Source organism: Drosophila persimilis, unplaced genomic scaffold (genome assembly GCF_003286085.1).
Source record: "Drosophila persimilis strain 14011-0111.01,24,50 unplaced genomic scaffold, DperRS2 tig00000841-arrow-arrow-pilon, whole genome shotgun sequence".
Classification (NCBI taxonomy): Eukaryota; Metazoa; Arthropoda; class Insecta; order Diptera; family Drosophilidae; genus Drosophila; species Drosophila persimilis.
In genome coordinates this window covers 827,614-899,409 of record NW_020825361.1, presented here as the reverse complement: position 1 = coordinate 899,409, position 71,796 = coordinate 827,614, and the positions used below count along the sequence as shown (strand labels likewise).

At 46.7% G+C, this 71,796-nt stretch overlaps 5 protein-coding genes across 5 annotated transcripts; 4 read left to right on the top strand and 1 right to left on the bottom strand.

The window, feature by feature from the left end:
* Nucleotides 1–16,821: 16,821 nt before the first annotated feature.
* LOC6597525 lies at nt 16,822–19,198 on the bottom strand. Its single transcript, XM_002022671.2, has 2 exons — nt 19,025–19,198; nt 16,822–17,394 (listed from the first exon to the last, which is right to left on the bottom strand). Exons 1-2 carry the CDS (start codon nt 19,038–19,040, stop codon nt 16,919–16,921), a joined length of 492 nt encoding a protein of 163 aa, XP_002022707.1. The 5' UTR covers nt 19,041–19,198; the 3' UTR covers nt 16,822–16,918.
* Nucleotides 19,199–20,295: 1,097 nt separating this feature from the next.
* On the top strand, nt 20,296–62,445 carry LOC6597518 (dentin sialophosphoprotein). The gene is made up of 10 exons (XM_026993483.1): nt 20,296–20,311; nt 58,465–58,961; nt 59,019–59,303; nt 59,390–59,674; nt 59,810–59,905; nt 60,485–60,586; nt 60,700–60,798; nt 60,860–61,090; nt 61,155–61,223; nt 62,363–62,445. The coding sequence occupies exons 2-10, from the start codon at nt 58,694–58,696 to the stop codon at nt 62,371–62,373; spliced, it is 1,446 nt and encodes a 481-aa protein (XP_026849284.1). The 5' UTR covers nt 20,296–20,311; nt 58,465–58,693; the 3' UTR covers nt 62,374–62,445.
* LOC6597523 lies at nt 31,052–31,809 on the top strand. The gene is made up of 2 exons (XM_026993503.1): nt 31,052–31,253; nt 31,314–31,809. Exon 2 carries the CDS (start codon nt 31,363–31,365, stop codon nt 31,678–31,680), a length of 318 nt encoding a protein of 105 aa, XP_026849304.1. The 5' UTR covers nt 31,052–31,253; nt 31,314–31,362; the 3' UTR covers nt 31,681–31,809.
* Nucleotides 39,445–39,939, top strand: LOC6597521. Its single transcript, XM_002022667.2, has one exon. It carries the CDS (start codon nt 39,474–39,476, stop codon nt 39,777–39,779), a length of 306 nt encoding a protein of 101 aa, XP_002022703.1. The 5' UTR covers nt 39,445–39,473; the 3' UTR covers nt 39,780–39,939.
* LOC6597520 (homeotic protein female sterile) lies at nt 53,829–54,811 on the top strand. Its single transcript, XM_002022666.2, has 2 exons — nt 53,829–54,732; nt 54,799–54,811. The coding sequence occupies exon 1, from the start codon at nt 53,836–53,838 to the stop codon at nt 54,637–54,639; it is 804 nt and encodes a 267-aa protein (XP_002022702.2). The 5' UTR covers nt 53,829–53,835; the 3' UTR covers nt 54,640–54,732; nt 54,799–54,811.
* Nucleotides 62,446–71,796: the final 9,351 nt, after the last annotated feature.

Below are 71,796 nucleotides of genomic sequence, written 5' to 3'. Positions count from 1 at the left end.
AACGAAGTGTTTTACTCAGTTCGACTCCACTCAGACCCATGGAAGATTTTATCTATAAATCTATCAGATATGTTTTATAGATAAAATCAGAGTAGCACTACGAGTATAAATCTCTTGCAGGAAAATTTGTTTGAATTGAGTTAGTTCTTAGTTCGATTCTGATCAATGTTTTTTGAGACATATTTATGGTCAAATTCCAGATCCGAAAGGAAGTGTCTTAAGAAACTAGTGCGGGCCGAAAATATCCTTTCTTCGACCAACAAAACCCCTACTACTTAATGTTCATAAAGCTTTCCCAACACAAACTAATCGTCCAAATAGCAGTACTCTCTGTAAGTATAGTGTGTACTTGTGGAAACAACAACAGTGTCTGATGATATGTATGCGATTTTTATGTGTGAACGTAGACAAGTTCGGTAGTTAAGTAGATGCACAGGCATATATTCGTATATTTCTATACGCCAGGTACACTCTGCCCCGTCAGCCAGTTGGTTAGATAGACCGACGAACTGACGGACAGACAACAATAAAAACAAGCCAAAGAAAAACCCCAAAGTTAACCAACATTAACATTTAATCGAACCTCATGTTCAGTAGAGCATGTCTCCTGTTACATACGAGTTATCATCCGAGGGAGGGAGCTGCTACTGCTGCTGTTGCTGCTGCTGATGATGGTTAGGCCGAGGCGAGGGAGACCCACACACAAAGACAGACCAACCGACCGACTGACAGACAGCCAGACCGACAGATACTGGGAAATGGGAACTACTGAAGCTCTGCAAAAAGACTTTGCCACACTTGAGCTCCAGTTCCAGTGCCAGTTCCACATAGGGCTATATAAACATCGTATATATCAGACACACACACTCTCCTATATATGTAGGTACACCTGTGCACAGGTTGGTTAAAATTCCCGCCGTTGATGATCGCTCAACGTCGTCGTCGTCGTCGTCGTCATCGTCGTTAGCGTTTGCTGTCGCTGTCGCGCTGTCGTCTTTTGTTTTCGCATGAGGTTGCTGCTTTCCTTCCACTCCACTCCATTTCCATTTTCATTTCCATTTCCACCATTTTGCAGCAGCATTTTAATTTAATTTAAATTCGTATTTTATTTGCTTTTGGGGTTGAACGGCAAACGGGCGACCCACGTGATCGCCGCCGTCTGACGTTTGTGTGTAAAAAATCACATTAAACCTGCCCTCGATGGCGCCTTTTGGGGCTCCCCGATAACGTCCGCAGATCGTTTACCGATAGGCAAAGCAGCCTGGGAGATTTTCTAGCCCTTTCTTCAGGGTTGAGAGATCACCGAGATCGGTCGAAGGAAATAGCAAAGGTCAGTGATCATATGAGGCATTGCCTATAAGACCTAAAATTAGAAAGCGAACGTAAGGGGGGGAATCTTGTATATAAGATTGTAATATTTGAATGATGGTTGATGAATGATCTTTAAAGAGTTCTGAACAGGGTTTCTTTTTATTATTTCTCCCAGCACTGGCGCAGTTAATTCTACCAAAAGGCCTCAGGTCAAGCCATACACATAGCGTTGATCCGTTCAACCCTGGGCTAGGGCTTTCCACCTCTCAAGCAGGGAATTGGGAACAGAAGAAAAAAACAAATTAGTAAGTCCAGCTAGCGTCAAAAGTGAGACGATCTTTGTAACCCAATCCCCTGACTACGCCCAAGACCGGTAGCACTCATTATAAGGTCATGCTAAACGGTCCCAACACTTGACCAAAGCGACGCACACATCCGCAGAGGATCCCAGAGAGACTTTCGGATTCTGGATATGAAAAGCAGACGGAAAAATACGGATAAGTACAGGTATATACTCGTAACCGTATAATGTGCCAGTGAAGGAATGCCGGGCAATCACGATGGGATCTGCGGTTTGTGAGTGGCTTCCGAAATGAGCCAAGCATGCCCCCATACCGGGGCTCCACCTTAGCCCATTAAAGGCGAACGTGCCACAATTATGTGCGTTCACAAATTGCTCAATTGTTTCCCTGACCACCGCCAGAGCCACCGCCAGCATCGGCATTGGCATCAGCATCGGCATCAGCATCAGCATCACCTTCGTGTGCAGCCCATGGTGGACCACCGCAGATAAACGGAAATATTTGCATTTCGCCCTGGCACCGCTTATACAATTTATTTGCAATTTTCAATCAAGTCGTGGCCCGAACAAACAGAACTGAAAACTCAAAAAAAATGGGGGAAAAAATGAAGCCAAAATTGATTACTTTGCATCATTGCGGTTACAGAAACTCAGTGATGGCTTACAGTGCGTATCGGTAGCATAATTCAGCTGAAAAATGTGGTACCTGATACTAATATAATAAGAACCTGAATGAAAGTTTACTTTGGGTATGTAGTTTGTTTGTTCTTTTTAACAGTATCATTATCTACAATAAAAGTTAAGGTACGTCTCACACATGCTTACGAGTCAATTAATGGAAGCATAGATTAAATTAAATTAATTATCGAAATAATATGTCTACATGTTTTGCATGTTGAGGATCAAGAAAACCTTACCAACTGACGTTCATTTTATTTTGAGACTTTTCCTACTAAAACAGTTCCCAAATCGAATAACTAAAGTGTATTTTATTGAAGATGTCCAAGGGTATCCTCTCTCTTTCTCTGATTACATCACTCTTTTGTACATTTGTTTATGAAACGGACTGTTGATCGCATAGGGTGGGCCGGCTACGATTCGAACACGTTCCAATATTTTGAGGTTTTCTTTTCGCATTTGTCGGCCCATAATTTATAGCGAAAATTTGATCAATTTGAGTGGCGCTCAACCCGACTCACGGGTGGCATTCGAAGAGTACTTGCATTAGCCCCAATCTACCAACCGTCGCGACTGTTCCTCTGTCATATCTTTCTCCTTCCTTTGGGCTGCTCTCCGGCTCTCGATACGTTTTCACGCATCAACTAAAATTGAACCCATGAAATGCAGGAAGCGCAACGTATTTCGAAGATCTTTGTGTCGGCTTTTAACAAATCTTTACGATATGTCATTAAAAAAAACAACACACAAAAAAGAAATATATATATATATCCCATATATACATATAGAGATGGATAGATGCACGCATTCGAGTACGGGGCACACGGCGGGCAGGCGGCGTTTATCGCTGTCGGCAAATCGGAAGTTTAATGGGTTAATGATGGGCACACAGTGTAGAGGGAGGAGAGAGGTGCATGGAGGGCGATGGATGCCCCTTCCTCCTTGAGTTGGACTAAAACTAAGCACAAAAGCAACAACAACAAGACCAACAAATAAACATATAAAAATGAAAATGAAAAAAAGAGAGAAACAATCATAAAAAATTGCAGCCGACACGACCGCGTTGCACCACCCGGTGGCAGCAGCTTGGACCACCTTGGTGGCCATCCGATTCGAGACTATTTTTGGGGGACGGAGGAGGATCAGCAGCAGAAGCAGCATCAGCATCAGCAGCATCAGCAGCATCAGGAGAGGGGACCCATAATCATCTATAGCGCCATCTCCGGGCGATCTTTATTAGTGATCTGATGAACCTATCATAATCAAATGATAATCTACTGAGCCGATCGCAGATGATGGTCTTTTATTGTGGTAAACATGATATGATCTTTATCCTAATCTGTTCATCCAAGTGATCGTCAGTCAGCGATCTTCAAGGTGAATAGATAATATAGAAATCTGCTTCTGGTATTTTCTGCGATTTTCCAGGGCATTGCATTGATCATCAGATGATCCAAAGATTGGATGATCGTTGACTTGTAGAACAAGATGGCAATGAAATGATCTGATGCTCCATAGATGATCGATACTATGGATTACACTCACGATTAATAACCTAATCACTGACCTCGTATGTTATAATGAACTTATCAACTCTTTTATGAGACCCATTGTCGGGATGTTATCCAGACTGATATCAATTGATCATCACGTTATGATTATCTTATATGATCTTATGATCCCTCGATCGGTGATATTTTATTTGGTAGAATCTTCCAACATATTTAATCTAATTATTCCATGAATATTACTACATTTTGTACGACACACTAATTGATTCAACTCATAATGTAATCAAATGATCGGCATCCGCATCAAAAATGATCGTTTAACAAGTTGAACGAGCATCTCCTTCTGTCGCCTAGCGGAAACTCTCAAAATGTATAAAAAAAAAAATAATAAAACAGGAACAGGCAACATTTTCAATTAAGTTAAATTTCCCTCCGCCTCCAGAGCTATCTCTCTTCAATTGAATTGAAGCATTCACACGCCCTTTTGCCACCCGATCGGACAGCGATCGCTTTGACAACAGCAAAAGCAAGCTGAAAAAACGAGGAGAACAAGAAACAAAAGCTGAATACGAATGAATATGAAAATTTAAATTTAAATTGAAAGCGGAGTTGAGATGCTGATGAGCTGCCGTTGATCATATTAACACCAGCTAGTGGACTGGAACGATGATCATTGGCATTAATGATCGGTCGAGGCGCGAGATGAGAATGAGATCCGATGCGATACGATGGGATGGGATGCGACGAGATTGGGGGAGACGGACTCCAGCGGAGGCTTACCAATTTATTGAAATGTCACTTTCAATTAAAACCAACTGTTGAGCAAACATAATTCATGTGTCGATCATTCCACCCTCCTCCTTCTGGGCCCTGCAGAATATCCGAGAAGATCTTTGCATTAATTGATGATATTAAAATGAAATGTCGGCATTGGCATATTATCGTTCCAGCTGCAGCAGCTCCGACTTGACCCTCGGCTCATGCAACGTCGGAGCGCTGAAGACAATGCCCATCTTGAGCACTCATTAAGCAAAGTATCGCGACCGACCCGTGCCAGTCCCCAGTCCGCAGTCCCTTTCCCTATCTGATATTGACTTATGGCATTTTTATTACGCCTACAGAACAAAACCAAGAACAGGAACCAAGAAGCCCGAACCAAGACCAAACCCCGTACAGAAAAGAGAAGCTTTAGCTGCATTCCGAGAATTTTTCATTCTTACGAATGGTGTGGTGTGGCCCTCTGGTGTGGGCCACAAGGAGCCACAAGGACATCATTATCATCATCAATAAAGCATAATTCTTGGCAAACAATTCTATTGAACAACAAAAAAAAAACAACCCAGGCAACGTTGTTGCCCACCAAAAGTGCCATTATAAACGCAGACCGGGCCTCAGACCTAGTGCTGGCTCGTGTTACACGGCTCTACCACATCCACATCAACGTCCAGGTTCCAGATCCCAGTTGCAGTTGCAGCTACCAAAGTCTATGATCAGCGATCGCCGGCTCAGTGGCCGACCGGCAGCCAACACAATAGGGGTCACAATGAATGGCAATTTTTTCAAACTGTCAAAAATTTATAGTTCGAGTTGCCTGTCTGCTCGGCTGAGCAGAGTCCCCTGAAACAGGAGCGGTTCAGCTGAAAAACGGTTTGGAGCCCATGGCAGGGTACGGAAGAGAATAGGGAAAGGCAAGTTAAGGAAGTTTCTTTCTGGAAGATGTATATTTCTCCTTGGTTTGTCCCACCGAGTGCTGGCTTCCGCCAAGTGAGGTTTTACTGGTATTGGAATTTGGACTCTTCATCAATTGATTTCCATTTATCACTTCCGTGCTACATTTGGCGCTCTAAACAGACCCCCCCGACGGACCTGGTACCTGGAAGCAATTGTGTTTGTCCGTCTCGATCAGAGTGTGGCCATCAGTAGTCGCCCACCTACTGAGGGCGTTTCTCGCATAACACAAGCGAATCCGAGCCCGAACTCAAACCTATGGATCCTCACCCACCGCAGCAGCAGTACCACCGCGGCACCACTCCACGCCCTCGCGTTGGCCAGGTCCGGAGCAATAGACAAATTGTGCCCAGAAATAAGAAGAAGGAGAACGAGCAGCAGCATCTTGTGGCCAGATTCGCCCGCTCTGCCCGCCTGCCCGCTGGTCGATTTATAAAGGTGGCTTATTATTGCAATTTAGCCACTGGTTTTGATTTTGCCAGGCATAAAAACACAGCGAGAGGTCTCTCCCCTGAGAGAGTGTGTGTCTGTGGCGAGACAAATGTCATTTGGCAGCATTCGAGCGACTATATAGGCTGTCATGATCATTATCGCAATATATATTCCCTACCAAGAAACGGCACGCACAGATCCACAGAGCCACAGATCAGGTAAGTAATCCACTGCTGGGTCTGTGTCTGGGTCTGGGTCTGGGTCGCTGTCGCCGTGGTTGGTCCCTTCGAGGTCGCGGCTGAGGCCGCCTTCTCCTAGACGACTCTGAGATCCACGTGAATTGTTATGGAAAGTGAGTTATGCGTTCAGCGCGTGCACTGGGCCAATGTCCTGCTGTGTGTGACACCCAACCCTGATCAGAACCGATCCCGATCCCAGCCGATCCCCATTCGATTCGATTCGATTCAATACACTTCACCTGTATATCTGCGACTGACTCGACTTCCAGCACTCATTTGTAATTTATACTTTCAAGCAAAGCAGTCAATAAATGTCATGTTTGTGTTGTTGATTGTCCACACCACACCATGCCACACCACACCATGCCATGGCGTGCCACAACGAGCCGGAGTTGTTCGGAGTGGTTCTGTCGGTCCTCTGCTGCTCCAGTATTCGAAATCGCAGGCATTCCTCTTGCGGCCGTCGGAGGATTTGCATACTCGCACAAGATCAATTGCAGGTGATTTGTTTAGCTGTCGAAATCGTCGTCTTATCGTAACTCATTACGAGATTTATTTTGTTCAACAAATGCAGAAGGTGTGATTTGTCTTTGTACCGATCCTCGTCTCTGCTGTGTCCCCTGCCCCTCTCAATCCCCGCATTTCCCTTGGCCATCGTGCCCACCTTGATCTTGGCATTTATTTTTTATTGAGTGAATCATGCATCTTGCGTTGTCTCTGACTCGGACTTGGTCTGGCCTGGTGTCGGCTGAATGGACTTTTAGGCAAAGGTTCAATAAATTCTCCTCGCTCCCAACGCACTTGGCAGCATCATTAACCGTCCACGGGCACTGGGTACTGGGTACTGGGCACTGGGCACTGGGCACAGGCCATCTCCAAGCCATGGCCGCCCACAAAGGCCGCCCGGACCGGCCGCATGATGAGCAGCTTCTAAATGCGACCGCATCCGTGGAGTTCCGAGAGTATTGGTGTTGGCTTGGTGTCGGAGTCTGGTCCACAAGCTGGTCCACAAGCGAAGCGATAATGTGATTTATGCTGTCCATTAATCTGGTAATTCATTTAAGCGCAGGAAACTGAGCCGCTATCCTACTGCCAGTCCCCATTCCTCCCTCCACTCATGGCATGCAAAAGAGGAGCCCCAGTCGCAGTGCGAGTCTGGTCCGTAGCCAGGGCACATATTTTATGGCATTGTGCATATGAATCTTGGCTGGTCTGGCGGGCAGGGCTGCCGCTGCCGGGCCTGCTGCCTCGCATCGATTGCAATTCGACTGCTGTTCATCTTACCTGAGAGGAGCACGAGCAGGAGCAGGAGCAGGAGCAGGAGCAGGAGCAGGAGTAGGAGTAGTAGTGGCCCCTCGCTGTCTCCCAGTGGAGAGCCAGGCAGCGATCGCTTGTCGCTTGTATTAATAAAACATTAATTACACACTTGATACTTGCTCAAGTTGAATGCCGATGCCCATGCCCATGCCCATGCCGATGCCCATGCCTATACCGATGCCCATTCCTCGATGTTGGGTCTATGAGGTGTCGTTGTAGGTGTTGCTTGGGCTTGGCTGGTGGTCCACACGTTAGAAGTGCCTGATGATGCCGATGATGATGCGCAAAATTGATGTGCCAGCAGCCACCGAATGTTGGCAATTGCTGGAAGAGAGGAGTCGGGGTCACCAGTGTACGATGGTTGGAGGGAAATACCTCTATTCATCTTTGAGAGGTGGTTAAGGCAGAGAGAATGGTTGATGGGGGCCAGCTGAGGTTGACTTGTCCGCAAGGAAAAGGATAAAGATACAAGAAGAGAGTTATGGTGAAGTGTTCGCAGGAGTCGGGGTCAACATATATCTATGAAAGGTACTTAAAGATGAGATTTTCTGACATCAACTAACCAGGGGTTTAATTTCAATTCCATTTTCCTGTCCTTCGATTGGTTAGATGCAAAGGGATCTGTTCAACTGTTTGAGTATAAATCAATCCTCTAGCTAGCTGAAAGCCTTTGGAATGTACTCTCCGAGCTTTGAACCTTGGTATTAACTTTGACATCCTCACTTAGCCCCAATCAGAATTCCAGTCCAATCACTGGCCCTGGCATCCAACAGGCATACCTGCACCGACTCCAGGTCCACGTCCGTGTCCGGGACCCGTCTATGAGCCAAACAAATTGATGAGCATGTCGTCATGCTAATTGTACGTGTGATTATTTTGACAGCAGCCCGGGCTGCCTTCCAGCTTCCAGCTTCCGATGCTCGATGTCGGGAGATAGACCTAATCTGTTGGGGCAGAGTGTCTTGTCGGAGTTGTCGTTGTCGCTGTCGTTGTCAAATTGAAAATGCAATCATGCGTTCAAACGTCAAATTAAACAGTTCGGAACTGATTTTACATCCAGCATGCCATCCAACAGCCAGCATCCAGGGAACATCGAGGAGCATCTCACCAAAATCGTATGAACGAACACCCACTTAACTAATCGCATGATTAATGATGTCAAACTGACACTTGAGGCGGCTGCCCAGCCAGTTGCCAGTCGCAGACTTGGTCCCAGTCCCAGTCCCAGCCAGCAGCATCCACGTCTCCTTATCCACTGCCTTACCCCATCTCCAATCACATAGCCATCCTCAGTCATGGGCCCAGTAGGTGCATGTATGGCTGCCAATCGCAACTGCGACGCTTGAATGACAGGTGCTGACAGGTGATAGATTATTGCTGGCGTGCTGCTCCTGCTGATGTTGCTCTCGGGCTGATTCGGGTCCGCCCTTGCGTGATTTATCCAAAAATAATAAAAAAAAAGCAGAGAACACAGAGCAAATTATATGCCCTGCCGGACGTTGCGCCGTTCCTGATTATGCGCCCCAACGACAGCATCGAAGCATCTCAGCAAGGCAGCATCGAAGCACCGAAGCATCCATGCAGGCAATCAGAATCTGCCCCGGGGGTAATTGATCTGTTCGATGCGATGCGATGCGACGGCGATGGCGATCGGCATCACTGGGACTCCCCGGCAGTCGAGTGGTAGAGGGTGGCACTTTGAGCATTATTAATGATGGCAACGTGTCCGTTTACCGCTGCTGCTCTATTAGCCGATAACTCAATTCATTTGGACTAATTGAGCGCCTCGGGGGCAAAGGATTAGAGTGCAGCACTTCCCCTTCGCTTCTACTTCCGTTCTGGTATGACACCAAATGAAGGATTGCCTGTGGTTTGGTGCAGGTGGGGGAAAGGATACGTAATCAGGGTTCGTATGAGTAAACAATGACTTAATTGTATAATTCTCTGTTTCCGATTTTGTATGCAGTCTCTTCCACATCGTCGGTGCCCCTTCTGCCAGACTCTCTTGAAGATTTACCTTCATTTGCTCTGCCCCACGATCACGCTCAGGTTGTAGAGCATGCTCTATCAGCATTGATTGCTGATTCGAATGAAGCCTGGCCCCAGTCTAGGGATACCCACCGACCAACTCGATCACACGTACCGACCCTCGGGCGCTGACAATTGATTTGTCACAATTGGATGTGGCCCAGCGATCCACGCTGCCAGCCAGAGAGAGATTTGCCATAGTCAAATCAATCAAAGGCCAAAACTATTATGCTGCAATGATGATTCCCTCGGCGGGGCTCGGGTTCGGCTTTCCTTTGCTCCAAGTGAACTTCAGGGAACACTATACCTGGGGTTAGGGCAGATCAAATCGCTGGCCAGAGCAAACAGCACTGGTCCAAGTGTTGGCCCGATCGTGTCACGTACGTGGAATTGGGTTGGCATCGGTGACGGCGTTCGGCGTTCGGCTTTGGCTTTGGGTTGGACTTGCACTTGGATGGGGCTTAGGCTTTGGCAAGGTGCCGGTGGATGCCGCATCGGACGATGACGACGACGAACGTTTACTAGAACGAATTTCGTTAATTTTTATTGTGATTTCCTAGAACCGAAGTCGACAGTCGAAAGTCTTTGGCCTGGTAAATCACGAAAAAGTGTCGGCGGACACGCGCCTCTAAAAGCCAACGAACGTTCCAATCGAATCGAAATGCAAATTATGCAACGCCGCAACGTCGAATGACTAAACGAGGTGGAGACAGGGACTGGGGACTGGAACATGGACTGCGACTGCGACTGCAATTGAGGACTAAGACCAGGGACGAGGGACCAGGGACAGGGACCAGGAGTGGTGGTTGTATGCCTCTGACCGAGTCCGCTCTGCAGTTAATTTTTAACGACGCAAGATTTGTGCATTCAGGCGCTACAAATTGTTTATTGTGGGTCCCCATGCCCCAAAAATCCGGCCAAGTACGAGAGGCTCTCTACAGCTGGGCCACAGCGGCTCGAGGGATCCGACAGCGACAACGAAGACGACGACGACGACGACGACGACAAGTCCATTTCCATCCAAATCGAATTCGCTCTGGTCAGTCGCAGTCGCAGTCGCCGACGTTGTCTTTTATCTTCCTGTCTGTGGGTCTTTGGCATTCAATCACGTGTTTGCACGCCGACGGTGACAGCATTTGGGGATCTGAGATCTCATTTAATCTGCAATTGAAAAACGCAAGCAAGGAGACTTACTCAATGGGAAATGGACTCACAATGAGGAGTGCTAGTAGTTCAGAATCATTTAATGAAAAGCTACACATGGCTTACCTCTCATTAGGTATTTAAATGGTTTAATAAGTGCATTGTTAAAGCATTTTAATCTATAATAATTGGAAATATGTGTTGTATTCAATACAGTTGTTTATCATCCTTTTTCAGCCCTGTCAACTATCAACGAATTCATAAATAATCACTGAAAAGAAGATGATTTGTAAAAGGAAAAGTGGACATACATATGTATTAGAAGGCTAGGTTTTTGGATTTATAATTAGGAAAGGAATAATACCAAGTCAATTTTACTGGAAGTTCAAACAAAATCTGTCCAATCGGAACTGTTAAGAACCTTCCATTCTGCCGATCGGCCACTCCTTTGAGCCTCCTCTCGCCTCTGGGCTGTCCTCCGCCTCCCACCGTAGAAGCGTAACCAGCTCGTTGATGTCGGCTGCTTAAGCATGCAAATCACGCTCCAGGGCAGCAGTCGTCGTCTCGTGTTGAGGAACGCGCGTCAGCATCATAAAAATGTCATTCAAGGGGCCCGCGGACTGAACCAGAGCCTGTACCTGTGCCTCTGTGTGCAGATGGAACATTCAGTTTTGATCCACTGTGCAGAGGCGACTGTGTGGCAGAGCAAGCGGCAACAGCGGCAAGAGCGGCAGAAGAAGAATGAACGATTTGTGTGTTTTAGATTGAAATCAAAATAAAGCTCAAAAGCGGCCGACAGGCGATAATCCCCTCCCATCCCCTTCCCACGCGCCGTTGACTACCTTTCCTGGCACCAGTCACCTCTTACAATGGCGGCCCCATATACATATACATACATAGGTAAATATACATATATGTATGATTTGTCAAAACTGTTACGATCGCCAAATTGCAGATAAGTTGAGGGGCCTCTCAGAACGAACCCCTTAAACAGACTCAGACCCAGACCCAGACCCTGGCGGCAGGCCGTCTTTTATAATTATAATTTTGTTGTTTTTTCAGTTTCTTCGGTGTCATAAACATATTGAATATCTTGGTATCGCTGAAGCTCTGCTCTCTCCTCATCACCGTCAGCGACTTTAGCTTCAACTCCGTTTCGTGTGAATATGTATTAGCTTCATTCCGACTAATTGGCAGTGGCACAGAAGAGTCTCCTTCCTCCGACAATGCGAGCATCCGAAGGCCTCTTATCGGCAGACAAGTCTATTCAGAGGGTCTGCCTCCCCCTGCCACGCCTCCACGCGGGTTGACTCGTGTGTCAATAATGTCAAATGGAATGTCAACAGGCACATGGCCACGCGTCAGGCCCCCATGGCCCATCCCAACTATGTGTACGGGCATATTCCACCGACCTCAGGCGATCCGAGCGATCCAGCGACGCGTCGGCGAGTCTTCAGTTTCAGAGTTCTCTTGAGTTTAGTTTCGGTTCATATCGGATCGGATCGGCTCGGGTCTCTCTCTCTCTCTCTCTCTCTCTCTCTCTCTCTCTCTTTCTCTCATTAACATAACAAGTAAAGTCAACAATGAAAATTGTTGTCTAAACAAGACGCGAGCGGTCGCAACGTTTCAATAAACGTCTGTCCGTACGTTCGTTGCAGCAGCGCTGCAGAATTTATTGAGGCTGTGGTAAATATTCGGGGCTCGTTCAAAAGAAATCAAACAAGTAATTTGTTTATTTGGCCAGGGCAATAAAATGAGTAAGCGGCAAGAGAAAGCAGTGCCGCTCTCTGCACTGCAATGCGAGAGAGAGAGGGAGGGAGAGTACACTGTGGAGACACCGCTCTGTGGATTGGGATCGACAAAAGACCCGAGGGCACAGGCGCCCCATCGACTAAGTTGAAAAGGGGAGGGGGGGAGGGCTATCGACTAAGTTGAAAAAGGGGAAGGGGGGGAGGGCGAGACCCACTATAGCCTTAAGATCAGTGCGGAATGGAAAGACTGCAGCAGAAAACTCAAGATTTCGCAACGATCATCAACGTTTCTTTTTTACAATCGTGATGCATCTCTCGTAGTTTGATATCCCTTCTTTATCGTCTTGTATTTTCCTTTATAAAACTTTTCAAACTTCCTTATTTCCTTCCTCTCTTAATATGATGTCTTTGAACGATTCTCATCATTTGGATCTAAACGATTCATTTTCCCCATTGATTTACAATAGCTCAATCTCAAAATTTCGTAACCTTCGTGATCGCTGATCGCTCATCCACTAAACACAAGATCATTCATCTGCTGACCTTGGCATCGACATCGACAATCAGCTGAATATTGGCTCTGACTATCTCTGATCTCTGATGCATGTAGATTTTGTGCGGATTTCTGATTGATTTATAACGATTACCATACTAATTGCTTGTTCACGATCACTTTATGGCTTCTATACGTACTGGGGGATCACGAACCGAAACCGAAACCGATTCACAGGCGGCGATCCATGAGAATGAGGAGACCAGACCATCTGAATCGTATTACGAATGACAAACGATTCATTTCATATGCACATGTGTACGAACCAATGCTGAAAGATCAGTCCAAGAGATTTATCTCCTATTTGGGGCCAGGTAGTCGTTCATGGATCACGTCTGCCTCGGTGCAACAGAAAACTTATTAGGAGAATCGTGTGTATCTGCGCTTCTGCAGGGCGCGATACTGCGATACTTGTAGTTTCATAGAATTTCTATAGAGACAAAAAAGATGGATAGATAGGCCGAAGAGGTGGCCATGTCCGATGCTGACAAATCGCCTGTAATAAGTCAAAATGTGTTGCCACTTCTGCTCACCGTAGGAATCAGAATCACAATCGTAGTCGTAGTCGGAGTCGGAGTCTTCCCTGAACTGAGAATTGGACCCCTGCTTATTGATGGCCTGACAGTCGGCGTACCTTCCTTTGGTTCGGTTAGGTTCGGTTCGGTTCGGTTCGGTTCTCTCTCATGCGGTACTTTCACTTTCCCCTTGCCCATGTCCAGCATTTCTCCTTTCTAATGAGGATCCTTTACTTTTACCTGCCCTAAACACAACAAATTAGTGGGAAATCTCAGCCAAATCGATTTGATATCGACTTCGCGTTGAATGTTCTTTCTGTTTAGTGCATGGAGTGGACTAACAAATGAGCTACGGGCTCGGAAATTGATCTGGGTCTGAGTCTCGGAGTCTGGTTCATGAGTCAAAGGCGTGCTACCTATGCCCATCCATCCATCGGAATATTGTATCCCCTCCGTTCGAGTACGAGTACGGGTATATCCTCGTTTTGTCTGTGTTGTGGTCGCTTGTTTATCTGACGCTGGTGGTCCCCCGGTTCGCCTTTGCATCAAATTTTGATTTATCTTTCGGATGCACCTTTGTCTTCCTCTCATTCCCATTTGCCTGCTGTTGCTGCTGCTGCTGCTGATGGTGGGTCTAAATATAGGCTGTTGTGGCTGGCGGTGTTCACACCTTCTGGCCACAACAACTAACTAGCAAACAGACAGCGACAAATTCGTTACAAGTCCCACAGTTGGAGGCAGCGCAGGAGTCGGAGTTGGAGGCATCCTTGTGGCTGCTTTGTTTAACAGCAAAATGCAATAATTGTAGAAGTGGGAAAACCACTGTTGTGGTGCGTTGACCGGCTGCTGCTGCACCTTCTCGTATTGACAACAATCCACTTGGTGGATTCTGTCTGCAATGTGTAGACATTCTTATTGTAGAGGGAAAGCTGATCCTATAGCTGGGATCCAGAGAATGTCATCCCCAAAACAGAGATGTTTCCGAGGACATTTCGATACGCCTGAAAGTTGATTCCTTTTTGGTGGTGTTTCCCACTCCATCTCCATCTCAATTTACATGGGCATCTCTTAGCCAATCCTTTGGGGGGTGGCACGGCTCAATCTGAATGCTTTACGCCCCATATGCCACGTGCGTCGTCCTTCTCCGTCGTCGTCGCAGAACACAAAAGTCATTTTAAAATTTAAGAAGACACACACCCGAAACAAACAACAAACAAAAAAAAAAAAACACCAAGGAGAAAAAGAAAAACCAAGTCAAATTCCTGGTATAAAATTCATTGAAAAATTTTATGCAACATAAATTTTGCGTGCAGGATTTGCCTGGCCATCGACCAGGACAAGGACAACCGCAAGGATATCGGGGGACGGAGAGACTCAATCACATGCAAGTGGACCGGCAGCGGGTGTGTGTATCATTTCAATTTTAAAACCAAACGAGCGTCGACCCGGCGACCCTTCCCCCAGCCCCGGCCACGGACTCAGGCTCAAGCATCGAGCGTGCACAAACAAAAAGGAAGCAGGACGTGGACTAGGATTTACCCGGTATTCAGTTCTTCTAGTGATGGTATACACATTCTTTTAATTGTGCGCCACTATAGCAAGTATCTGACACCATATCTTTAAATATATAGTTACTATGCAGATACTAAAATGATTCGTACCGAATTTTGTCTTCAACATCCGAGTCTAAATACTGACAAACAGATATACGAATCTCTACTGTTCATACTGCTCTATACGAAAACCATAGACCCCTCGTGCTCTACCATTAAAAGGTACCAGAAAAACACACACAAAAACCCGCCCCCAGAAACCGCTTAAGAAGGAATGCCGCCTGCTAACGGCACACGGCACACGGCAGGACCTTCGACGACAACGGGACATTGGGTCTCCGTGTCCTTGTGCCTGGCGCCTGGTCCTTGTCCGTTTCTCGGTTTTGGTTTGGTTTTTTTTCTTTGGTCGTTTGTCGGTTTTTATGGCTTTTTGATTTGCCATTTCTGGTAGCAAATGATCAAAAATTGAATGAAATTGTTATTTTCAAGTGGAACATGTCCTTTTTACAACCAAAAGAAAAAACTTTTCAAGATTGAGGGCTTCGACGTCGCCGCCCCGCCCTCTCCACCTCTCGCCGGCCGGGTTTTGTTGCGGGTTGTTAGCCTTAATAAGAGGCATCATCTGTCAGTGGAGAGGGCGGAGGAGGAGAAGCGACTTGAGGATGGGTGTCGGTGTCGGTGTCGGTGTCGGTGTGGGATGCCTCTCTCCACGAGACACGACAGATCGTGAGACATTCGGCATTTAAATCTTCATTTCCATATCCATTGTCGTTTCATTTGAAAATTGAAAAATTTCCAAGCGATAAAATTTTATCATACCCATTGCCAAGACACACACACATCCCAAATGTCCCCGAAAGGAGTCACGAGTCCTCCTTCCTCGTGCGTGTTGCGTTCTGCCAGGTGCTGACTGGCTGCTCACTGGATCCTTGGAAATGGCCATGGCCATGGCAATGACAATGAAATGCTCGAGCTTCAGCTTCAGCTTCAGCCCCGAGACTGGGACCGAAAACAATTAAAATATTTGCTTAAATTACATTTACACATTTACTCTCATATGGCGATGCGATGCGATGGAGGTGGAGTGGGGGTCTAGACATCAGATGGAGATGGGTTTCGTTCCCATTTCTGTACCCATTTCTAGCCCCCTGCATTACCATTACCCACCCCCCACCAAAAGTGAGGCTGCACAATGTTAATTATGAATTTATGATCCAATATTTATTGGCAATAAGCCCCAGCAGGCACCAAAAGAACTAACTTAACCACTGACCAACCCCCGCACCGGATGTGGATGTGGACGCCACTGATGCGTCGCTAATGAACTTTTGTCATCATCCCAGGCACAAAGCCTTGGCCAGAACCACAATCAGATATACGTAAAACGTACATGCCACACATGGCGACACTCGTGCGGCTTTACGTGCGGCTGGTGGGGGATGTGAAGTGGTGCAAGCATTCGGGGATTCAATCCGACTTGAACTTGCTGCAAATCGACCGAAATTTGTTGCCAGTAGGGTTATATACGTATATGATGGTTATACATAACATAAGAAAAAAAGATGATTAATAAATAAATAAATAATTAGCAATTAATAATGGCTCCACTAAAACTCTTCCAAGATCACTAGAAGTCCTGATTTCATAGTTCATTTCATATTTAGTAGCGGATGTATATATATACGTAATTTGCCGGTGCTGTTTGTCTTTCAAACTCTTCTCAAAGGTATTTCTTTTCTAATATCAAAACGATTCCTATTTTGTATCTAAAACTGGGCTGCTAATATGGCAACAATTTTGTTTAAAATTTTGATTACTATTTTGGCTACTCAACTGAATTCTACTCTCCGAATCAGGACTACATATAGCGAGAGATTTGAGCAATGGTAAAGAAAATAAAATCGGGCCCGTCATTCATTCCCATGAAAGGATCGTTGGCACCACCGCCATGGCCATGGTCAAGTGGCTGCTGCTCCATGTCCACTTCCGGGATGACCGGCAGGTCCATGTCCACATCCATTTCTGGGAAATTGATGGGGGTATTGGGGGCTGTTGGTGCCGGCTCGGGGGTATTGAGCGATTCCGAGCGATCATCGTCATCGTGCATCATCATATTCGGCTGAGGAGACAGCAGCTCCTCATCGGTATCCCCAAACAGCATCTGGAAGGTGGCATAGCCGAACTCCTCGTCAGTGAAGGTGCGTGTGGCCACGCTCACGGAGATGGGGCCATGGGGTATCTCACGTACACCTTCGTTGCTGTTATCCAACTCGAAGGCGAAATGGGAGACGAGCTCGGAGCCGGCACCAGCCTGAGCGGCCTCCGACGCAATTTCTGTGAAACAAACAGAATTTGAGTACCCACGAAATCGAGTGTGCTATTATCAAGAATGACAAACGTATACTATTGATTATAGAATGTTCATAAGAGAGCATAAATCAATAAAAATTACAACGAACTTACAGTAAAAGTTTACGTATCGAATTAATTGTTATATTCCGATGAAAATACGCTATGCGAGTAGTTCTAGGCATTCGATTGCCTGGGCTTACTTATCGAGTACCATCTATTGAGGTTGAATGAATGTGTCGGGTGTCGTGTGTCGGGTCAGGGGTTGATCGAACCACTTGAGGGCGATCCAACCTTTAATGGCTCCCGTTTGAGGTTCGCGCTCCCCGAATCTTTTTATGGCATTCCGGTCGCATTGGCTGTCCGTCCGTCTGCTGGTCTGTTGGTCTGTCCGCCATTTGGTGGATTTTTCGAGGATGGTCGGTCTTGTTTGGCCATGTTTTATGTGTTTCGTTTCCATTGAAAACCCCAAAGAGCCGAGAGAAAAAGCAACAGAAATTATTTGTAAACGGCGGCTGTGACAATTTTTGTCTTTGCGGCGCGGTTCCGTGGAAGTTGCTCCGCCAGAGCCACTAAAAACAAACAACAAATACACACCGGCGGAAAAAATTAATTGGAAATTTTTATGTCTCAAACATGTTGTAAGCGCAGAGCGGCAGAGTGTCAGCAGCAACTACAACAGCAAGTTCGAGGTTAATTGTTTGATTTTCTAACAAAAAATATAAATAATTTTTAAGGCCAATCTCATGAGAGAGCGCTACCTGAGAGACAGACCCGAGCTCTGGCCACAGGAAATGTTTGGATTGTTTTCTGGTTTCGGTTTTCGGTTCTCTGTGGTATTTTTTCTGTTTCAATCGCTGTTTAGATTTCGTTTTCGGCTTCGGTTTCTGCCTTTGTGCCCACTTTGTTCCTCATTTTTTTCCAGCTTATTTATATGACAGCTTCTGTTACACATTTCTCGAAAGTGAGCTTTCCGTAGAGTGTAAACATAAATTGGCGATTTATGATTGCCGCCATGCGAAAGCATAATAGGAGGGACCACGCCCAGCCCTGTAGGGGTGACCCCATCCATTGCGGGGGCCCCCGTGCAAAGATGATCCATGAATAGGGGATTAATATTCAGAGACGACTTTTATAAGAAATAACCTTGCCGGTGTTAACTGGTGTAGACCACTCAAAGATTTCCCATGAACCGATGACCCATCTAGACCATTCAGAGAGGACCTATTCTAAGGTAACCCTTTAAAAGCAGGCGACATCCGTCCAATGATGAACCATCCTGAAAAGTGCTAATGAAAAGGGATCCTGTACATAGAGGGAGCTTTTTCTAAGGATCATCTCATCCTAGGCGACCCATGCAAATGTTACCCTTCAGTGGATGGAGCCATTCAAAACACTGATGACACCAATACAGAGCAGAACTAGCAGTGAAGATGTGACACAACAGCGATGAACCATTTATAGATAACTCATTTTTGAGATAATCATTGATGGTTGACCTTTCCATAGGAATGCAAAAAATAGATGACCCATCCACAGCCGACTTATCTAACGATGACCCATGCAAATGCTTTACATTCAGAGGTGACCCATACCACTGCGAGACCACACTCACCATTTATGTTATCCATCAGATGCTAAAATCGATCTTCGTTTATACGTCAAATCTCTTAGCTAGCCACTCCACTTATTTCACTGCACTTAAAGCTGCAATATGTAGCTGCACGATGGATAATGACAGCCGATGCACTAGATATAATATCTCTGCTATAGATTCCAGTTCCTCTGGGAAGATTACCCAGCTTCGGTTGTTCGGCTGTTTGTTTGTTCGATTCCAAACGATGTACTCATAACCGCGCTCATTATCGGCCAATAGATCGATAATTGGAGCTAAAACCGTTAGATTTCGCCCTGGGGAGTCGCTCTTGCAGCCCTGTCCCTGTCCCTGGTTGCTCCAGTTCGATAGCGATAACAGCCGTCATTGATCGGGTTATCGTTCGTCAATCAGAGCCCCACACAGCTGGGCAATTGATCAGTCAACCATTGTCGTGACAGTGCCACAAACTCGCGAGCTTCGAACAGTAGCAGATGGGAAATACTATGGAAAATGCAAGTGCAGCAAACTCCTACTCCAATTCTAGCTCCAAATTGTGTTTACGTCTTTAGTCATTGGGGGCGCCCGTTGCCGAGTTTCGATGCGCCAAGCGAAAATAAATAAAAGAAAACGAGCCCTCCGGTAGCCGGGACTTCAAGTGTTCGATTTTGTAGTGAAATTCAGGAATATCGGGCTCCTTCTGGACTTTGGCCGAGTGTTAGAAATTCCATTTGGACAGGCGATGGCGCCACAAGTGACACACCCGTCCCGTCGTTGTTGTCCGTGGATCTGCGACAAGATCTGTTCCCTGCCTTGTCCGTTGTCTGAAGCAGACGCCACGTGCGCTGCAGAAGGGGTGGTGCAGCGGCAGGAGCAGGTTAGCGACTGGTGGCGTCTACGATTTCCTGTCGCAGGTTAAATGTTTCCCGAGACTCGATTCCCACCTCCGCTCCCTAGAACCCTACACCAGAAGGCGACGAATACTCGATAGTTGAGCAGACTGATCAAACAGTTTTATCTACTTTGCATAACGACAATGCGCTTTTAGAGTTTTTCTGGGGTCCATCGATTGTTCCATCAGTTAGAAATTACACTCTTTGAATGTCAAAGTGAAATTTATACGCATAATGATTACATTTTCTCTTTGTTGCAAGCGCGCTTTGAAGGGACACTAATTAAAAGTGAGTATAAGTCCTGCATTTGGGCTGACAACTGACTGACATCCGCCATACGATTCGTAGATTCTTTGCAGATGCCGAGTGACGAGCCTCTAGAGCTGGAGGCCCTTGCTAGCACCCTTCAAGCCAGGTATGTCCAAAGAGTCCACGGGATTGTAGGGCTCGATCGTTTTGTGCGTAGCGCATCGTCTTTTGTGAATGACTGGGACTCGGACGCCGAGTCGGACTTGGTTTTTGGTCAGCCAAAGACCAAGTCGGTTGTTTCGGATTGTTTATTTAACTTGCGTCTCTTCCGGCTGACTGCTTCTCCTCCTTCTCCTTCTCCTTCTGTTGATGCTGCTGATGCTGGCTGGCTTTATGGTTATGGATACAGTAGCCGGTAGTTGCCTCCGAGTCGGACTCGGCCTCGGAGTTGCCACAGGGAGATCGTTCGCAGCGGAGCGGGAGAGAGCGAGAGCAACAGTAGCAATGAATTTGCATGTACTACATGAAAACCGTGATCTCCAATTTGTTGTTGCTGCCTGTTGGCTCTGTTGCCTCCGATTCTGCTCTCCCCCCGCCTCCCCCCATGATGATGCTGACTCCTGCCACAGACTCGCATCGGATGGCATGGCATGGGGATGGGGATGGGAATGGGAATGGGGATGGAGTTGGGGATGGCTTGGCATGGCGTTGCTTCGAATTGGTTACAGGGCCTGCCGTACTTAGCTACATGCCAAAAAGTTTTGTAACATTATTTTAAGGTGCCTGCCTTCCACCAATTGCTGCTGCCTCCTGGTCGGTGCCTTCATGGAGCCTCCCGTTGCAAAGTTGCAAGTTGTCAAGCTTGCCATGGCAAATTTGCGATCAAGCGACAACAACAGTGACAACAAGAGCCGGTGACGGGACGCCCAACGTCCCACCGTCCCACCGTCCCAACGCCCCGATGTCCCCCATGGCCATTTCTATATGCATCCAAATCCAACACACACTCGCACTGTGTGATCTGTGAGCCAGGCTTCTTGGGTTTCAGCGCTGTACATCACGTCGCCTTGTACGCCACGTACCGTACCTCTACCCAGTGCACACCCCACTCCATCCTCCCCCCAGCAAGTATTCGCCTGGAGCTTGAGCTGGCCCTGGGCCTGGCTTTAGGTCTCGGCCAGAGTCGCGTCTGAACTTTATTGACCATATTGATTGCTGCTGTATTGATCGCTTGTAGCTGATAACCAACAAATGGTCGGGCCATGGCGCACAGTGGGACGCTGTGACACACCATGCGAGAAATTTGCTCACAGCTCACAGACAGCGCTGCTTGCTTTATGATGATGAGCGGATGAGCAGCTCCGCCAGCGATCTGTTCGGTTTATGCGGAAAGATTTTTGATTCAGGAACTTTGTGGATGGGACTTCTTTATATGTACATCGCTAAGCGGGCTTAACTGTTATTATTCTAAGAGGAATCCTTTAAAGAACTGATTCACTTAAACGATCTCTGAGCTAACTTTGGCTTCTGATGAGTCGTATTCTGTCGTATTCGAAATTTAATGAACATCTTTATAGACTCCCTTCCGTCTCCATGTATTTTTAAGCTAGCTACATTGCCGGATACAATCGCTTATTATATGTCGAAAGCTCTTTAACTTTATTACCGCATGAACGTAGACCGCATCTAGTGCTGGCTACCGACCTGGTCCGAAGCCAGCGGGCGGTGCCAGAGCGCGACTCTGCGAATCTCTCAGGCTCTCAGGGACTCCAGGGGTACTCTACCTGTGAGACGCTGAGACTCTGTCTCTGGGCACGCTGCATATTCATAATTTCCAGTTGTGGGATTTATCAATTGCACATCTCAGTCATGAAAACGCATAAACATTTCAAAATGCCTGGCGCGGGTCAATAATTTGACATGAACGAAACAATATGCAGACACGTTCCCAGCGGGCTGGGGCAGGGGCAGATGGAAGACAAGGGAATGTCCAGCGGAGTCTGGCATAGCTTTGCTTATTTTTGCTGCCCCATTGATGATGTGTGAATAATTGAAAGCGGCAGCAGTTGCAGGTTGCCTGTTGCAGGTTGCTTGCAGCCTGTTTGCAGTGGCATATGCTCTGGAGGCGGCAGAGACAGGGAGACTTTCAAGCCTAGTGGCAGAGTTGTCTACCAACAACAGGCAAGCAAACACTGCAGCAAACCCTCGAGAGCCATCCCAGAGGGAGAGAAAAAGATAGAGAGATCAGAGAGGGAGAGGGAGAGAGAGAGAGAGGTAGAAAGGTAGAAAGGCTGCCCCCAAGGAGGGCCCTTGCCTTGCCATGGAATTCAATTTCGCTGTCGGCAGAGGGAGTTAGACATGCGCCCACACACCACACATATATTTGCAGTGTTTCTGATTTTCAGATCTTCAGTGTTTTTTTGAGTGCTCAAATACGCAGATACACAGAGATACAGATACAGATACCGCCCACATTTCGATTCCTAGCCCTGGCCTGCCATAAAATTTAAAATTTCGGAATTTTCTTCTTATTTTCTTTGGGGGTTTTCTTTCAGCTCTGCAGGTCTGCAGTTCTGCAATTTTGTAATTAATTTATTACTTCGCTCTGGCATGGGGCACGAAAAATTGTCGCGACTTTGCGATGTGTCAAAACTATTTTTAATTGGTGGCAGCCCCCGACAGACAGACAGACAGACCAGACCAGCCCAGACCAGACCATACCCTATCCCACTCAATCCCACAGATGACCCAAGTACTCGTACAAGAAGATCGTAAACTGGGAACGAGATCAAAGCGAGTGAAAGACTGCTAAAGGAGTTCACTTTCTATTTTCTGCGGATTTAATTGATATTTCGCGGCGTTGTGTCTGCTGCACTCCACATGACTAATGCCCTACTCAATAGACACTAAAGATGCATTACCCAGTCCTAAAAGAAAAAGCAAAAGCAAAACCAAAACCGATCCGATGCGATCCAAACCGATCTGTCTGCCCGGGGAGGGAGTTGTCCCTGAGCGGGAAGGGTGGTCTCCTCCGGGTCCACAATTGCATTTTAATGCAAATTTGGTGTCAACGCAATATCGACCATGACAGCATCCCAGGCATCAGCATCAGCCTCAGCCTTAGCCTCAGCCTCGGCCTCGAGCATCAGCATCACTCGTTGACGCTCACGCACTTTTCTCTTCATCTCCATCTCCATCTCCATCGGCTGCCTCTCTCTGATGGCCTGTTGCCCTCTCTTTCTGGTGTGTAAGTGGCGGCTGCTTGGTGTTAAAGTGACTGATTAAGTTTGTGCTGTGTTGCTGTTGCTGTTGCTGTTGCTTTTGGTGTTGCTGTGGCTCTTGGGCTGTTGTTGCTGCCTGACGCTAAACGAATTATACGCTTACGTAGGTGGCAGACACTCCGGCACACAGTCTGAGGCACAGCCAGAGAGCAGCAGGAGGAGGCACAAGCCACGAGGCACGAGGCAGCGGCAGGAGGCACAACCAGCGACCGATGCACTCGCACTCACACACCGCCATAGAAAGCGACAAATGAATTGAGACGCGCCACAAAAGTTATAAATATTGTCGCCTCGTCCCTAGGGGCGTCTCCATCGTCTAGTTGTTGCACCAGGGATCCTTGTGTGGGCGGGTGCGGTACCCTAGATGCGTATGCAAAAATATCAGAAGAACAACCAGGGGAGGAGAGCATCAGCGTCAGTCGCAGCCGACAGGCGAACGATGAGGCGACGAGAAGGTGCTGCTATCGAATGGTGCACATTCGCTTAAGAACTTAACCTTGCCTTGAACCCAAAACTAAATTACATTAATTTTAAAATACAAATTGACTTCACTAAAGAATTGGAAATATTTACTGGAAACAGCCACTTCTGTGTCTCACCTCATTTCATTGATCGGCTGGAAGAGTAGACTCGAATTTGGTTATTCTTCAGACCACCTGACAAAAGAATTAGGAACTCCCAATATACAGCCCTATCTTTTATGATCCATGATCACAGGGGTACAGATGCAGATCGAAGTCGTTAATGGCTTGATATCGTAGACAGAAGCCGTATAATTTTGACAGCTCAAGTGGCGTCACCTCTTTCTCTTCCATATCCAATTCCAATCCCATTCTCATTCCCATATTTACCATGACATCTAATAAAGTCGTAAAAAGATCTGCACACACTCGTAAAAGTTTTGGGATTTATGGCCGCCGCCTCACCGGTCGAGGTCAGGCACATTTAATGGCGCCCCGACTGAGAGAGGCGAGGCGAGGCGGCTACTGTCTGGAGGATCATCATGCCGGATTCCGGATGGGTTATGCCCCGTATCGATTGCGATTGGGATTGTGAGTTGCACTTGCATAATTGAAACCTTCTCTTCGGTTTACGACGATCGTAAAGTGATGGGCTACTGGTTCCCATTGCTGTCTATCTTCTGTCGGTAGCTACCTGTTCGATGAATCCCATTGAGGGAAATGGGCAGTGTCGATGCTTATCGGTCTATCGGTGAAAGTTTTATGGCTTGTTACGGTCGTAACTGAGTTTGGACTTTACTTTAATGCCCTGCGATGCTATCTAATCTTCAGAGGGGTAGGGATCCGATGAATCTTCCTCTGACCTGTACAGTGTACACTTCCAATGAGTTGGTTTATAGAGATCTTAATACAACTTCATCGATTGATGGCTTACCACCCAATATATTGATTGAGGGAAAAGAAATGTCAATCTCTCCTCATTCGAGTGCTTGACTTCCTCAATGGAGATGAAAGCACACACCATCCCATCTGCGGCTCGACCATTGTCATCGAATGCGAATATCCCGGGCCTGGCTCAAAGCGATTCAATATCTTCCCCATAGTTGGGCCCGTCGTTTCCTATTGCCCAATCTTTTATTGCTTCCTGTCTCGCTTTCTGGGACAACCTGCTGCTCCTTTCTTCTATGCTTCTATCGGCCCGTTCTTCCTTTTCCTTTTTCATTTTATTTTTTGCCTCGAATCGCATTTCAAAAGGCAACTTAATCGAGCAAAATAAACCGTTTTCATATGCTCGAATTGAGGCAAACACGTCGCATTACACGGCGACGCAGAGGAGAGGACGAGGACGAGGACGGGGTAGCTGATTGTTGTCATTGGGTTCGGTTCGGTTCTTTGGGGAATTTCTGGGGCCCTCGGGGGCACGGGGTTCTGCATCTTCGCTCTGCTCTGCTCTGTTTTTTGCACGGATTTTCTTGTTCACTTCACGCGCTGTTCGAAATGCGCGAAATCTCTCGAATGCGGGGGGAGTTTGTCAGTCGCTGTCTTTGTCAAAGGATTATCACTTCCTTTTACTGGCGCGAGAAAAAAGAGGCACTGCGTTGCATGTGGGGCAGAGCTCTGCTAATGAGCTGTGCCCGTAGCTGTGTAATGTGTATCTATGTATCTCTGGCCGATCTGTGCCTTTTCTATACAGTAAAAGATTCAATAGCGAACGGCTTCATTGTGCTCTCGCCTTTCCGATCTCTAGCATCAATGAAGGATTGTATCTATCTTCCTCTTTTGACACCAAATCTATGGCCATTCCCTCTTGAAGCCCCTCCATGGTCCTTGCCAGTGAGCTTTCACTGTATAACCCCCACTTTATGGATACATGTGGGGAAATGCGGTTTCGGATTGACAGTGTGCAATATGCGTTGATTTTTTATGGCCTTCAATTTTGAGGCTGATGGTGGGGCTGACTGGCTGGCTGGCTGGCTGAATGCCGCGATGCCGATTCCCCGATGCTGCACAGAGCTGTCCGTGGCGTGCTGTGCCGAGAGGCTGATCTCGAAATGCAGATAATAATTATTTCAATATGTGTGACTGACTTGCTTGAATGACTGACTGCCAGTCCGCACAGACAGAAAATCCAGATGAACGCAGGGCAATGCCAATGCCATCGTCGTCGTCGTCATGATCTTCATTATCATTATGCGAATGGATCAAAACCGCGACGCCGCCAACATTCATGCCCCTGCTGACTCCACTTTTGCTCTTCTGATGTTTGTGTTTCATTTGTACACTTTGCAGAGGGTATAAGGATATTTTGCCACATGTTTGTCAGATGGAAAATGAAACATATACCAAGTATTAATTTGCATCCATGTTTATATGTATCTAGTACTTTCATTTTGTGTCTGTTCTAATGAAAATTGTTATCAGACAAAGTCTTTTCCTGATGGATATTTAATTAATATATTAACAATGAAGGGAATATACATAGAGGTGGAAAAAAAAACAGTTCTGAAAATAAATTATAGAAGATTCAAGATGATGGTAAATATTAAGTGCTATAATTTAAGAGATATTTCAGGGGACATAGGACTCTAGAAGGATCATGAATACTTAATCGCACTACTGTTTAATATAGTTTGGTTTAAATTGCATTTGCTTTATGATTTTTCAAAGCTCAAGCAAGTTTCATAAGAATAAGAGTTTTACACACGAATGAGCTTCCAACGAAATATGTATAACTAAAGCGAAAGTCAAACAGAATTGAATCGCGATATATCATATATTTGGTATGGCAACAATCGATCTGCGAGGGTATCCGATTCTGCGGTTCTGGAAATTGCCGTTTGCTTCTTTTGCTTTGTTTTTGCATGTGCTCCACTCACTTTCTGGGGTTGTTCTTCCTCTTGTTTCACTTAATCACTTGTAGCGAGAGAGACAGCAACAGAGAGATGGAGTAAAAAAGAAAGAAAGAGAGAGAGAGAGAGAGAGAGAGAAAGAGCGAGTGAGAGAGAGAGAGACAGTGCGAAAGAGAGGGGGGATTTTAAGTTGAAAATTGAATTTCTAAGAATTACAAAACAACAACTCCGACAGCAACAGTATGAAACGAAGAGCAATATCAACAACAAAAGTGCCGTTGGCATCGCCCTGCCTCCCTTTTCCTTTTTCCCTTCCCCCGCCATACACGACGTCCACCACCCTCTCCACCCAGACAGACAGACAATCCATCCCCAATCCATATACCCATCTTCATATCCATTTCTTCAACTTCAATCCCCATCCACCATCCACCATCCATATCCCATATCAGAGAAGCGGGCTTCATTTCATTGCATTGCATTAATTTTGCCAATTAAAAAGTAAATAGAGCCTGCATCCTTCAGTCCTCCCCCGTAACCCCTTGGCATCCACCTACAAGTGCCACATGATGGGGCAGTGGCAGGGGCACGGAATTGGGAGAACGCGCATCTTTTTCGGCTGTGGGCGCGCGCAAAAGTTTTCAATACAATTTAATCCAATCTGTACACACACACACACATATGCTGTCTATCTGTGAACATGCTGATGAATGCCACAGGCGGTGCCACATTCACATCCCTTGCCCCTGCCACCAGTGGCTTGCCCAAAGTGCCTGGCTCAATTCAATCAGTTTTTCGGGCAGCCCAAAGTGAAGCCCCGTCAAGTCGTTCCCCCTAGCCCCCTGCCGCTCGGGCGGCACAGTGGGCTGCATGGCGCGGCCATGGCAACAGCGGCGTAGAGTTGGCCCCACTGTGCCGGCAGACAATTAAGTCGACCCGTGGGCAATACGAGGAAAGATGCTACCGCAACTTTGGCAACGGCCAGAGCTCTCAACCTCCCATTCCTCTAGCTACTTACACTATGGAAAACACATTTAAGAATTGGTAATAAATAATGGAAATCGGAAGTTCAAAATTTATTAATTAATCATATTAGCAGGATTCTAAAGCCGAGAATATGTTTTCAGAAAAAACAATAATAATATAGGTATTGATTCCATTCGATTCAAGGGATTGTAGTCTTGTTCCTAAATCGATATTACCCTGTTACCCTGTTAATCTCAATCACATTTTTGAAGGATCCATCTCTAGGATGTATTCCATGGGGAACAAACCTTCCTATATTCCTTCCCTTTCGACATGGTTTGAGAGTATCCCTAACTAACTTTCTGTCAGTGTATCTGTGTACCGTTTTACGGTGTCAATACTGTCGACAAGCTTAAACATGGTTGAACCAACTGCCTGGCTGCCCATCCGCCCCCTAAATTGCTTCGCATATGTGAGAGGAGAGGAACTGGAAGACATGTCCATGACGGGGGCCCAAAGTGTTTTTTTGGGGCGTTTTTTTGGGGGGTACACTCGTACTCGTACTCGCACTCGCACTCATACGTTCTTTTTCTGCTTCCTCAATCTTCTTGGGCATCCAGTCGCAACCGTTTTGTGGCGCAATTGTCTTAACCGTCGACGCGTCGGTTGCGTATCGCATATCGCACCTGATGGGTTGGGTTTTGGGGTCCAACCTGCCATGGCACGGCCTGCTATGGCCCAGCCCGGAGCAATAACGTCGTCGTCGTCGTCGCCGTCGTCGTCCAACCATTCGTATAATTGTCGATGCGTTAAGGTAATTGTACACCTAACCAACTACCAGAGGCAGACGCAGACTTGGAGCAGGGCAGAGCCGAGCAGTGCAAGGCCGACGCCGACCCATCTATGTATCTATGTATCTATGTGTATCTGTATCTTAGAGCATGACACTGTGGCTCTGCCTTCTGTTCAATGCCGTTGTCGTTGTCGTCGATTCACTCGCTCGTTTCTAAGTTTACGTTTGTCGTCGTTTGCCATATTGGTGGCACGCTCCGCCGCTTGGCTTTGCCCACATCTCGCCTGGCCCCTTGGCGGGCCAATTTCCACGCCCTTTACACCAACAGCTTTTAAAATTTTCCATTTTCCACTACTCCAACAGTTTGGTTCGGTTCTGTTCGGATCGGTTTGGTTTTTGTTTAGTCTGGCTTTGGTGTTTGGTTTTGGTCTGATTTGCTAGATTTGATTTCAGGAAATCCCTGCCGTGTCAGGTCGCCCTGCCACTTGCCGCCCACTTCCCTCCTCGAACGGCTTCGAATGAACGCATGAACACATGAACATTCAGCTCTGGTTTTGGTTTTGGTTTTGAATTCCGATTTAGATTCAGATTCGCATTTGCCAGTCCTTTGTGCGATTTGTTAGTGTGCTTTGTCTCCGATCCGACTTGGAGGAAGGTCTCGAGTTACAATTGAAAAATTATAGCAATTAAATGGGATCCCTAACCACTCTGACAATTGACTGACCGACTGAATGACTTAGCAACTGGCCAAGGTCCAGTCGGTTTACCAATGTGAAATGGTCTCGGATTCGGTGCGGCATCCGATAGGATCTGCTTGGATTGTGGATTGCTTGGGGCTAACATTTCTGCACATCACCTGTATAAGGTATCAATATTTATTTGTAACATGATATTCTGGTTGCGGTTTTAATAACACTTTCAAACGTTTGTATAAAGGGATCGAAATATGTTTATTTAACGCTTTGATAAGACGAAAATGGTGTTCTAAGAATAGGAATTAAATTAGAATTGTGTTTATTGGATCTAGAACGTTCTTTAGATTCCTAACCTGGCATTGGGAAAATGTCTTCTCTTACTAACCATAGTCTCACTACTAGGTATCTATTGGAAGAAAACTATTGAATCATTCTATTGAATAGATACTTCCGATTTAAATCAGCATTGATTACATGATCTCAATGATTACACCATCTATTCCTTATCGCAGCACAAAATTAGTACCAGTACCATAAAATATAAATGCTATGAAGGATACAATATCTTCGATCCACTAGCCAATATCATTCCCTGAATGATTACCTGGACAATCCCTGGATCGGTGATCCAGTGTCCAGTCTGCTGGCGCTTGTCGGGAAGAGATGCCTGCGTGTTTTTTGGTGGATTCCTGCATCCGCAGCGACACACATATATCACATCGATGCGGCGTTGGAGTCGGAGCAGGGTTTTCGGCCCGTTTCGTATAATTTTTATATGCAGTCATCAACAGCTCATATATATTTTTATTGCCAACGCGCTCAGCGATATGCATCTGAAGCAGAAACAAGAAACAGATCGGGGAACAGGCGGCCTGGCCTGTTGCGGCAGATGAAGATGATGATGATGCGATGCGGATGATGACTATTTCTGCGTACAGATTTCCAATAAAAATATTTTCGACTTGAGTTCGGTTTGACTGCCTCTCCAGCTTCAGCTCAGTATTTCATCTGCCTGTGGGCCTTTGGTCTGTTGTGTGTGAGCGAGATTTACACGCTGATACAAGAAATACACCAAAAAAATACCCATAAAGGCAGCCAGAGAGGAGTTGGACTCGAGATACATTGCCTTCGCTTAGTCACTACCAAAACCAAAGCGATGGATGATCTGTACCCCTCTTTTTCTCTTTCTCCATCTCTTTCTCATTGTGTACTGCTTGTCTCTTTCTGGCATTTTGGGTGTAAAGATTTATTTCTTTATTTTGGCAGCCAGTGGAAGCAGCCTGTACAGCAGCCATCCCCATCTCCGCTTTGTGTCTCGCTTTGGTTTCTGTTTTATTACCAGGAAATTTGTATTTAATACGTTTTTTCCGCGTTTTTGTAGCGTTTTTCGGGTGCGACATTGTCGCTAACCCACTAACCGAAAGGTTCTGGATCCACTGGCCAAGGCCTAAAAGGTGGCGGTTAGTTCGAACTAACTGTCAGTTATCTAAGGCCACCATCGATACATGGAACACAGCCTAGGAATGGTGCTGCTGTTGGTGTGGGGTGTGCCTCCGGGCTGGTATTCAATTTTCAATGGAAGCCACACACAATCCATCAGTTCGCAGAAGACTCGGGGCGGGCTCGGGAGTCGAAAGCTTCTATCATCCGATTGTATCGGTTTGGATCCAGTGTGAGGTGGTTTTCTGTAAGGAGGTTGCAGGATATCGTTTTGGTAAACCATCGAATGGTACTGAGTAAACATCGATAGATAGATAGCTAATCGATTAATATCGCATATGAAAGTCAGGATTTATTATGACATCTCAGCAAAACTTTTACGTTTAGCTTTTTCTCGAGCATTCCTTACACATCGAAAGTATTCCGTAAAAATTAACCAAAGTACATAAATTGGGCCGTTATAGGGATAACGCCTCGCCCTCGCCTTCGACGGACAACGTTCAGCATCCCCGTTCGAGAGTCAAGACCAGTCCACTAGTTCTGTTCAAGGACCTCCAATTCGATCGCCTCAGGCAGGTTCTGGAAACCACCGGATTCGAGATAGCCTTCAGCGCAAATACTAAGTACTACGGCCCATTCGTTGCCACCACGCAAACTCATTGACCGACCCATTTGTTCTCCAGGGTTTCCGCAAAGAAGGTCTTCCTGCGAGTCTTTCATCAGCCTTCCATCATGGAAAACGGCCCTTCTCGCCCGCTCCAAGTGGACCAAATTCCGCCTCGCACCGAACCCCTGAAGCTCCATAACTCCCGCGAGATCGTCAAGCAAGGGCTCTACCAGCTACGCAAAGTGGATACGGTGCAGGACCTGTCACGTGCTGGCATTGACCCAGCCATACCCGCTGATCAACCGAGTGGATCCTCGATGTATAAGGATGCTGACGATGTGGGCGAGGTAGCCTCTTCCTCTTCTTTTGCCTCAGCCACTGAGTTCAAAGATTTGGACGACGATGTATCCAAAGACGAGTTTTTGGACTGTGAAAACTTCTAGAGAACAGTAACACCAACAGCAGAACCATATCCATACCCATAAAAATAGCAATAGCAATAGCCGTCTCATCGATCAGTAGAAATTAATAAAATGCTCAATAAATTCGCTCGAGTCGAAAGCTCATAAAAATGTGTGCAAACAATCGATCAATCACCTTTTGACAGGCACGCAAGTCTCCCATGGAAGCTGTATTCGGATTCAGTTGCGGATTTTGATTCAGAGTCAGAGTCAGAGAACCAGAGTCGGGGATGGCTGACAGCCAGTCTGCCGGCTGTTGCTACCAATCTTTGAGTCGAGACTTCAAAACAATTACACAGCAACATTTCAGAGGTCGTAGAGATGCAGATGCAGATACAAATGGTGTATCCGTGCGATGATCAGACAACTGCCACTGTACAGCGACTGTTGGCTGTTGATTCAAGCGGTTAATCGATAACAAATAAAAACATTTCGACAACTACTTCCAAGGAACAGGAACGGGCATCAGTGCCAACTCAACTCCAGAGCTGAACAGAGTCCCAACTTCAATCCCATGTCTATACCCATGCCCATACCCATGCCCATACCCATACCCATTCTCATTCTCATTCGCCCAACTCCAACGTCTTTGGCTGTCAACAAGTCGACATTGTGTTTATGAGTGGCGTGGTACGCATAAATGCCATGGAAATTTTCTTTTTAATCAATTATGAGTATTAAGCAAAGGGGCCAACCGTCCCGTCCCGTCCATATGGGGATCTCGGATCGGATCCGGGCTGTGGGATCTGCTCTTGCGCGAGAGTATCTCCGATCGCCGATCGGGGTGAGACCTCAAACCGCGCGCGCGAGTCTCTGCCTCAAGATAAAAATCGCAAACATTCTTTATTGAATGCTGTAGATGCCAACGCCAGCCCTCTGTCTCCTCCGTCTCCTCCGTCTCATCCGTCCCCTCCGCTGTTTCTCGGTGTAATCTGTGTGTGTGTGCCCCTAAGACCATGTGGAGTGGCACTTGGAGTGCGACTCTCAAGCTGAAGTACGAGTACTAGTAGCAGTGGCAGGCAAACTCCTCCGGGCCTCCTCCACTCCTTCCGATCCGCTGGGAATAGATCTGTGTATGGGATCGAAAGGGATATATAGGGGGAGTAGATCGATTATAAAAATAGGCCTGATTCTTTCCGAGAAAAAATTATATATAAAAAAAATTAGGTATCCCCATTAATTTTTGCTTCATCTTCTTAAAAGGAAGGAATAAGCGAGGAATATTATTTGCGAGTTTTTTGGAAGGCAAGCTGTCTGTCCCTTAAGCTCCCCTTGTTGTTAATCGATCGATGCAACGCATACGCCTTGCTCTCGCGAGGGTAGCGCACCAGACCCTGGCACCCAGGCCACAATCAAACAAATCATAATCGGTGGCTGGCCAAGCGGTAGACAGTAGACAGTAGCTGCATACGCTTCAAACGGTCGACAGTTTGTCTGTCAAATTGACATTACACGCAGCGACACAGCAGCGCACCAGAAGCCGCTACAGAGGCAAAGTCAAGTGCAGCAGAGGCTGGGGCATGGGGCAGAGGCTGGAGCAGAGGCAGAGCAGCCAACAAGTTGCATTTACATGACACATTCAGCAGGGCGCAGGCTTCTCTCTGGTGCTGGGGCTGGGACTCCGGGCGTAGGCCGGCTGATGGACCGAGGACCCTGTACCCTGTACCCTGTACCATGGACTGCGGACTGACGACGACTGATGCGCCGACGTCGCCTGTTGGCTTCTGTTTGCGGCGCTGACTCAGCTGAATCCGCAGCAGAGGCCCACGGACTTTGGCTTGGATCTGGGCAGACCCTCATAGGGGACGCTAAACAGGGAGCTCTACGGGTACGGGGAGCAATACTGGTGACTGGTGGCTCAACCTGATGATTTTCTGCATGGCTCGCCTTGGGTTCGTTCTGCGTTGGCAACCTGTTGGCAACTCATTAAATAATGCCGATGACTGGACAAATTTGAGGCTCTTCTTCCAGGCATACACCCATACACCCATATAGTTGTATGCATACTTTTTGCCTCATTCCTTAAATGAAAAGTTATTAAACAAGCCCCTGGCCATGGTCGAGGCCAGTCTCGAAAATTTATAATCCTTGTTGTGCAATGGAATTGCATTTGACTGGGACTGGAGCTGGGGCTGGGGCTGGGACTGCGGCTGGGCCTGGAGCTGGAGCTGAGACTGAGGCTGATGCCAAACGTTGGCGTTATAATTCTACCATTCCACCTCGCCAGCCACCATCTGCCGACTCCTACTGCAGTGGAGCTTCTGCCGGGACTCTCTTCTGCGCTGTGTGTGCCAAAGTGACACTTGTACAGATTTTCTTAATGCGCCAAAGTGCCACTTGTCGTCTGTTGACGCTCTTCTCCATGCCCATCCTCAAGGCATTCCCATCTGCAAGCATCGCTGCAAGCATCCCGGCCAGATCGAAGCTGTTTGTACGTTGTCTTGGCTGCAAAATTTTGTTAAATCAGCGCTAAATGTCCCAAGACCTAGACTCAGGCCAAGACAAGTTGCAGAGAAGCCTCAAAACTTGTCCGTTGACTACAGAGTTCTAATTGCTGGCCAACGCATAATTTGTCACATGCCAAATTAATAAACGACTTGCCCAGATGCACCTTTTGGGATCTGAGGCGTTGGATACCCCCCGGGCTCTCACTCACTCACTCAGTCTAACAGTCCATCAGTCGTTCAGTCATTCAGTCATTCAGTCGCTCAGTCATTCAGTCAGCTGCACAGTAGCAGCTGATTTGGCCTCAAGTTGGCAGAATCGGTCCTTTGATTGAGTGGATGATGTGCGCGCTGAGGGCTTCTGCTGCTGCTGCTGCTGCTGCTGCTGGTGTGTGGGTTGAGACTCAACGAGTCGGGATGCCTCCAGGAAGTGAGGCTTAACGCCAAGATGTTTCAGACAGAACGCCATACTTTGGAGAGAATCCAATCGATTAAATATGTATGTTAATAATTCCAAGAAAAAGACCCCCTTTAGTATTGCCCGAATCATCGATGAAATATTAAAGTTATTCTGATTAATAACGTGGCTCGAACAGCAACCGCTTTGTAGCTTCCAATCGCCGAACATTTAATACAAAAGGAGCATTCTTTGCCAGTAGTTCAGACCCCAACCATTCGGCGACTACGAAGACGATGGCGACTCCTCTTAATTGCAGCTACTTGCTATTATTGCTGTTGGTGTGGGTACACTCGTATTCCAGGGTACTCCATGAAGTGATGGGCTGGACAATGGACGGGAAATGGAAAGGTATCTGTTTGAAAGAAGAGTTTGAAATGTACACTTAAAGTGTGCTCTATCTGCCCTGCACTAACCAAGACTGGATTATGCCCTTTGCAACACTGCCTGGCTTGAGAGTATTTTATTAAAAATAAATCGGATCAGAAATCACTGAGAATCCACTAGTTGAAACCCTTTTCCAGGCCCCTTTTAGTGGTCTTCTTGCATTTGTTGTAATGATGGGTAGAGCCGCCGGGCAGTATTTATTTTCCTGGGGTTTTTGCCGCTACATGGTGTTGCTTTTGCTGGTGTTCCCTCTCTGGTTGAGGCTGCCACTTAATTTATTTGTCACCGAACCGAAGCGCAAATGAAGTTCGAAAAAAACAACGACATGCAAAGGCAACTGAAGCAACAACGACCACGGAATCGTTTGAAATTACACAAGAAGCAAGAAAAAGAAGCAGCCGAAGGCAGCAAAAAAGCTGAAGAAATAATTACAAATTAAAATGAAACACGGAATGGGACACATGAGGAAGAGCTCTGGGGATGCGCCAGTGGCATCGGCACCGGCATCGGAGGAGGGTCCAAAGTTTTACCCAAGCTTATAAATAGCCGCGTTGACGACGCTGGCCACGCATGCGCAAAGATTTGTCATAATTGATAAACGACAACAGCGGCCACATTCGAGACTCTTCCATATCTGACGAGTGAACTCGGGGCGGTGTCTTCGATGCCTCGCCAGGGGTGGACCAGGGCGTCCAGTGTCGCCGCCGCCGCCGCCGCCGCCGCCGCCGCCAGTGGCAGTGACAGTGATCACGCCTGGCCGAGCACACAAATCGAAGCGTTGTCAAACAGAGAAGACATACGCTGGGGGTACAAGTATAACGATATGTGGGTTCCTTAAACTTGTGTTGGAAGAGGCACGCCAGCCTACAATTTGTAGTCTAAAATCGAAAGTCAAAGATAAGTTATCGGATATATATCTTACGATTAGCAGGAGTTCCAAATCTAAAGTGGACGATGAGCAATCGATTTCCTATAGATCTAAAGAAATCTCTCTGATATGTATAGACTATGGAGAGAGGAGACCTCCCTCCTGGGACCTCCAGAAGGAGGAGAGTTAGGACCTACAACCTCTTCAGATGTGATTAGCAAATAATCTTTAAATGTTTGCATCAATATTAATATTAATAGATACAGCTTTGCAGTCTCTATAAGAACATTATTACTTTGCACTATCTATCCGATCGATTTTGACACTGGATTGATCGATTAATGTTCGATTGTTCGACAGCTCCGTGGAGACCATAAGATATTCGCTCGCATAAATATCCAAATGAAATCATATGTAATCTTTTTATGGATCGATTAAGCGAGTATCCCAACTGACAACTAACCAATCCCAACCCAGTCTTCGGCTAACAGAATCAATCGATCTTGGCACCACAATTCCAGGGATCTATGTATACACCTCCAGCAAACGGCAAACGGCAGTCCCTGCAGCATCTCGATGTGATGCACAGGTGACGATGACGATGACAACTTCAGTCCTAACTGCACCTTCGACAGCGACAGCGACAACGGGCGGCGACGGCGACTGCGACAACGATGACGCCAAATTGGCAACGAGTTTTTGTGGTTTGTTTTTTCACTTTGTGTTCGTTTTGTACGAGTATCTTGTTTTTTTTCTCGACGAACGTGAGAACCAATTGCTATGTATGGTCATTACAAGCCGTCCAGTCAGGATGGATCGCTCGAACAGAGAACTCAGATCTCTGAGAGGGCAGAACGGGGAATTCAGAGTGTTCGGAGTGTTTGGTGTTGGTTAGAGCGAGAGATAACCCATAAATATTTTAATGATGATTACATTTTAAAAACGAGCGAACAGGCGAACGAGCGGCACGAAATCGAATGAGAAATCACAGGGCCGATCAAGCCTCAGCCTCAGCTCGTACTGAGGTGCTCCTCTGGCTCTGGGTGCTCTGGTAGTTCTTGGTCCGTGGATCTGCACCTGGGGATCTGGGGATCTGGGGATGATGAGCTACTATGCCAGTGCCGGGCGACACTGACGACATTTTTGGAATTACATTGACAGGCCAAGTTGAGACTAAAAGCGATAATTATTGCCGCAACGCTCTCGCCGGATCGTTCGCTCCCTGTCCTGTAAGTGTTGGCGATTGTGTCTTCAGAGCGGGAAAACACGGCCCCAGAGGCTGGAGGCTGGAGCCGCTCGAAGAAAATAAGGAGATCGCAGCTGTTACCACTGATCGACGGCGTCTTGCCAATGTAATTTCAATAATTTTATCTGAGGCCGCGCGCGTCTGCCGTGATTCGATTGGGTAACCGGTGAGCGCTGAGCGGTGACAGATCAAAGCCGGCTTCCTCATGGCTCGGTCTCCCAGCTCTGGCTCTGACTCGGACTCTCTGCGTCGGCAAAGATCACTGATCGCCAGCAATGGGTGGAGTAGAGTGGGGTGGACTCGGTTCGGTTCGGTTCGGTTTGGTTCAGATTGGCATTGGCATTGGCATTGCTCCTGCTCCAGATGTTTAGCTGCACTTTGGCGGCTCCCAGGCAGCCCAGACCCTGCACCTTTCCATGTCTCCGTCGCTGTTGCTGTCGCGATCGCAATCACACAAAGCCAACACTCGAAGCGCAATCATCAACATCAGAGCGAGCGTCATCAGCCGACCGATCCACTGCACTGCCAATTACTCGCCAGCATTGTTGACATGCCTTTTGCCATTTGCATCGTTTTCGTATTGATTTGTTTAAGTCCAGGCCCTGTCCAGTCTCCACTCCTTTCCAATCCCTCCAATCAGCACACCACAATTTTCGGCATCTCAGTCCCATCCCCATCCACATCCACAGGACACAGACCTGTAGATCTTTAGCGATCCCAGCCCAGATCCCAGGTCCCAGGTCGCAGTCCCCTGCATTTTTCTCCCACGGACAGCAGCGTGTGAATGGGCCTTTCAGCGGGTTCAATGTGCCGATCAAAAATATGTCAAAAATCTATCGAACTCTCGCTTTTCGAGAACGTGCTTCGAACTGCTGTCCGGCCCTCCCCTCCCAGATCTGGGTACCCCAGTCAGCCTTTGGACAGGGTGCATGCCTGGGCGATTTGTAGGTCAGTTATCGACCCAGTTTACGTGAGTCCGAGCGAGGGCTCTGGGCGACCAGAAGGCCCTTTCTGTGTAGGGGAGAATGCGTTGGGATCTCCCTAATTACGCAACTGGAGCTGACTCAACTAGATAGCTTTCTTGGGTGTGAAATTCTCTTTAAATCCACTGAGTCAGCTTTAGATCTTTCATTTAAAATGATTAAGCTTAACTTGTGTAAAGAACTTCTGTTTTAACTGGCGCGAAACTTCTGTGATGAAATATACCATGAGAAACCCAAACAGAAGCATTTAAGTGAAGTTTGGCGTAGAATTTTTATTTGTATATTATCACAGAGGTTTAGTACCCTAACGATGTCTGTACTTTTTCCCCAATTTCTTCTTTAACATTTTAGAGTCGAGGATTTTATGGCTTTCCTGCAAGTATATGTATTTTAATGGCAAATTTAGAAATTTAGAAAGCATGTTCAGTACCTACTAAGTTATTAATTACATTGAACGAAGGTTCGTTGATATCCTCATATATCAAAGATCATTCCACCCTTTAACGGCCATACACAAAATCGAACCAAAACAGAAAGCTATATCTCTCAATCAGTAGATCCACTTTCGAAGCAATTAAAATTCGATTGAAATCGCAACGAGGTGAACATGTTAATCGAAGTGCCAGCCGCCACGCCTGTTACCGATTCACTGGCAGAGCAGCATTTTCCCACACCAATTGGCAACCATCGGGGACCGGGAATCGGCGGACTCCCCTACCCGCTACTATTAGGCCCGGGCGCAGTCGCATTTCATTTTGGATTCCAGAAGCGTTTCGGTTCAAACATAAAATAAATAAAAATCAGTACAATTCGAAGAGCTGTTGTCGCCTTTGAGCTTTTGCGACAATCACTCACGTTGCCGCTGGCCGCTGGCCGCTGGTTCCGTCTCCGTCTCCGTCTGCGTCTCTGGGCATGACTCTGCCTCTGGGTCTGCTTTGAATTTGCCTCTGAATCTGAATCTGAATCTGACTGTGACTCTTCCCTCTGCCTGCACCTTCCCGTTCCATCGGAGTTCCATCGTTCAATCATCGGCAATCGTCTTTGAGGCCCTGATTCGTTCGTTAAACGTTCTGCGTATTGAAATGAAATTTGTGTCGCTCAACACGATGACTTATTCAATTATTCGATTCGATAACACGTGATTGAATTATAGAAATAACATTGGATCGGGCCAGGCCGGGTCGGGGCTCCCCTTCGCTCCTTCCCGACATGCTCCCACTGTAAGCCGGCACTTTGTTGGCCTGGTTGCTGTTTATGTTTGCCTGGTTTTCACCTTCATTTTGTTTTGGATATTGACACGAATTATCACACATTAAAAGATTGTAAACAAAAATTTTAAATTGTTTCAGATTTGGTTTCCCTTTAAAACTCTAATACAATTCTCCGCAGAATGGTGGAGGACCAGATCATAGCCGTTGACGATGACGACACCAACGTGAACAAAGAAAGCAGTGATGACCAGTCTCTGATCAATAGCGGTCGCCGCAATGCCGTTCACTTTGCCAGCGTCGGGGATTTCCTCTCCAGCCTCAACATCAGGGACACAGGCCTGACCGCGCTCAAGGGTCTTCACACCCTCAGTCTGGAGCACTATAAGAGTTGTATGCAGGGTCCCGAGGAGCGCGACAGGGAAATTCATTCCTCGGGTTGCATGACTGAAATTGAGATTGGCCAGCCCCCAGCCGATCGTGTATAAGGTCGTGAGATGGGCCAATGTTGAGGGATGTAACCCAATCAAGATGCAGAATTAAAAGCCATTTCGAAAAGAGTTAGAAATCAGAGTGGGTTTCTCTAGACAGCGATCCCCGCCCACGTCACAAACACTTCGATCTTGGACCTTGTAAATTAAATGTACAGCCGTCTAAAAAGTGTGTTTGAACAAGTGAGATACAGTCTCCGGCTTATTCAGACCCCCCTTCAGATTCAGATTCCTCCTTCCATCCAGAAAAATTCCCCGACTTGACAGCTCGATTTGCATAATTGTGGCGGGGCCACGGGCATACACAGCGCATACAAATTGATTATTGAACCGAATTCCTGATATATTTTTTATGGTTTGATTTATGATTGCCATACAGTTGTCAGTCAGTCATAGCCCCCGCCAAAGTCTGCGCTGCGAAGACGGGTGGGGAGGGTTCTTTAACGACTGGGCATCAAAAATGCTAATTGAGCTGTTTATCGATTTGTCAACAGCAATAACCCACAAAAGCCAGCCACAGCCACAGCCACAGCTGAACAATGGTCACATCAGTGGCGACAATTCCGCTTCATTGCTGTTTGACTGCTCGTCTTTTCTGGGGCTCCTCTCCCCTCCTCTCCTGTCCTCTTACTCTTCACGCTCTCCATTGAGTTTTATTGACTATTAAAATTGTGTCAAAATGTGTTTGAAATTTTTTATTGTTAATTATACGCGGCGGGCGTAATGTGGAATCAATAAACAATATCGGGACATTGCAATCGAGAATTCTGGCACAACACAAACACGCGGTGACCCCGACACCCTGATCCATACTGAGAATTCCCTGTCCCTAAAAAAAAAATGAACTAATTAAAGAACCAGAAAAGCGTGAAAGCCCGAAATGAAATCAAATCAAAATCGAATTCGAAAACTTTCAAATGAATAGACAGGCAGATCGGACACGCCGTCCAGAGTCCAAGCGAAGGCCAACAAGAGACAGGCTGCTGGGCCACAGCCTGGCTTTGAGATTGAGTTTGAGTAATGAGGCCTGGAGCTCGGAGCTTGGCGCTGGTCCGCCGACCGCCGACCGCCCTGGCTGGCTGACTGAATGACTGACTGACTGTCAGACGAGCTGACAGAGAGCCCAGAGATCCGCAGAGATCGCCGAGGGAGGGAACCCTGACTGACATTTGATTATTGGCTTCCAATTTGTTGCAGATTTTTTTGTTTTATTTTCCGTTCAAGCGCAAATTGCGTGCGATGCCGCTCCGACAGATCGAGGGACTGAGGCTCGCAATCACGGTTCGTAAATTTTGCAAAAAACCAAAAGCGAGAGAGAAACAGATACAGATACAGGGAGGAGGGGTCTGAATGAGCAGCGAACAGAAGTCAAATTGTGGCCAACATGGAAATTAATGGAGCAATGGAGCGGCAGCGATCGAAGAGCAACAGCAGCAGCAGCAGCCGTGATCTCCTTCTCCATCTGCAACTCCATTTCGTGGCTGCTGCTGCTTCCAAATCGGCGGCAGGAAAGGAGTTATTAAGACAGAGAGGGATGGATAGAGGGAACCCGGCCAGGCCCGGCATTGCTCTGCTTTTTTTCAGTTTAATGAAGGCAGTTCGATCGATTTGGCTGGCTACGAGTCGTGGCTGCGCCGTGCCATGCCACCGCCTGTCAAGGCAGCTACAAGCTGCCCCAGCAGACCATGCCCCATGCCCCATGCCCCATACCCCGGCGCCTAAGCTTCAGTTCCAGTTTCAGTTGCAGCATCGCTTTTTCGAGATGGCATCGATTGGGATCGTGAGGTATTGCACTGTTGAGGGATTGTTTCGGCGATGCAACTATCGCAGTTATAGATGTAGCAGATATAGCCAAAAATCGAGGAATATTCGTGTGAATGAATCAGAGTTGTGGAATTTGCCTGAATATATATTTAGATTAAAAGAGAAAAATTCCAAGCAGAATATCCCATATTCGAGTATAGGATGTTTCACTTCAATTTGTTTCAATTATGTTATTTTTTAATAGTTGATCTGATTAGAAGGCACCCATATTCCACATTCCTATGTTCCTCTACCAACCAATTGGAGGACATTGCTCGTTGATCGTGGTCTGACTCGTGTCACGCTCCCGTCACTATGAAAGACAGCCTCATCGACCAGTCCTCGGCACAATTTCAGTTTGCTGCTGTTTTTGTTGGCCAGGCCAACGATGCCCCCATCACCATCACCACCGCCATCCTCATCCCCGTCCCCTCCCCGTACTCTGGACTCTGGCAGCATTTTCGATCTGTCTGTCAGTCAGCTGCCATTTTTGCTTGGCTCGGGCAGCCAGCCCAGCCAACCAAGTCGGCGAACCAATTGATTGACATTGCCCACAACGCCCTTTTGCTTTTGCCTTGGCTTTGGCTTTGGCCATGGCTATGGCTTGAAGCAGCAGCCAACTTGGGGCGGTCCGAAAAGCGGTCCGGGTCCCGAAAGAGCGAGCGACAGTGGTCAAGTGGCAACGTTTTGTGCACAACTGTACCGGAAATGTGGGAAAATGTGAACCATTCATGAATGGTTTGCTTCTGGTGAATTATGCCCCAACCAACTACAAATTATACAACAATAATTAATTAAGCCAAGAAGTCCACAAACCAGTCAACACGAAGACACGGAGCGCATACGGACATGGACATGGAGACAGTCAGACGGTCAGTGTGGACGGACTCTGTGTAAAGTGTTAACCAGTTAGCCAAAGCCAAAGCCGAAGTTCATTCAAGAAAAGCTGACAATAACAAAAAACAGTTACTACACACAGAAAGAGACGCGTCGGATGGGCACAGTGGAGCACAGAGGGGCAGATGGAGCAGATGGAGCAAGAGTCGTTGAGCGGTCAAAGCCGTGTAATTATGAAATTCAAAGAAATGAAGCATTAAACTGAACAATCTCGAAACAAACAAGAAATATGATATATGGCCCTATGCCAGGCTAAAAAACTGTTCATGACTAAATTAGCATGGCTGAAACCACTGGAACGACTGGATCCACCGCCCATTGATAAAGAGAGACCACTCTACTCTATTCCACTTCCACTCAACCATTTGAGCCTTTCTCATTGACAACTTGGGAGAGATACATATATGTACATACATACTCCAAGAGAGGGTCTGAAATGGTTGACAAATTAATACAGAGCTCGTCTTTTGGCTCAGGCTCAGGCGTTTGATGTCGACCGACGCGCTGGGCCGACTTGAATTTCTAATTGGGAAGTGCTATAAAAAACACAGCTCCAACTCCATAGTTTGATTACTCCAACTTCAGCTTCTCCGAGTACTCGACTAAAAACTACGAATTGTCCATTGGCTGGATTATTTTCTCACCATTTGTTCGCTTCTCGCTTTATGATTATTTTTACAACTATTATTATTATTATTTAAGTTGTTTGTCGCTGGTTTTACAATTTCCAACGAATGGCCCCGACAGACCGACCAAAATTTCATACTCCGAAATGAATTTATAGTCATTAAACTGTGAGCTATGTCTTTATAAGTCCATGTTAGTCGACTGCTACAGTGGATACAGGGGTAAGGAGTGTCCAAGGGAGGGGTATTTCAATTCAGGGAAATCGAAATCGGTTTGCTTGCGGAACCCCAGCTGTGGCTTGGAATCGAGTCCAGAAATATTCCAAGAATTTTGCATAGATTTCAGTTTCACCATCGAAAATATTGTAATTTTTCTATTTAATATTTCCTTACTCAATTCTAGATTTACCCCTTGAATAATTTCAAGGGGCGATCTTTCCATTCACAGTTTTGTTTCTAAGTGTTCAACTTCTCTGAAGCTTTTTTCTTTTAATTCTATGCCTCTAAGACTCGAATTTTGTGAACGAAATGTTCTCAAATCGACTCAATCAAGAATATATATAATTTATGAGGTCGGAAAAGCTTTCTTCTGGGCGCTACATACGTCCACTTTCCGCACAAATCTAATACACCCCAATACTCATTTTGAGTATAGGGAATAAAAGGTTGACATCGGTGGGCTTGCCTCCTAGTCATTCTATACCTTTCTTTGTTCTATCGATCCCCCCATCTATCCAAGCGATCTCGAATATCATATTTTACCATTGCACCGATTCGAATGCCAACTTTCCCACTCGGATCTGCAGCGGCTCAGATCGGTTCCAGCCAATCTGCGGCTGACAGACAGAGAGCTTTAACAATTAGCACAACTCCTGACACTATGCTGGATCTCTGCAGTTCTTCAGCTTTTCAGTTCTCGTCGCTTCAATTGAGCAGTCGCAAAAGATTTTCCATTTCCCATTTTCCCAGGCATCCATTGCCAGACGTGTACACATTTCTAATTAAATTTTCAAAGTTTTTTTTCCATTCTGAGCAATTTTTGATTGACATTTTACATTAAATGCTCCTCTGGCCACGGCGCAACGGAGCGGGCATTGGGGATGTGGCCACAGGAATAGCAAAAGAGCAGAGCAGCAGAGCAGCAGAGCAGCAGACCAGCAGAAGAGCAGAAGAGGAACGTTGAAATTGATCAATTTCACATAATTTCAAGGCAAGTCGGACGCGGTAATGCAAATCCGACAGATGCGACTACGATTCCAGCCTCAGCCTCAGCATCAGCATCAGCTTCAGATCCGACTGGGAAGGGGAGTGGGAATGTTAGAAGTGCTTAGATCGCTCAACCATTGCTGGGGGGTGGGGGATAGATTATGGCTTTTTGGGAGGAGGATGGATTCCTGGTGCCGCAGATGGACCAGCTTATGATTGACAACGGCTGAATTGAGCCGCTCTGTAAGTCCACGCATCCAGAACCGAACGAACCGAAAACCAAACCTTGCAGGTCCTAACCGATCCTGCCCCCGTTCGGCCTCGGAGTCCCCTGACAGCTTGACGGGCTTTGGGCGCTTTAAACGTTTCGGTTGCCTCCCTCGACGCTGATCTCACCATCACCTCTGCTTTTAGCCTTTTAATTGCTGGCCGTTTGCTGGACTTCTTCAGCCTCTTTCACAATTCTCATTGATCTTTTCTCGAATGTGCGCAACTGTCGGATTTTGTGAGCTGTCAGTGGCTCGACTCGACTCGACTCTGGCCGTGCCTCGTGCCCCATGCCCCGCTCTGGATGCTGATGCTGATGTGTGTCTGTGTCTGTGTCTGTCTGTAGCGTGGCATATCTTTGATTTGCTAATTAACGGTTTGTCGGTTTAGTTTGACAGTTGAACATGAGTTCTTGACATTGCCGTCTTTCTCCCTGACTTTGGCGAAAAGGCAATACACAGATTGTGGTGGCTGTTGACTGGTAGCATAGGTAGCTCCATTGATCTGCAATCCAAGGGCAGAGATGGCCAGTCCCATTTGACTGTTAAATTCTCTGGAATATTTTTCCAATCGTATCTTATTCTGGGGAGAATAAACACGACTTCACGTTATGGTTACCCCAGGACTTAACTATTATTTGATTCCTTTCTCCCTTTTTTATTATTTCCCGACTTTTCGCACATTTCATTGTAGCATTCCCTATCTACTATCCACTATCCACAATTACAAATCGCTGTCGTAGGCCCAAAATTGATGGTCAGCTTGGATCCTCGACACAAAGCAACATTGTTAACACCTTGGCCATGTCCGAATCCGAGTGTGCTGTTAATATTAATGATGATGTGGTGTTGATGTTAAGTGCAGTTTAATAAATGAATTGTCTCCCATCCTTTGCAAAGAAGATGCAGAAGATGCCTGTCCGTTGACCGGAGTCCACTATCCGCTCTACGCGGTCCGTTTCCCGTTGGCCCAGAGGCAGCAGCGTGTAATCCATCACCAGATTCCCAGTGCAACGTTTCGCTTTTTTTCGTTAGCAACTTCCTGCATTTGCATGTGCAACGACGAGTGCATCAATGCATTCCAAGTATCCGATGCTATGAGCTCTCTTTTCTCTCTCTCTATACCTGTCTCTATCTATCTTCCCCCTTAACTACTTCATTTTTGGGCAACCCGACCCTGGGGCCAGCTCTGCTCAGCGTTTCGAACTTGGTCTAGACTGTAGACTCTGGGCGTGAGTCCATTTCCTTGGTGCTCGTCCCAGTGTGCCTGAGAGATCATTTGTCTACTGGCTCTGGCTCTGACTCTGCCCTTGCCCCTTGGTTTGAGGCACACCTCATCGCTGAGGCAAGCCTATTTCTTACAACTTCTTCAAACAACTAAAACAACTGCAAGAACTGCAACAACTGACGTATCATAAACAACAACAGGAATAACATCTCGTTCTCCGTTGCTCTTGCACTTGGCTGCGACTGCGACTGTAACTGCGACTGTAACTGCGACTGTGACGGTCCCGATGATGGTGACTGTGACGGTGACGGTGACGGTGACGGGTACTGGTGGGGAAACCTTTGTGGCCAAGTGTTTTGGAATCTTTTGCCGGTTGCTGCTTCTTGGCTAACGTCTCTCTAACAAGCCAAAGAAAAATGGGCCCAACGCCAACTTTTGGCTAAAGCGCAAACACATTAAAAATTGCTCCTTCTTCTCCTCTCCATCTTCCACAAACTGGCCAACATTGTTGTTTCTGTTGTTTCTGCTATTGGTGTTTGGCAAAAATACTCTAACTCTAGCTGAATCGTGCTTGGGTATAGGGGCACACAGAGCTTCCACGTGGCTACAAAGGGTTTCAACATATAGCCTTAAAATGATTGCTACTTGGTGTCTGGCAGAACACCTAATATTTGTTTTGGTAATGAAAGCGTTTCGATACTTTCTTCTCTAAAGTCAGAAGCAATCAGAGAGCGGCCAATGCACCTGCTTACAACTTTCACTTATATGAGCGGCATTACTTTGGATATTTAGAGATTCCTGTATCCGTTTTAATCTCAGTACCAAGGAGCTTCGATTCGATTTTGGCGCCCAGTCCCAAAGCGCTTTTAAAGGGTATTTGGGGAGCTGTTTGGCCCTAGCTCTCCATGGCTCATGCCCATGTCCATTGCCATTGCAATTGCCTGAGGCCTCAAATGCACTTTGCGAAAAAAGCATTTCCTCCAAACTTGTCTCGATTTTTGCTTGCCCCGCAGCGGCTTTAGTGCGAAATATCTCTGCGGCAGCGTTAGCGTTAGCGTTAGCAACTGGGGTAGGGGCACGGGCACGGGGCACGGGGTACGGGGTACGTGGCAGCAACAATTTGCAGCCTGGCTGTGCGATTTATCTTTGGGCTGGCAAGTTAATGTGGCAATTGTATGCTAAGCAGCAGCAGCAACTGCAACATGGAGCAGGGTCTGGACAGGAGGGTGGGGGTACTCTGTGGCACAGGGGCTGAGGTGGCAAAGGGGGCGTGGTGGTGCTCCAACAACGGTTTTCATGAATGAATTAGGCGGCGGCCAAAGTTTGGGCACCGCGGCGAAAGGGCAACAACTCAATTTACAGTTGTTATATTTTTCAGCCGGAATGCCATTGCCCACGGGTCGGCCATTTTTTCTTAGGAACCAGTGGACCAGTGGTCCGTACCCGTACCCCTCCTCGGAGTTCTTCGGAATTCCTGGGACATCTCATGGGTGTGATTTTAATTTCATACACAAATGAACGCAGATCAGGGCCCCCTCCGAGATACACAGAGAGATACGAGTGCGAGTGCGAGTGCGAGTACTCGTATAATTTGACTCGAGCAGCGAGCAGCAGGAAAATAGCAATAACTCCCACGAAGATTAATAACAGAAAAGTGGGCAGGGACACACACACACACACACACACACACACACACACACACACTCTCTCGTAAATAAAATAAGGAAAAAGAAATACAAAATGCACAAAAAATGAACAATAAGAAGGGCAGGGGGAAAGCGAGGGGAAAAGCGAGCTGGAAAATGAAATTTATGCATAATGCCGAAAAGCGAGCAGGCGAATGGCCCATCAAGAGCGGCAAATAAAAGCGGGAAAGGAATGGAAAAAACTGAAGAGGAATACAAAAATGCCAAACTAGGAAGAGCAATTGGTGGAATTGATGCGCGCCCTGGGGGCGTTGTGGGTGGGGGGTGTGGGTGAGCTGGGTGGCGTAGATGTAGACGTTCCCAAGAAAATTAAAACGAATCATATATGCCCTGAGTCCCAAAGGTTGATGGATGGATAGATGGATGCTGGATGGCTGCTGGATACCTGGATAGGCGCGGAACGGAAGCATATTTCAGAAGTTCAACGAGCAGAAAGTTTCCCATATTATATTGAAGTTCTAGAAGTCGGATTAGAAAAGTTACCCAAGCACAAGCAGACTTTCATTGCCTAACTTGTGCTTGTTCGATAATTAAATATTATAAACGTTGTCATATTAGAGTTGCCTAATGGGCGTTTTAGAGTGGAATATTTGTACAGATTGTGCTTTACCTACATTGATTTGAATAGGGTTTGACAGGCTTTTGGCTGCACATATATTTTGGAAAGATGAAAGTCATATCCACCAAGCATCTCATCTAATCCGATGTACCCACCGAATTTACAATATTGTACTGTCAAATGGGGCACATCCATGCTCGTACATCAAGGATCAATGGCACGTACCAGCACTAAAGTTATTAAAGCCATAAGATACACAGCCAGGCGGACGGGCGCCCGCAATCCAATCCAAAGCCTCACCAGGCGTGCGTCCATATGCAGAAAAAATGCATACATATCTATGTACATATATGTATAATATATATATGAATATACGACGAGTATATGTGTTCTGCTACTTCTATGTCCTGTGTGTGTTTATATATGAGAGCGATACATTGAAGCACCCCTCAGACTCCATCTCCACCTCCACCTCCGACTCCGACTCCGAATGCGACTCAGGAAGGCAACACGACTTTAAACCCATCAAACCATTAACAACAACAGCAACAATGGGGCAGAGACAACTCCTGCTACAACCCCTGCTGCTGCTGCTACTGTTGTCGCACCCCCACCCACCCCGTTCCATTCGCCATGTGAGTAAAAATTTGCGTATGAGTCAACAGCAACGACGTTTATCTTTCAACCACCACCCATCAGAGGCCGCCCCCATGGGCAGGGGCATGGGCACACAGGTATGCGCCCCACACCGAGAGCCCACTTGATATGTATCGTCGACGTCTACAGTTATAAAATATATATGAGAAACGCTTTGCTCAAGAAAAATCGACATGGCAAACGTGTCGGAAACGTGTCACAAATTTGTCCGCCAAGCGCCAAGTACCGGGCGCCGCGTTCGCCTACTTTTCACAGGATTACGTAGAGGTCCGTACGTATCTAAGTTGGGCAGGCAATTCAGGATCAGGCTCTCCCCAGCCACAGCCCTCGGATAGTAGCAGATTGCATTGGCTTACTTCTAAAATAGTGCCGGTTTATATGGTCTATATGTTGACTATAGTTGACTTTTGGGGCTTAAATTATGTACATTTCGTTGGTTTGGAGCAGTGACAGTGTGTGCTTTGAGGTGTGCATTCGCTGTTTAAAGTAATCGAAGTAGTTCCGATTTTCCGGAGTATATACAAGTGTTGTAGTTTTCGATTGAATTCATACTGATTTCCGATCTAACACATTTCGTTGCATGCTTCACAAACTTTCGATGTATCGAATCCGAATGGTCGTTGATTCTCCATCTTGGAAAATTTGGCCACGGCGAACGTTCACCAACGGAGAACGGAAATCGGCTTGAAGTTCCGGGTCGGGAATCGGTAACCGGGAGTGGGAGTGGAAGTGGGAGGTCGCATAACGATGAGAGCTGGTGCTCTCCGCACATTAACGCCCGTAACGTAATTAAACAAAAATAATGGTCTCAATAATCAAGTGAATGCCGTAAAAGCTTCCGCCCCCTCCACCACCCCTTCCGCACTGGCACCACACTTCTACCCCTTTTTGGTGTTTGCCTATGGTTTGGCTTTTTATTTTTTTCGTAGTCACTAATTATTTTCTGCGGCTGGTTCCCTTCGGGGTTCCTGACTACTGATTCCTGATGCTGCTGCTGGTCTCTCCTGGCACTAACACAACTGTTGCAAAAGATGGTAAGTCCAGGAGGAGGATAAGGTGGAGAATGGTGCTGCATCCCCCAATTCGGGCACGCCCTTCCCAAGGAGATTTACACACATGGAGATTTATGGGACGACCCGTTCTCCGGCCGGAGCCCGGCTGTATCAAAAATCAATTAATGACAATAATTTTAAAATTAAAACAATTCTGCGTACCGCCAACATGTGTGAAATTTAATGACTTTGAAGATATTTATGGAAATAGACGAGTCCGTACCAAGAATCCGGCTCGGTCTCCGGCTCCGGCTTGGTCTACGGGCCTCTGTGCGGACCGCATTTGAAGTTGCTTTGTTGTGTTGGGTTTTTTGCCAGTGCCTTTTACCATTTCGTTTGCAATTATCGAGTATATTGCTGCGCATCCGTCCGTCCCTGGGTTCGTGTTCGTCCCGTTCCCCAGGCCCCGCAATCATTTGAAATGTGGACCGGAGTGGGCTTGGAGTGCTGGAGGATGCCTTTTTGTTGTAATTAGATGAGCAGCTGAGGCGGGCAACAGCACAAGGGTTTAATTACATTTTGAATAGAAAATTTATGGAACAAGTTTTTCGGTTTTCGGTTTTCGTTTTCGGTTCGGTTCGGTTCGGCTCAGTTCTGTTTTGGCTTGGCTTGGTTCGAGTTACCATTTCGCCAAGGGCTTGCCATTGTCGGCATGTGTGCCATGTCGTCCGATTGTCTCCGGCACTGGTCCCGCTCCTGTCCCCAACCTCATCCTTATCTGTGTCGCCGCCATCTACGCATCCAACCTCTCTCTCTTTTGTCATTATAATTTTCTCTTTTCTGGGTTCTGCTTTGGATATAATAGTTGGGTTGCCATTGCTCCCGGGCAGGCAGCAGGATGAAAGGAGCTTTGGCTGGGTAAATCTGAGATAACACAAAGGAAACTATCGATAATTGGTGTGCACGTAAATCGTTTATGGTGGGTGGAAATACTTGTGTCATATTCTGACGAATTTCTATTCAAATGTAAGTTACACAAATCGCGATGGAAACGCTCTTAAAACAGCAGTTAACTGAAGAGTTATTGGTAGAGGTGTTGTCTGACGATGATGGCGTCAGTTTTGGGGAATATGCGCTAGTTCCATTTTGCTTAGTCGTTTTAGTGTAAGTATCTTATATTTGATTGCTTGCGGAAATCAGCAAAATTCAAATTCAATTGCGACATCTTTGATCGGTTTACGCCCTTCCATCCTTGCCTTTCATCATGTGGCAGATGCACCCGAAAGTAGGCATCATACGCACACACACACGAATGGGACACACACACTTACAGGGAGGGCGACGCCGACACCCACGAAGACAGCTGTTGCAAATTGTCGATTCTGAAATTTTGCGCCGCAGGCGAATGGCCAAAAATTCGACTTCCGCTGCCAGTTTCGGTTTCATTTTCAGCTCCAGAGCCCAGCCTCGTTCTCGGACCTGCTCCTGGTCGTGGCTCTGGTGCTGGCCAAGCTGGCTGGCTGCCTCGTTGAAAAATGTTAATTGATTTATGTTTATATTTGTGCAACATGTTGATGCCCCAACCACAGCCAAAGCCGCATCCACATCCACATCCACATCCACATCCACATCCCCATTCATCCAGCTGCAGTGCGCGGAAAACGCTCGCGGTTGTCATTTTGCTGCCGCGATGTGTCTGTCGATGAGTGGGTGCGAGTGCGATGATTGGATGAAGTGAGGGAGGGAATGAGTTCCCCCGACAGACAAACCAAAACACAAACAACTGAGACACGTTAATTGAACAACATTCGACGGACCGAGGCAGAGCCAAAACTGAGACTCCTCTCATCTCATCTCAACCCCGATCCGAAACCACAACCAAACCGAAACTCAATTTGAGGCAAATTTCAACGTTAGCGGCGTATTTGCTTGTAATTACATCTATCAAAAATATATACATATGTACCATGTACACGGGATATGGCGATAAACTTTTGTCTTGTGCCACGCCTAGGGGCGACACGCCATCGCATGCCATCGAACGAGCGAGGGCAGCCATGGAGATATGCGGAGGCCTGCCGCCTGAGGCTCTTTCAATATGCAACCTTGTTTATTTGTTTGGAGAGCACGGAAAATTATGAAAAAATCAAATTATGGACACAAACATGCTGGAAAATTGTGGGAGAGGGAGGTGGAAAAACCAATGCAATTCAGTTCAGATCAGAATCAGATGAAATCAGTAGTAGATCCAATCAGATCAGATCAGATTGCCGCATTGCCCAGTCCCAAAGCACGAGTGCCACGGCAAGTGCTAGTCAAACTCAATTTAACTGGCAATTAATGCATGCTTCCCCATCCAGAGGCCAGCGAGAGCCCATCCAAAAGCCCGTTCGGAGCCCAGTCCAGCCATTCGATCCATTGCCGAAAGTGGCAATCAGCAAAAACAACACCAATAAAGCCGCCACAGCAGCAGCATCAGCGACAACATGTTGCCACATGCCATGCCTCCATTTCGGCAAGAGGACAAGGACAAGGACGAGGCAAGGGGGTGGGGGTTGGGGTTTGGGTTGGGGCGATGGGGATAGGTGGAGAGAATGCCATGTCGACACCTATTACCATTCATTGACTTTTGCCATGTCCCTGGGGTGTCATCTATGCAGGTTGCTCTGGTTTATCCTTCCTGTTCCTGTGTTTGTCTGCGTTTGGAAGAGAGGCCCACGCTTTTGATTGCATTTGCAGCCAAACCCAACGACCGTTTGCTAATGTCCTTCGATAAAGCCGGCAAAATCAACACCAGCCGCCCAGCCGCCCAGCCACCCAGCCACCCAGCCGCCCAGCCGCCAAGGATACACACACACATACACACACCCACAGATACAAACGTACATTGTACGAGTGTGTGTTTTTGGATGGGTATAGGATATGGGCAATGGATATGGATATGGATATGGGCAATGCTGATGCTGATGCTGATGCTGCTGGCCGTGTGCCTCCGTTTTCATTTGGTGTTTGATTGGATTTTCAATTATTCATTATTATTGGTTGCAATTTACCTGCCGGGCACTGTAGGCCAGCCAGGACACTGCCACTGGCAGTCGCCCCATCCTCATTCTGACAGGCAAAGTGTCTCTGCATTGATTGCGTTTCATCAGCGATGTCAGTTACGTTGGCCGTTCGGTTCGGCCCCAGTTTTCCAACTCATCAAATTCCAATTGCATCATTAAACGGAATTTTTGATGCGCCACCACACCTCCATCCACATACCCATACTATCCACCACTTTTTGTCCCACTCATTTGCATGGCATTCGTTTGATTGAGTTCGCTCCCACTCCCAGTCCCAGTGCAGGTAGATTTCTGGCTTAGGTTTCTTGGGGACTGATTTCGATTGATGGTTGCATTTTCCCCTTTTTCCAACGGTATTTCCAGGCTCAATCGATCTGGTACTCCGTCGCTCTCCAAAGCTCTCCAAATCGTGCTTCAAGGCTGGAGACCAGGGTTCATTGGATTTGAGCCGCGTATATTTCTCTCGTATGTCAGCAAAAATCGCTAAAAATTCCATTCAGCTCCAGTGCCAGCCCGTCCCCAAAAACGATTAAGTGCCTGATTAAATGGATATCCATACCCTCCCCAGAGTACGATGACTTTTTGCTGAACCTTTTGTGATTCTAATAAATCTGGAATATTCGTTTGTATGCCATTTGAATGTCAGCACATTTAGTTGCCTTCCAACTGCATATCTAGTATTTTTACCGATTATATTATTGGAACGATTATATGCATTTCCATTGAAACAATTGTAAAGCCATCGATGAATATTCCAAGTAACGATGTGCCCGTGATGGAAATTCTATTCGCTGTTAAAAAAAAAATATTAAAGAGTATTAACGGTTTGTTTTGGTTTTTTAAAATTATTTTTTATACCCTGCGCTTGCAAAATCCAAGGGGTATACCCAGAACTATGAACCCAAGGGGCCTTTGAAAAAACTTTCATCATTCGAATTGGTTTATTTATTTCGACGAAGAAGGCTACGGTTGCTTTTTTTGATCGATACAAAATGGTGAAATATGTAAATGAGAAGTGACTGTCCGTCCATAAATGTATCTGGTGGACATGGCACGATTTTCTCGGCATAAAACTAAGCAAACATTTCCACTCTTCCCACGTCGTTTGCAGAAAATGAATGATGCGCAGAGCTCGAGCCTTAAGGGCTGTCTAGCCCGGCTCGAAAGCCTTGGATGTGACGTGCCTATTCCGCCCCGGCAAGAGCCCAAGATCGCGCCGGTGAATGGGATCGTACAGCCGATGGTGATGCCGCCGCCCAACCGGAAGGGAAGGACCACCAATCTGACGAAGAAATTCAGGACCGTGCTGGATGTGATGATACGCTCAAAGTCCTCTTACCAATTCCGCCATGCCGTGAACGCCGTGAAGCTTCACGTGTTTAACTATCACAATCTGATCACTCGTCCGATGGACTTATACACCGTCAAGAAGAGGCTGGAGAATTGCTATTACTTCAGGGCCGCGGAGGCTCTAGAGGATATTTTACTGATATTCAGCAATTGCAGGAGCTTCAACAGTCCTGAATCACCCGTCTTCAACGATGCCCTAGCACTGTGCGACCTCCTCTGTGCCCGTATGGCGAAGCTCCAAGGGGAAATTCAGACCGAGGTTGTGGAGGCCCCGAAAATAAGGTTCAGGGCTCGCCAGAGCTCAAAGTTCGTTCACTTGCCGGTGATCAAAGCTCCGGTCCTCCTTCAACTTCCGGCTCTCCGTCGTGGTCGTGGCCGCCCTCGAGGACGACCTAAATTCGCCAGGGTCAAAAGGTTTCTTTTCAACGAACATAAGGATTTCCCAAGGTCGTACAATAATGCAGGGAAGATTATATATGACGGCACTCTTGTCGACTACTAGATCGAGCGTTCGTATGGCCTGAGATTGCTTCAGTTTCTGCGTCACAGACGTCGTCAGCGGGTCTGTTGGGCATTCAACGATTCGAGAGTGTGGGTGAGATACGCCGAAAATCCGCAATATGATCACAGCGATGACCCTCTTGATTGGGACATATTGCAGATGTTGTTGGTAGGGAATCAGTTCGTGAGCTTTGGCTGGTTGCAGGCCATGATACACAAGATGCTGGAGAACGCAATGTCCTGCTTCACCGCCAATCCGTCGGTCCGCATGTCAGCGATAAGGACCCAAGCCCTTGTCAATAAGTTAAATCCCAAATATCTAAAACGGATTGCGCAAGCAAAGGTGAGGGCACTTAATGTGGTTCGCTGGAAATTTGAGGTGCTGGGTCGGATTTCATCCCGTCGGCCTTCATAATTGTCCATTACATGAAAAAACAGCGAGCAGCAAGAAAAACAAAAACACTTTAATGTACTTGTTGGATGAAATTTGTATTGTATCGGTCAGAAATAAACGTCATCTTTTAGTCGAAACAATCGATGTTCTCGATGGTCTTTGGCTTGTTTCGGCTTTGGTTCCCGTTGCGACCCCCGTGAACGTTTGAGGTGGACAATTATCTGCATTGCTGTCGGAGAGAACAGAAACCAGATCGAGCCATAAAGATAGGGCCACAAGCCCCCCGTCCACAGGCACCGACCAAGCCGAACAAGCCCCAGCCACGCCACCGACAAAGTGTTTCCGACTTTTTCGTAGATTTTTGCTGCCAGATTTTTATTGGCATTCGACTTCGCTCGAAACGGGGACCGGCACAGGCACCGAGACGGGGATTGTGATGGGGACGGAGCCACCAATTTGATTTTTACGATCCAGCCCGGGCGATATAATTTTGCATCGGTTATTTCGGATACGTATTCGCAGCAGCTACTTGTCTTGTGTCTGCCCGCCGCTAGTGTGTTCCGCCCTGATCCTATCAACATGGAACTTCATGGAGCTCCATGGAGCGGTCAGTGTGCGCGACAATAAATTAAGTCAAGTGTAGCATTTAATTGATTTTAATCATAGATTAAATATCGTTAAAACAACAGCAGAGGCAGAAGATGGTGCTGGAGTTGCAGCGGGGGCTGGGGCTGGGGCTGGGGCCAAAGAACAACACACAAAAGGCCGCGCTGACCAATAAAGTCAACAATCAAATCAAACAGCTCGCCCTCAGCAAGACCAACCCCAAAGGATCTGGTGATGGGGTCTCGGGTCTCAGGTCTGGAGGCAGGACAAACAAACCAATTTGTAGCACAATAAGTTGTCGTTACCATCAACCGATGGTTGTTCTTGTTCTCCTCTCCGTTGTTGTAATCGTTGTTTACCAATATGTAATCCTTAGAAACAACAAGAGACGGACTCCGTATCCGACCCCAACTCCGGCTTCGGCTCCAAGTCCCCCCTGTCCGTGCTGGTGTCCTCTGGTCTTTGCTTGCTTTGAATTTCAATTACCCTTGAATGAATGGGATGAGGATGAGGGCTGCGATGTGCCGGATTTTCGGCTATTTTACATCAGCCATCAGGGCATTGGCTTTAAGCTCAGGTCCGCATCCATATCCGCATCCAGCGCATATGCATATCCGGGTGGACAGTCCGTGTCGCGGCTTTAAGGCAAATGGGAAGGGCATCAAAAATACCAAAGGGAACGGAACGATTGTTTAGGTATAGGAAATCCATCGATAGTTTATAATTTTAGTAAGGTTAGATGGCTAGATGGTTAGACCTGCAATAAAGAATAAAGTTATTTAAGAGAATCCAAATCGACCCAACCACAATTTGAAACTTTTTCAGGGTGTGAGGTATCCATGTGTATTCCCAAGACTGACAGGAAGATCTTAGATAATAATCGGCACTCTCAAGTTATAGAATATCACATTTAATTTAAAAGAATATATTTTTAAATGGATTTTTTGTGAATTTCGAGAGGTTTTTCTTTCTTTGTACTCTTCTTATCTCCTACCATATCCCTTGACAGACTTATGCTCCTGCTACGCACTGTCCACCTCCAAAGTTATATATAGTCATGAGGCTGTAGGCAAGTGGCTGGGGGGGGATCTGGTGAATGATTCTAGAAAAGATGTTAGGGGGTAGGGGAAAGTCAGGGCAGTGGAAGAAAATATTCGCGTTGCTAACGAATCAAATAAATTTGTTGGTCAATTAAAAAACTGCAAAACGCGCAGAATTTCCACATGTGTGGAAGCAACAACTGCACTGCACCACCCCCTGGGCAGAGGGCACCTCCTACCGACTTTCCCTTCCCCTTGGGTTGGTAGGGATGCTGATTTTTCCTCTAATGGCTGCCAGCGCCAAATGAAAAGCTTCGTGTGAAGCTTCCACAAAAAAATTGCATTGCAAACCAATTTTTTTTCTCGCCTGGACCCCCCATCCCCCATTTCTCTACATGATTCTCTTGTTCCTCTTTTCGCGCTTTTCGGTACAGCTTCTCTTCTCCCATGATTCCCTGCATGATTCCGACTAGCTTTTGACCGAAAATTTCATCTTTTTTTTTTCGGTACACAATTTTGTAGAATTTTTCGAGGATTTTTTTCGTTAGCGTTTTATTTTTCTTTTTTTTTTTTTGTTAAACTTTGGCCGTAAACTAACTTTGTCGGGTGGGGCTTGATAGTGTCTAGGGAGAATTGATGTTGCACCAGTGGTGGTGGCCAAAGAGGTTGTTGGATGGACGGGGCAGGGACAGGGGGGTTTCGGTGCTAGCCACGTTAGTTATTAGTCGGAGGGAGCACGGGTCGAGTGAACATGGGAGCGGCGATAAATGTCTAGTTCTGCACTCGAAAAAAAAAAAACAGCAGAAGCCAGCAGAAACGGAGCAAGTGGAAAGCATTGATAAATGCACATAGGGATTTTCCCTATTCCAGAGGAAAAACATAGTACATTGTACCTAAAGAAGGCAGATCATCCATAGCCGTACGTTCCCTGGATGATCAGCACCAATATCCAGGTCTGACGACACTCCACTTTCGACAACATTGGTGGGGCTTTATAAAGCTTTCTATAATGCCATCTTTTTATACTGTTTTTATGGTGTCATTGTCTGATTCTTGGATTCTATAAAATACCATGTAGTTCTTCTGTCTGTCCGTGTATGTGTGTGCTTTCCTATGTTCTTATTATTTGGAGGATTTTCGATTAGTTTGAATATCTGTCTGGCCAAACCAAACCATATATCACAGACCATACAACTCTTCATCGAGAAGAATAGTTACATAAGTATATGAAGCTTAAATCCCCAAAGGCCCTCTTTCTCTTTCTGCTTCGTTCTCTCCCTGCCCCTTCTCGTTCACGATATCTCCTCTTCCCTTCTCAGTCAGCGATGGCGGGGCGAAAATTGACATCGGCTGGCTGGGCCGCCGGAAATGAAAACTAAATAAAAATGGAGCGCAATTTACGGTTAGTTTGGAAGCAGAGCGAATGCGAAACAGAGACGTCAGAGGTTAGGGAGTACAGGAGAGCCCTACACCTTGATGAAAGTCAGAGCCACCGACTGCCAATTTAATGCTACGCTTTCTTTTTGTTTCCCTGCATCGTCCTGTCTTTCTTTTTTTTTTGCCATTCCTTTGTGTTGCGCTCATTCTCAACCCGTTGTGTGCTTGATTAAATTACCAGCAACAATGGGAGAAAGAAAGACCCAAAGAGAGACAAAGCGAGAGTGTCGCTGGGGAACCGCCTTCGGACAGCTACTGCGCCTGTCCGCAGACCCTCCCAAATCGATAACCAATAACCAATTCCCAATACCCAATAACCAGTAACGATGAATGTGTATGTGAATTGTAGGCGTTCCAGTCAGGGTCAGGACGACTCCATCTCCGATCCGCAGTGCTCTAAGGCCGAGCCGATCGCTGTCCGCGATAAAGCTCCTACGCCGGATCACGATCCCGAGGAGAAGCCGATTGGCGGGGAGCTGATTGGGGGAAAGCTTATAGCTGAGCCGGAGGATAGCCAAGGGCTGTCGCAGGATGTCGGACCTGAGAGGGATGAACTGGACCTGGCCTTGGGAGTGGATATGGACTTGGAATTGGACTTGGAACTGGAGCCGGAGCTAATGGCCCTTGCCGAGAACTTGGATCCCTTGAGCCAACCCGACAGCCTCTCCTCGTTCTCGTCGTCTGACGTCTCCAGTCGCTGGTCCTCGTCCACCGTATCGCCCGTACCCGACAAGTGCACTCCTCCACCGAAACTCGAGGCGAAGCCCGTGCTATCGGGATCGGGCTACGACATGCCCTTTCCCTACCCCGACCAGATTGCATTGTGTCCTCATCAACGTTTCCAATGTACGTGAATCCGCAAACAGATAACGACTCCCTACTTAATCCTCTCGATTTTCACAGATATCTTCAGCCTGGTGGACAGCATGAACTTGCAGCTGGAGAAAAAGCGAAGAAAGTCTCCGGATCCATTGAAAAATGCTGGTAAGAAGTGCTCCACTGGAGCAGTGCCCAAGACAAAGGTCAAGAATAAGGAAAATTTGAAAAAGATGCCCGCGCCCATCAATACCAATCCTAGTAGCCCCGAAAAAGGACTCCCAATCATCCAGGCAAAGCCAAAAAAACTCTACATTATGAATTTCCAAGCAAAGCCCATAAATCTATCATCGAAAACCAACTACCAATACAGTACGTATCACTCTGAGCTCGGACAAGTCCGCCTCCAAAAAAAAAACATTTATTTACCCGTGTAAGACATATTTCTGGCATTTTAGTGAAGGAAAATAAGTCGAAGCCACAAAACGTAAAGCGTAGACAGGACCAGGACCACGAACAGTTTGTCGACTTGGATACAGATTGCGAGCTCGGCATGGAACACCTCGAGCAATATCGAGCCAAGGCCTCACGTCGTGACTCTGAGGGCAATCGCAACGATCCCCCTTCAGAGACAATCGCACGCAAATCTCGCATCGACAATCCCGAGAAGCGCTCATCAGAGACAAACACCAGAGCCAGTGGCGATCGCAGACTTTTGCTTGGGTCACGCGATAATGGCGAAGGTAACTGCATCCTCCGTTTCTTCTATAATATGCCCAAATGTTGCACATTACGCATCATTTGCACGACCCTTTCTACATATACATATACAAACATATGTTTTCTTCAAGAACATTCTATTCGCCTTCTATCTTCAGAAATAAGCAACACAGCTGTCGACACTCTCGAACAGCGCTATTCAGAGAAGCGGATCAGCGACTACTTTCTGCTTGGATCACCCGATAGTGGCGAGGGTAAGTGCTTCCTCTCACAATAATCTTTAAAACGGCTTATAGATTTCTGGTGAAAGTGATTGTGTGCAGCACCCAGAAGAAAGCGTTTTTCTTGATCAACATCAATATCAGAGTCGATACAGCCCTGTCGATCTGTTCGACTTGTTGGACGCCTAGACAAATATCTGGGGCATCCAAAGTCCATCCACCCTATACTCAGTCAGTATGGCTCCTCTCCACCAGAGGGCAAATTAATTCGATCTGATCCAGATTCGGAAGCCCAGAAAATATGGTCACTCTCTATGATTCTGATTAAAAACCAAATATTTTTGTATGCACTTAAACATTAACCTGAATTCTACCTGATCCGTACATTATATATCACATGTACCATGCGCTAGTTTGGGTACACTCACAATATGAATTGTCAAAACTGTCGATCGTTTTTTTTCACATTCAACATTTATTAACCCACAAGCATTATTGCACGATAGACATGGCAGGTAAATTCTACACCGGAAATATCCCGGGTAAAATTTACCCAAACTTAACACGTTATGTAACCAAATGATGTATCTTTTGTCACCGCTCCGCATGCAGAAACCATCAACTCGGACGGGGCTCCTCTCAAAAAGAACTATTCTTCAGAGACAAACGACAAGTTGACAGGATCAGGATCAGGCGATGTTCGCATTCGGGCCGGTAAGTGCTTCCATGGTTTCTCTGATTTTCAATTGGTTAAAAAGTAAACTATTACAAATACAAATTACATATCAATTTGGTGCTTTCTTAACGAGCATTCTTTATCCTTTCAGAGACACGTGCGACTGACGGCGACAATCACGATCAGGGCTCTTCAGGGCTCCAAAGTTCAAATAGCGACGACTGTTCGCTTGGATCGTATACCCGCAAAGGTAGGGCCTACATGGTTTCTCTTAAAAGAATGTTAATAATGTCAAAACAATTTTCTTCCAGGTTCCAGCTCCGCAGGCGAGGGGATACCATCCACAGAACCATTGCCATACGATTTGCGCATAAAACGCAACCGTCCCGCAACCATGAACATGATTCAACCATTTTCTGAGGACTCGCACCTGGCTTCATCTGATTCTGATGCTAACACTGCCTCGTCCTCGGTCTCAGAATCGGACTCCGACTCCCCGTCCAGCAACATCTTGGAGATGCCACGCCAGTCTTTTGCGGAGTGTAAGTGGCGTGCTGGACAGTGTGCGGAATCTCCAGAATCATCCTCTGCCTCTCTCTTTCACAGGTTCTCCTCTGACCTCGTTGACCTCCATCGGCGACCTCCAAAAGTCGCGCCAAACATCACACCCATCTGGTAGGTCTGTGCGCCTAGGCTTAAGGGTGAATTTGCCAGCGAGAAACGTGAGGAATGAAATTTCTTAGAACGAGCGAAGAGTAGCACACTTGAGGGATAAGTTAGAAAAGAAGCGGATCAGGGCCCTTGTGATGGGAAGAGGGGTCACCCACACAGTGAAAACAAAAAATCATGTCCTCTACAGACACTCCTCCGACCCCCTCCACCGCCACGACCACTATAGCACTATGCAGACTATTTGGGCGCTGTTATGGATATTAAGTTTGGGCCAACATATGGTCAGAGTGCGATAAAGAATACTAGCTTGCTTTCCGACTTACCAGGGTCCCTTGGTTTCGCGTTTAGTCCCGCGAAGCTTTTACATTACACAATTGCGGTCGTCCCGACCTGAAGGGTCCATTGGAGGCATCGACGCTGCGATGAGCTTTTACTCAGATCCTTCCATTGGGCGAATAATGGCGGACTTTCCAAGCGTGAGCGTGGGGGGAGCAGCGTAAGCGTCCGATCGGGTGCACGATCAACGGCTTTGAATTGCAAGAAGGGTCTAGAGTCCACGAAGGCCATATGAAAGCGATCTTGGAGGAGTGCTTAAATCCGGTCACGAGCGGGCCACACAAGCCGAGACTAAGGTGCCGTGGACCCTGATGCCACATTTTGTCACCAACTACTGCCGCCGCATGAAAGAGCTCTGGAAAGAGAGAAATAAATATTGTAATTGTAATAGTAAATATTGTACCAAGCCCGGTACATCCGCAATTCGGATCTGTCCACTCGTGAACGCTACTTTGCGGAGAACCTTTTAGTTGCTGTGATGTTCGCGAAGATCGACAAAAGTGAGCTGGGACGTGAAAGCATTGAATGCTATGAATGCGATGCAAACGAATTCGAAACACTTTGCACTGAGTTGTCTTTTTCGGTGTCTGAGTCTGTGCAATCGATGTACCGAATATGATGAAAAACCATGCGGATGCTCGACCAGTGTATGAGGAGAGCTATGAAGCTAAGGAATCCAGCGTTCAGATGTGGCATTAACAGCCATAGAAGTCATGTAGGGCTTGGATCGAATATATTTAAACTACCATTTACTACTGCTTCTATAAAATGGATCTCTAATCGAAGCCTTTCACATTTCTTTCCAGGATCCCGCTAAGCATTCCTGGAGTGAGATCACAGTGTTGTATTTCAGAGGGCAACGACTCCAATATCATGCGTTTTATTTAAAATTTACATACATTTGTGCGTGTCCCTGTGTGGTCACTAATTCAATTAAATTATATTTATTAATCAGATGATTAAATTAAGCATCTTCAAATTATGAACTTATTAAAACGGTGTTCCATGCCTTGCAAGATTGCTATATGGCTCCTTTAAATATGGTTCTGTAAGGGGCTCTTTGTCTCCAAAGTTTGTCTACATCTTCGTTCTTGTTCCCTGTTCAAATCAATTTGTATCTCTGAGTTCTTGTTCTCCCACTGCCAAAGGAACGATAAAAAAATAAGAAGATGTAAAGAAAAACCAAAAAAAAAAAAAAAAAAATTGAAAGTCAGTCAAAGATGAAGATAGAGAGGGAGGCATCAAATCAAAAAACAATTACGCGGTAAATGACATTATCAAATGTCAAATGTCATGTTCGGAAAGGGCCATGCCATGGCATGCCATCCCATCCCATCTCCCTCCGCCTCCACGAACTGTACGAGTATCTCCGTGGAATCTCCATCTCCCAGCGAATGCAAAGCAGCTGGCGGCGCATCAAATTTGTTCGAGGCAATTTTTCAATTCATTGAAGTGGAATTCATAGGAAGCCCTCCACTCTCCTGCCCGCCGCAGACGCCCGCGACTTTTAGTCGCTCGCCAGCGCAACTAAGCGCCACTTGACTTCTGCCCCACCACAGCCAACCCCCTCGTTGACCCTGGATCCACCCACCCTCCGCGAGCCCCAACCACAGCCACGGCAACCAACGCCCAACCCACAACCATCCCCCAGGAGCAGGCCAAGCACCGGCACCCCTGTCCTTCTTCACTCTCACTCTCTCTGTCTCTCTCTTAAGTTTTAGGGTCGAGTATCTGAAATCAAAATCTAGATTTTTGATTCTTTTATACACGCGTATTACTTGTGCCATCCCCTACCCCCCTCTGCCAAGGCTGGGCGCGGGGGTGGGGCTCGTTTGTTTGTTTGTTGGTTTCTTTCATTCTGTTGAAATTGGCTTTAAGCCCGTTGCCTGTAAATAAATCTGCCGCGCTTTTGAATTGCCTTTGGATACCCTCTGCCTCTGCGAGCGTGCACAAAAGGGAGGCTTCTCCGACCCCTTAGCTCATACGAGTATACTCCCAATAAAGTCTCTGCATTCATTCTGAGTTTCTGACTTTGCCAGTTTGAATCACTATAATCCTTGGCTTTTTCATATATTAACCAAACTCAGAATCTATCTGTAGTATCCTGTGTTTTTGTAGTTCACGGCCAAGCTAGGAACCGTCGATCTATCCACAAGGGTATCCAAAGCTTCGGCTCCCCAAACGAGACTTTCTTTTCTTTTATTATTTTTGTATATCAACTTTTATTTTTATATATTTGGTTTGTCCCCTCTTCGAAAGAAGTCTGTAAGAGAGAGAAATGTAAGTCATAAGGTGACCGGCAGCAGATGATGGTACTTGTATCCCGAAGACCACCTGAGGAGGAATTCCATATGCACTCCGTCCCGGACTGACTTCCATATTGATGGGGAGACATCAGTCTCGTGGAGGTTGAAAAATTGCCCTGACAATGACCCTGGGCCATTGCGCCTAATGAAAGTCAACACGCAGGGTAATGATAATGGTCTTCCCCCCCGCCCAGTGGGTGGTTTCCGTGGCCTGTCATCAATTGCACTGACATCCGAACGGTCGGGTGGGTGGTAGGTCAATTTTGAATGCGTCGATTACACTTGGCATTTATCGATAGCTTCTCTCCAGCGGTCTGAACGTCGCGCATCCCAATTTCGAACAGAAAACTATTAGTGCCTCGAGGGACTGGGCAACAACACCCCACATATGTCACAACCCCACAAGCAAATGTTTAGAGGGCGAACCGAGTGATGGAACAAAAAAATGAAAAATGATCTAGTGCCCCGAAACGCTGAAGCGCACGGAGGACAGTCAGTCCCTTGTAGGTGTGGCGACATTCGTCCAATTGCCATAATTTATCTGTCACATGTCGAATGTGTGTCAACGTCAACGTCCTCACGGAGAGTAGCATGAGAGTAGCACCACCTCCCGAGCCACCTCCTTTAATCATCATCATCATCATGTGTTACTCTGTTTTGGGCCTGTGCCCACCCACTGGGCGCGGGGATCTATGTCGGTCAGTTGTCATTAATATTTATTATGTCACATGCATGCCGGACCCCGAACCCCTAGCCCGAACCCAAAGCATTGACTGGACTCCAGCCACAGCCACAGCCCCAGCTACTGCTTCAGCTCCAGTTTCATCTCCATCTCTATCTCTCTTTCTCTAGGAGTATGTTTGTACGTGCCGGAGCAGCTGAAGAAGAACTTTCGGGTCGAATGTTTTTAATATTTTAATAAGCCACATGAATACGGCAAACAGGACAACATCATCAGCCTCTGGGCACAGGCCTGGGTGCCTTGGGTCTCAGTCCCATCTCATTGGGAATTTTGAAATTAAAACTATGGCTAGAAATTTTCGATGCGGGACGGGGCGGATCCTGTAAGTCCTGAAGGATCCCCCTGCTTGGCCTGAGTAGGAAAGGGCGCATCATTAAAGGGCCAATGCCTGTGCAGAAGGACTTTTTGGGGTACCTTTCTTATATTTGCTTTTAGCTTGAAGTGCGATTTTCGGTAATCATTTAAAGCCAAACTTCAGAATACTTTCTGTATCATATTTCCTTCGATTTGGCTGTATTTATGTCGTATTGGATGTTACAATGAAGAATCTAAGCTTTCTTTCATTTCGTCTATTAAAATCCATCCCAGAGGTTCCTACAGTCTCAATTTCTGATAGCTTCCTTGAATCATTACTCTCTGTACGTAGTCCTTCCTTTGATCTCCGGCACCTGAACCTGAAAGGCAGCATGAACCATCGCTCTCCGACCACAGCCCGCCGCCATCGCCTGGCACAATGGTCTCATTAGTCGTTTAATGGAATATGTAATGTCCCTAGGCCACGGTTGATAAAGTGACGAGTGGCCAGTGGGCTGTGGGGTTGTGGCTCCATGGGCAGTGCTGGTTCGATGGTGGTTGATGGTTGTCTCTCGCACAAAAACTAACAAACTAATCCAATATTTTTATTACGAAATGCCATTAAGGGTCATTGAATATTGTGGCATAATAAATAAATGGACACCCACCCACCCACACACACATACACAAACACATGCAACCCGTCAGGGACTGCAATACATACGCGTACATATGTGCCTGTCGTGGACGTGGTCCTCCGTCTGCCTGGGCCTGGGCCTGGGCATAATCCCAGCTATCAACGGCATCATTATTCAAAGACGGATTTAGCGCGACGATACACCAAGGATACATGTGCTAAGGGAAGCGGATCGACGAGGATATGGGATGTGGGGTGGGGGCTATGTTCTGGAAAAAGAGGACTCTGACACACATAGATCAAAGCGTCTTAAGCGGAACCCAGCTCCCAGGCCTGACCGTGGAGTTGACTACTCAAAAAGCGATTTTTTCCTTCTCTCTCCTGTGGCTCCGAAGCCATTTCCATTACGAAGAAATCCCAGAGTGTGAGTGGGGATTGTGTGAGAGAAAAGTATCTAGCAATTGAAAATATCCAAGGCAATGGCAGAAACTTTCCATAGCGCGTCCAAGGCTGCCTGCTCCCCGCTAATAAGCCAGTTCACACCCAAACACCTGGCACCCTTACACTTACCACCTACCCCCTATCGTATGCCTCCCCCCCGTACTCCTCATGGACATCCCTGGTTAGCCACTCAAGGACCCACGCGGGCAACGTGCGCTTAATTAGTCCGTTTTGTTTAAAACGATTCTGATGACGATGGCGATGGCGCTGATGATGATTCTCATGTTCCCTTCGAGGGTCAGCCTTGTCATGCATACTCCCATATACTTGTACTGTATGTATACACATAAATGTACCTATTGACACTGAGGGAAATCATCCAAGTGAGGTGTGAATTATCTTGTACTGACGACAATTCTGTGGCAAATGGTGTACTCGTCTAGCGTCAAGAGTTTTATGGATATAGCCCCTTGCCTGTACTTCCATCAGTATTTTGTTATGTAAATGAATCCCTTAATTTTCGAAGCAGATAGCTTGCACTACCCAAATCTTCCAGAAGCTATTGTTTTCAGAAACATAACTGTCAAACCTAAAATACTCAATCTGAAATAGTAAAACCTTTTCCAGGACCTCTTTTAATTCAGGTTTTCGGGGGGGCCCCCTTTTGATCAGGAATATCCCTTTCAAAGATGATCAAATCTCTCTTTTCGAATTATATTGTGCATTTTTCAATACCCATAGTTAAAGATTGCATGAAAACTCTATTCAGTTCGTCATTTCTTTCTCCCAGTGTATGCAGATACATTTTTTTTTCGCCACGCTTACTTCCTGCAGGAGCGAAACGGAGCTCCTTGTTTGCCAGCAATTCAATTTGCTGCTGGCTCGGACTTTTTTTCCACTCATTTTTTGTTCGCCCATGCACCGTGCCACACCCAACCCTTGTGCAACCCAATCCACCAATCCTCCCCCCCCTCCCATCTGGTGTTGGTTGGGGCTTCTCGTTCATCGCACATGTGTAACGCGGCTTTGTTCAACATTAAATGGAGGTTAATACCTGGCAGCACGTCCAGCCACAGCCACAGCCCCAGCGAGGGGGCCGGTCAAGTGCAGCATCAGTGAAGGGTTCACCATTCCAGCGCTCATCCATTGGGAGCGCAAGGCTTGGGGCAGCAACAGAGGGAGATAGGGCTAATTTTACTGCCACCACATTTGATTGTTTGGCTGCCGTCGATGTCCATTGCCCCTGGACCTAACACGGCCCTGGCCCTGGCCCTGGCCTGTCTCGCGTTTCGATTGTTGTTGCAAATGGGCGAGTGATTTTACGGTTAATTGATTTTAAAGCGATTTCGCTTAAATGTTATCTCTGCAGGATCCAATTGTTGTTATTTCTGGGGAGTGGCTTCGCATTGGGATTCGCATTCCCCATTCTCCGCTGCATAAATACATATGTACTCGTATGATTAAATTTGATGATTTTCTTTGTTCTCCGTGAAAAGTGCACCTCTGGCTGCCCTGCCATTGGAGTTAATTCCTGATCCCTGGCGAGATGTACGTCAGCTGCTGTTTATATCTTCTGTTTCATATCGCCAATATTGGAAAACTTGGGCAGCCACCCCACGTGACTGACTTCAACTTCAGCCCCAAAACATAGGCACTCTGCATGAAAGCCCCGTGTAAGGATTGCACTCGTGTGTTCATTAAAACAATAAACCGAACCAGAACACATACGACTACAAAAGCAACTACAATAGTTACAGATACAGATCCGAAGGCCTAATTATGATTTCACCAACTGACAGAGCGGTCAAAACAGCCTTGGGAGGCCATTATCGAGGGGTGGCTGTCCGCCTGTCCATCTATCTGTGCGTAACGCTACTGTAATTACACAACGTTTTTACCCGGGGTTCTGCCAGTTCTCTCTTTGGGCTATTTGCTCATTGGTTTTACGAGCGTGCTGCACTTTGGCGGCCCTCATCAACATCAGCCACCCCCCTCCCGTCAGACATGGAGAGCTATCCGACAATAACCGAACAACCGAAGCTGTTACTGTAGCTGGAGTCTGTATTTGTATCTGTATCTGGAGGCTGTGCCACCTGTCCTAAGTGTATGTGCTTGTAGCTCCAATCCCAATCCCAGTCCCAGTCTCAGTCTCAGTCCCTGGAATGTTATTAGCAGCTTGCGTGCAAAAACATTTATGAAATTCTCAACCCCAGAGAGGGCACATTTCTGACCACTCTATGTCCTGTGTCTTGTTCGGTCCTGTGCTTTCCTGTCCGCCCTGACACTCTCTGTCTTTATGTGACGACGCAGAATGATACGAAAACGTTTCGTCATAAACTTCAATAATCGTAAATATAGATTTCTCTCCTGTCTCTATGCGTGCCCCATCATTCCATTCCCTGGGCTTCTCTCGCATGTGGAAATTAATAGTTTTAGGCTTTCGCTGACGTGCGGCGGAGCATCGCATCGCATTTCATTTTCATGTCGGTTGGTCAGTTATATTGCCCTCTTGCCTGCCCCTGACCATTGCTCCTGCCCCTGCCCCCTCGTGCCATCTGAAATCCCCATTTCCCTGTGTTCACGTCCACCCCCGTAACGATTGTGGGTAATGCACATTTATGTCCCGGCCACTGGCTAACAGTTTTATCGTTTCGTCAATGTCATAAATTCTGATCTAGTAGCTGAAATTGAACTTAATGCGACATGGACACACCAGAGGAAAAAGGCAAAGATGAAGACGAAGACGCAGACGAAGACGCAGACATAGCCCCCGACACAGACCCAGACACGGTCCAACCACGTCCCGTCTGGCCTGCAAATTATTGAGCTCCAAGTGAAATTGGGGCAAAAGTACAGTTGTGATTGGCTGAAACTAAGCTGGAAATAGCTTTCGAAAGGAAACTTGAATTTGAGGAATTCATGAGAAGGCACAGAGCGAGAGACTAGACACACCTAGTCAAATCTATCACCTATCTTCCATTGGAAGTATCATATTTTATGAAAATCGAGAACCGGACATCTCGATTAATAACCTCAATGGTGATATATTTGGGCAGTTCAAAGTGGTCTAAAAGGCTACTTGAAAGGCAGGAGACGAGTCGGAAGTGGAGATCCACAGAAACTTATCCGAATATTGAGTGAAAGATCAGTAATCCACTTTCCAATAGCGTACATAAAGTCATAAGCTCCCTATCTATATAGGTCTCAAGACATCCATGAGCAATCCATAGGTCTCACTCCTTCAGCAGGGACCCTGGCAGACCGCGACTGCTAACCCCCGATAGTATTCTTCATTTTCAGTCATCGCCAATAATTACCGATTTCTTTGCGGCGATAAGTAGTCGCTGGCTGGTGGCGGGTCGTGGGCTCGCCGACAAATGATATATGCCCAGACATATCGATAATCTCTGCTCGATAAATTATAATGTGCTTTGTTTTCAGTCTGTCTCCCACTCACCCCACTCACTCTCTTTTAATGGGCCACCCACCTCCTGCCAGTGTTCTGCTCAACTTTCGATTGGGAATCCAATGCCCGCCCACTGATTCCTGCTTTGTGGTTCCTGATTCCTGGTTGCTGGTTGGGCTTATTATTTATGTGGCAATTAGCAGTGCATGCTTTTAGGCGCTGGACGAAGGCGAACGATTTTAATGACCATTTGAAGCGCATTTCGTTGTTGGCACTTTATTTTTGTTTTTATTTATTTTCGTATATGTACCACTGCGAATCCCCTGCGAAACAGAAGGAATTGGGGTAGTATATGGGGCTGGGGCTATGGCTATGGCTGGTCAATGCCTGGCCAATGCTTATCAAGATGTTCGGTCGCCAGTTCTAATTGATAGGGTGGGCACGCCTACCACCCAGCATTCGATATTCGCGTGCTCATAATTTGAGGCGGGTACCACTGAAAGTGGGAGAGTGCCTGAAGAGGTGGGGCCCAGGCCCAGGCCCAGTACAGGAACAAAGCCCAAAAACCCAGGAAAAATCCACAAACACATTGTGTGCTAAATTACTAAATCAAAGGGTGGTCCGTGGGTTCGGGCCTGGTGGGGATTTGCACAATTTCTTGGTACTTGTCGGCTTGCCGGTTTTCTGGTTGGCGGTTGGCGGTTGGCGGTTGGCGTGTCGATCGCTCATAATTCGCCGGCCGACATGCAAGTAAACAAAATCGAAAATTCAGCACGAACATTATCGATAAAATTGCCATTAAAGCGGCTCCGACTCCAAATAGCGGACTCCGACAAGCGTGGGGACCTTATCGATAGTTTGCATCGCTTTCCGTCGCGTCGCGTCGCTTAAAACGGAAGTCGATTTGGATGATGAATGAAGCCCGATGAGACGGGCTAGATAAACCCAAAGGCACCACTTGCCACCCCCCGACTAATACTCCACTAAGGGCTAACACAATACTTAGTAGAGGGAGTGAAAAGTTTTGGTTATGTATTGGTAGTAGTAACACTGGAATGGGTAGAGTGCTACTTGTATCAGATACTTGTTTTGGTTTTCCAAAAAGAGTCGAAAGATATGTCGGTTAAGGACTCCAAGGGGGGCTGTAGTACAGAAGATAATATAATATTCAAGAAAACACAAACAAAAATACACTATAGTTAAGGAAAATATGAAAATATTATATGAATAAAAAAGAAGAGTACTCCAAGAAAAAGATTCTATGAAAGATAATAGAAGATTCATTCTACGAAAAATATGTTTTACTAGGCGGCAAGCACTGTGCACACTCGATTTTATAGTGCGCTGGAAGCTGGAAGATGATATTATGAGAGAACGATCACAATAAAGGTCGACACAATATCGATTGAAAACTGGTAGGATATTTCTTAGTACACGTTCTCGGTGGAACCAAGAAAGGCAACCAGAAGGAAGATGCTCCACCAAAAGTTTAGTACTTATATCATTCCTGCGTTGGCCTTGTTTTAGGACTGGCTTTTTTACTCCCATTTGAATGACCCTTCCCCCTCGCGCATACATACATACTCGTTTCTATTCTATAACCCATTGCAAATAATACAATTAAGTGAATTTACGTGCGCCACGCAATCTGCATACATAAACTCGGCTAGAGGAGTCCAATGCTCCCCCTCCTGCCGCTCAAGGACTGGGGCAGTGCCTGAAAGTATGCAAGAATTCATAAAACTTCGAGCCGGATAAAGAAATCAAATGAGTCAGTCCGGGTGGTGAGTGCGGGGGGTGGCCAGAGAACGCAGTTCAATCATGCAAAGTGCCAGTGCCGAGCAAGTAAAAAAGCGGAACGCCACTAGCGGGAAAGAGAGATACAGAGGACAAAAGAGCGAGAGGAAGAGAGGGATGCGAATGGATAGAGCATGACGAAAATGTTGAGAAAATGAAGTAATTTGCATGCATGCCAATTGTTATTGCATATTTTTCGAGGCGCACGCGCTAATATCGAAATTGACGAAAAAATTCCCCAAAAACCGAAACTCCCCCCACCAATCGAACTACCCTTTTTCATTGTGGAGAATCTCCCTTCTCAACAAAAGACATTTATGCCACATAAAAAACTATAAACGTCTATAAAGAATACACAAAAAAAAAAAAAAAACTGGGACTGGAAGTGGAACGCGTAGAGAGATGTACAGCAGCGAGAGGGCAATAAAAATGAATTGGCGACAATGCCGGATATATGAGAATATGCTATCTATAGACTGAGTCCGGACACGAGCCGTAGCCGGGGCCGGAAGTAGCCGAAAAAGTGTGAGAGATTTAACAGCATTTTGCGGCTTTTCTTGGATTCAGGGAAGGAGTCGCATTGGAAAGGGTTTAACATTCGGCAATCTCCCCCAGAT

Excerpts from the sequence above, each read along its gene's own strand:
- LOC6597521 (XM_002022667.2), top strand. The coding sequence starts at position 39,474 with ATGGTGGAGGACCAGATCATAGCCGTTGACGATGACGACACCAACGTG.
- LOC6597523 (XM_026993503.1), top strand. The coding sequence starts at position 31,363 with ATGGAAAACGGCCCTTCTCGCCCGCTCCAAGTGGACCAAATTCCGCCT.
- LOC6597520 (XM_002022666.2), top strand. The coding sequence starts at position 53,836 with ATGGCACGATTTTCTCGGCATAAAACTAAGCAAACATTTCCACTCTTC.
- LOC6597518 (XM_026993483.1), top strand. The coding sequence starts at position 58,694 with ATGGACTTGGAATTGGACTTGGAACTGGAGCCGGAGCTAATGGCCCTT. Across the intron at positions 59,906-60,484 it reads ATCACCCGATAGTGGCGAGG|AAACCATCAACTCGGACGGG; the intron begins GTAAGTGCTTCC and ends CTCCGCATGCAG. Across the intron at positions 61,091-61,154 it reads ACGCCAGTCTTTTGCGGAGT|GTTCTCCTCTGACCTCGTTG; the intron begins GTAAGTGGCGTG and ends TCTCTTTCACAG.